This window comes from Cydia amplana, chromosome 10 (genome assembly GCF_948474715.1).
Source record: "Cydia amplana chromosome 10, ilCydAmpl1.1, whole genome shotgun sequence".
In the NCBI taxonomy this organism is placed as follows: domain Eukaryota; kingdom Metazoa; phylum Arthropoda; class Insecta; order Lepidoptera; family Tortricidae; genus Cydia; species Cydia amplana.
Genome location: NC_086078.1, coordinates 15,358,109 through 15,430,197, shown reverse-complemented (window position 1 = coordinate 15,430,197; position 72,089 = coordinate 15,358,109). Strand labels below are relative to the sequence as shown.

General features: G+C 38.4%; 2 protein-coding genes across 2 annotated transcripts in view; one reads left to right on the top strand and one right to left on the bottom strand.

The window, feature by feature from the left end:
• Positions 1 to 15,686, bottom strand: part of LOC134651703 (uncharacterized) — a 17,026-nt gene extending 1,340 nt beyond the window's left edge. The window contains exons 1-5 of the mRNA XM_063506803.1: positions 15,440 to 15,686; positions 15,076 to 15,175; positions 2,533 to 2,787; positions 1,755 to 1,885; positions 687 to 914 (exon numbers count right to left, since the gene is read on the bottom strand). Coding sequence (XP_063362873.1) covers positions 687 to 914; positions 1,755 to 1,885; positions 2,533 to 2,787; positions 15,076 to 15,175; positions 15,440 to 15,686 — 961 coding nt within the window. The remainder of the gene's footprint in view (positions 1 to 686; positions 915 to 1,754; positions 1,886 to 2,532; positions 2,788 to 15,075; positions 15,176 to 15,439) is intronic.
• Positions 15,687 to 24,341: 8,655 nt separating this feature from the next.
• Positions 24,342 to 40,463, top strand: LOC134651701 (uncharacterized). The gene is made up of 2 exons (XM_063506802.1): positions 24,342 to 25,133; positions 40,452 to 40,463. The coding sequence occupies exons 1-2, from the start codon at positions 24,342 to 24,344 to the stop codon at positions 40,461 to 40,463; spliced, it is 804 nt and encodes a 267-aa protein (XP_063362872.1).
• Positions 40,464 to 72,089: the final 31,626 nt, after the last annotated feature.

Below are 72,089 nucleotides of genomic sequence, written 5' to 3'. Positions count from 1 at the left end.
GTAGTTAAGTAAGCTAATAGCTACAATTTCTTATAATGTAGACCTATAGTTAGGAGAAAAACGCAATCGCGATGTCATGTCATGCTATTGAATGAAATTTAAACTAGAGGTGCAGAATGTTACGGAGCCTATTAGAGGAAGTCTACGAACGGATGGAAGCAAGTGGCCCTTGTACCGCTTCCTGCGCCGTCAGACGGATGGATTTATTCGTGCGCCGTAGCGCGATAAGGGTTAAACAGTTCTTGTAGTAGCGCAAGGCAAGGGTTAACGTGTGATATGTCCTGTTGCATATACCTATCTAGTAGTTAGTAGTACAAATCATGCAATTCGCGATATAACAGGTTTTCAAAGATGTTTTTTTTTTTCACATCACGTCCGTAATCCCTCTGAATTGTTTTGAGATGATAGGTTCGTTGATCGTTATTCGATATTATCAGAGTATAAGGTGCTGCCTCCTAAAGATATATAACAATACTTACCTAATTTATTCCCGCTGGGGACTATTTATAAGACATTTTAGAGAGATAGGTACCTACTGATATACACTTTCACGATTTTCACACTTTATTTTTTACTTTGACGGGACTTAATCGCATAATATACTATCGTAATCCTTTAAGTTACCTCCAACGTTTCGAGAACTGCATTGCTCCTCGTGGTCAGGGAGCGTTCAAGTATTACGTAACGTAATTTTTGGACATTTTTGATCCCCAGTCCCCAGTATTCATTAATATTTTTTCTAATAAATAATGATTGTGTACCTGCTTTCTCGTCGCCACCGAAGAGGTTGGTGATCCTGATCCACACCTTGTCAGGTTCGTAGCTGTACTGGTAGCTAGCAATCTTCCAGTGCGTCTTGCCGTCGGCAGCAGTTTGTTCTCCAATCTTGGCTTCCAACTTCATCTTCACGTTTTCTATAAACAAACAAAAAAAAATATATGTACAAATACCAATATTGCTTGTCGAATTGCGAGACTTAGGGCTGATTTAGACGGCGCGCGAACTTGTATGCGATTTTAGTTACATTGCGGACTGTTGGTTACGTCCAATTCAACCGACCGATCAAAACCCGCAATGTAATGAAACTCGCATGCGAGTTCTCGCATCGTCTAAATGAGCCCTTAAGGAAGACTCACGCTGCGCCGAGTCATGCCCGGGCCGAGGCGTTCAACATGTAATTTTCTATGACGGCTGATCGCTGATCTCGTGGTGCTTTACATAGAAAACGAAGCCCCGGAAGCTCCGGCAGGAGTCATCCTTAAGAGGTGCGAGTAAGCTAATCATTATTTGGCCAAAAGACAGAATGGATGTGGACAACAATAAACAACACATGCTTCTATAATATCAAGCTTCCAAAGACAGAATTCTAGCCTCAAGCCGCCCAGAGACCTATAAAAAGGACTCTTGTTCCATTCTAATTTGAATCTTTGTTTTGACAAATCAAAATTGTATTTTAATTGGCAAGCTTTGACGTCTGGGCCAGGGATCGGATACCGGTATTTTTTGTATGGGAACGGAAACGGTATTTTTTCGTTCTTTGCTAATTAATACTTCAGTTCTAATTGGGCAATCTAATAATACGAAGTCGTAATCGTAACCTAAAAACACAACTGAGTCCTACATTTCGAGTATAAAATAATTCGAAAAATATTGTTATTTCTAAGTTTTGCAAAAAACCGGTTCCGATCCCTGGTCTGGGCGGCAGAGGCTAGAGTAACGAGACACTTCTTGATACTACTGTGGATAATGCTTACCAGCAGTGAAACCGAATTCCCCGCTACCCTCAATGGGAATGACGACCAGGTTCCCAGAGACGTTGTAGTGTGAATCCAGCTCTAAGGGGCAACGCATGCTAAGCACTAAGATTGACTTCTCGAGGTCACGGCTGCGGACAAACAGTTGGATTTATTTTTGGACTAGTGGTGAGTCAATCACAAAAAAAAACAGAAATCAAAAATCTGGGTACAGAATATTTGGGTGGTTATATCTTTGGATTATATAATACCTATACCAAGTAGCAACATTGGTACAAACACATGTTGGTGCGAAATTGCCATTGGGTTTCCTCACGACATTTTTTTTTTCACCGAAAAGCGAGTGGCAAAAAAATTCTAAGAAGCTCATTGATACCTACCTCGACCTGTGGTTCGAATTCACGACCTCCAGTTTGTAAGTGGCACACCACACCTTACAGCTTAGGCTTCAAATGCTTCACTGTACGCTTATTATATCCTTTTTTTCGAAAGGCAGCGACCGAAGCCAGAAACGACTGCTCTATCGATAAGAAACCTTATAAAAAATAGAACCAGAATCAAACTCACCTAACTTTTCAGTTTTGAATGATTCACGGTTAGTTTCACTAAACTTATATCCGGGATATGAACCGTGATTACCTTTTGTATTGTTTTCGAGCTCCCGATATTTCGACAAGATGCATGTAACTGCGTCGAAATATCAGGAGCTCGAAAACAATACAAAAGGTAATCACGGTTCATATCCCGGTCGATATAAGTCTAAAGAAATTATGCTCACCTAACTTTCCTAACCTTGCACTGACTCAGCCCAGTGATAGTGATCTGGCTGAGATCCAGGTTTAATCCAGCGTTGTTGGTGCTCATCTTCTCTACGACCATCGGGTCGAAGGAAGCCACTCCCAATTCTAGAATACCAGCAGCTATCACTGGTATGGCGGCCTGCACTGAAGCCTTCAGGCACACCGAGTCGTTCCATTTGCAGGGCTTTATGTATGGCACTGGAAAATAATCAAATACATGGTGTTTTAAAACCCTTAGCCATATTATACGAGACGTGGTGAGTCACCCTGGACTGGACAGCAGTTTACTATTGGATTAATCGGCTGATTAGGGAGCCTAGCCAAGATGACAATCGTTGATAGAAAACGCCAATCGTTACTTAAATAATGTACGGAACATACATCATCATCATCATCATCATCATCAATATACGGAAATAGCCATTATATGTAGTAGCATCTGCTTAGACCCCCAGACAGAATGTTTTCTATGAGACAGCGAAAATGGTTTTCGTGATTTCGCGGTCGGTCCTATATTACTAAAGGTTCTTATTTTTATGATCTAGTCAGTCATCCCTAAGCATATACGCGTATCTAATTTTTACTTATGAGAGTTATGAGTCATAGCTATTACAGATCAGGTTTTTTAATATCTGTGTGCGTTACTCGTCGGTTTTACCTAATGCCATTGTAAGTTAGCAGAACATTCAAGCTTTTACGCATAGGCGCAGAAACTGTTCACCTGTTCAGCACTTCAAAACAATCCTCAAGAACAGAGTTACCTAATGAAGTAAATAAAAATTCCAAAATATTTTACAAATAAAATTAGTAGGTAAATAAATTCTCTCACCGCTGTAGACACCTTCGAAATAAATCACAGACATTAAAATCATCACAAATTGCTTGAACATTTTAACGAATTCAGAGCACTTTAGCACTACTATGACTGCAGGTGTTGAATGTTTATTTTAAAATAAAACAGTATATTTATATAAGAAAACTGGTTGAATTTAGGACAAACAAGGGCAGCCGAGCGATAACCAGATTTAATTTTCCTTAATGTAATAGGTATATTTATATTTTTAGGGTTCCGTAGCCAAATGGCAAAAAACGGAACCCTTATAGATTCGTCATGTCTGTCTGTCTGTCCGTCTGTCCGTCTGTCCGTCCGTATGTCACAGCCACTTTTCTCCGAAACTATAAGAACTATACTGTTGAAACTTGGTAAGTAGATGTATTCTGTGAACCGCATTAAGATTTTCACACAAAAATAGAAAAAAAAACAATAAATTTTTGGGGTTCCCCATACTTCGAACTGAAACTCAAAAATTTTTTTTTCATCAAACCCATACGTGTGGGGTATCTATGGATAGGTCTTCAAAAATGATATTGAGGTTTCTAATATCATTTTTTTAGGGTTCCGTAGCCAAATGGCAAAAAACGGAACCCTTATAGATTCGTCATGTCTGTCTGTCTGTCTGTCCGTCTGTCCGTCTGTCCGTCTGTCTGTCCGTCCGTATGTCACAGCCACTTTTCTCCGAAACTATAAGAACTATACTGTTGAAACTTGGTAAGTAGATGTATTCTGTGAACCGCATTAAGATTTTCACACAAAAATAGAAAAAAAACAATACATTTTTGGGGTTCCCCATACTTCGAACTGAAACTCAAAAAATTTTTTTTCATCAAACCCATACGTGTGGGGTATCTATGGATAGGTCTTCAAAAATAATATTGAGGTTTCTAATATCATTTTTTTCTAAACTGAATAGTTTGCGCGAGAGACACTTCCAAAGTGGTAAAATGTGTGTCCCCCCCCCTGTAACTTCTAAAATAAGAGAATGATAAAACTAAAAAAAATATATGATGTACATTACCATGTAAACTTCCACCGAAAATTGGTTTGAACGAGATCTAGTAAGTAGTTTTTTTTTTATACGTCATAAATCGCCTAAATACGGAACCCTTCATGGGCGAGTCCGACTCGCACTTGGCCGCTTTTTTCTAAACTGAATAGTTTGCGCGAGAGACACTTCCAAAGTGGTAAAATGTGTGTCCCCCCCCCTGTAACTTCTAAAATAAGAGAATGATAAAACTAAAAAAAATATATGATGTACATTACCATGTAAACTTCCACCGAAAATTGGTTTGAACGAGATCTAGTAAGTAGTTTTTTTTTTATACGTCATAAATCGCCTAAATACGGAACCCTTCATGGGCGAGTCCGACTCGCACTTGGCCGCTTTTTTTACCTGACTTGTATCATCTCCATATTTAACCATTTGACCTCCAAAGATGTTAACTGACGCACGCGGCTACAGTTGAATATCAACCTTCGTGCATTCTGATAAGGTTCACAATGACGCGCCGCATAGGTACATGATTGCGTGGCGTTCAAAGGGTTTACACACAATTCGGCAACCTTAATGCATATACATAAGGTTCATCATTGGTTACAAATAATTAAGAGTATTATAGTTATTACGATTACAAGATAATACAATTTGATATAAACAAATCTGAATATCTCGTTCAGTATACCTATTAAAACAACACACGGAAGCTATCACAAGGAAGATAACTCTTTACAGATAATTTTAACAAAAAAACTATAACAATTAACACTTAATTAGGTAAATACTTAAAACAAACAGTTGAATAACGTTATGCTTTACGAAGTTCAATGTCAAACGCCATAGTAACGTCTCATAATGCGGTGTCTGATGTGTAGTCTGTGAATCAGCACCAAAAGCGCATTGCCTGTTAGGCCAATTCGAGTTTTAGTTATTAGACCAGTTTCCGATATGATACTGATCTGTGAGTGTCAAAAGTGACGGTTTTCGTTGAAACACTAACAGATCACAAATCATATTGGAAACAGATGGAATGACTACAACTAGAATTATTATTGGCCTGTGTATAGATTATTGTGTGTACAGTCGTACGTGCTGCAGGTAGTTTCCCGCTAGTTCCAGCACGGTGCGCCTAACACCTGAAAGCCGACACAAACACACAAGATCACGCACGCTTGTTTGGTGTGATCACGTTTAATCAGGGAAAAATGGGCCCCATTTAATACTTATAGAAATACAAGGTATTGTAGTAAGACATGCGATTCTAAATGACCAATAAAACGAACTTGGGATAGCTATATATGAACTGTTAACTGACGATTCCGTTCACTGTTAACTGGACGTAATTCTGCTAACAGGAACCAACACTTACTTCATGGTTTAACACCATGGTTCGATCTTCAGAATTTTTGTTTATGGCTCTCGTTTGCAAAACTACGTCGCTTAACCTTATTTATAGAAGAGGTAGATAAGATAACCCGATGGTCAGATAAGAGTGTTGCTGTACGTAGACGTAGGTCCCGGAAGGACTTATTGCAAAAAAAGTTTAAATAAACTTATCGGGATGCAGAATTTGGCGGCATCACTTCCGATTTGAAAGTCTACCACTATATCTTGTGGCCTAAAGGCCAAGTGCCAGTTGCAAAGTGTGCAAGTGCAAGTTGGTCGAAAAAATCAACTGTCTGCCTATCAAGGTTGAAAAGGAGGAAACAGTCTTTCATACGGTTGAATTTAATTAACACGCAGCAATTCAAAAGTCCTACGTAGATGAAACGAGGACTTTACCCTCTTTTTACGGTGATAATAAAAATGTAGGTCGTTGTTGCAGATTTCTGACAGAAAAACTGTGCTATTTTAAAAAGATATCAAACGCTACGAACGTAAAACGAAGTTACGGCATTTCGCAATTAGCAAAGTTAAACCTGTGAAATGTTCAGCAAAAATGCGAACGCTTTGTGCATACGATTATTAAGACAAAGAAGCTTTAAACTTTAAATCGCGCAAAGCAATGAATACGTAATTTACTTGTGTTAAGGTTTATTTTGCTGTGTGAGTAGTTGACGACTTAAGTCTTTGTTGTTATGAGACGTATTGTTAATCATACTAATCCTCGATGTAGGTTGCTTCGATGGCGCTTTGTGTCGTAAATAGGGTCCGATTTCTGCTAGTCTGGTATTAGTTTGGTCTGGAATTGTGCAGGGTAAATTAGTGAATCAGCGGATAGTCTTACACAAACCAACAAAGGACTATGCTAGTAAATACTAAGTATTAAACATTAAATAAAAGGAAACATTATTTAGCAGTGTGAACCACCAAAACAGTGGAACGAACTGTCGCCTGCGGTATTTCCGAGCCGATACGACCTTCGAATCTTCAAGAAAAGAGCGTACAGATCAGAGTACGCTGTTTTCTTGAAAGTTTTAAGGAGCGGTACGCCGTAGCATGTAGCGAGTGTTTTTTTTGTATGTAGCAAAGATTGGGCGTAGCACATTGGCGTGGCAGCGCTCGTGCGCGGTGAAAAACTTATTGAGAAACGTCAGTAAGCCTTTTTCCTCGATGTTTGCGTTGGTTCAAAGAAAAATTTTGTTCAGTATGGCCATTTTTATGTTTAAACTCGCAGAGAATGGCTAAAAAAGCTTGTTAAAAACACACGTACTGAATACTGACAGGCCGGACTAGATATTTATACCCAATTTGTCATCCATAACCTTAACTTTAAATAGCATTATCCTCGGAATGCAAAATAACTATTAAAATCGACCTTGCGGTAAAGTCCGGTTGACCACGTAATCTACATTAATATAACGAAGGTCGGGAGCAGTCCCCGCCTATGCTAATACAGGCTTGCCCTATAATCCTTATTTATATTGAATTCATGGTCAGCAGATGACAATTTAATAACTTAGGCCACAGATTATATAGTTTTAATAGGCTTTAGAGAGGTGTGGCTTGACCGGGAAAAATATAGCTAAGGCTAAAGGTATACTTATAATTAAGTGGAATTTGCACAATAAGGACAAGTCGACACCTAAGTATAGCAAAAACCAAATTAACAATAAATATTTCTACGTGTTGGCGTAGATTGCCACCACAGTGTCAATATGTGTTGTCGGTTCACACTTGTATAGGTACCTAATTGTAATCCGTACTTTTACAAAAATGGAGGTCCAGGAGATGTTCCGTTAAGACTGATACTGCTCCAACTGTCATCGGTTGGAAGAAACTTAAGGCGTCGTAGGATCGTGCCCGCAGGACCTCTTTCATTTCTGGTTTCCATACATTCCTTAAATGTCAACATAAATCTTTCAAATTTTTACCAGAAAACCTACATTGAATGACCATTTTTAAATGCAGTAAATCATTTAAACGAAACATAACCAACAAACTGTCCTGTACAGCTACATGTACACTATCGGTCGGGCGCGCTCCGCTGAGCAACTGGGGCGACCCTCAATTCATTACTGGCGCGCACAATATATTTAAAGGCCTGTAAACAAACATATTAACGTGTGCTGGTGCAGCTGATAGGGTGCTTTGATTACGTTCTTGAATAGGACCAGATTGTTGTGATTGCGTTTCCCGTAGGATTTCATTTTGATATTGGTGGCCGATGGGGAAAAAAGTTTGGTGAACTAGAGGAAATCCCTCAAAAAGGTGGAGTGATGATTAGGTTTTGATTGCAGGGATCCGTAGGATGAGGGCATTGCGTGACCAGTCGTTTTGGATATTCTTGAGGATCCCAACATTTATCCAACTAGGAATTTTGTTTTGGCAGTAGCTACAATATTACGTGTGAAATTCTGATTTTATTAATAAAATTGAATTTAATTGATATTATTCAAAATTAATTCTACCTTAGAGTGTGTCGGTTTGTACCTAATACTTGTCCATGTTCACCATCCAGAGCATTTTATTGTGTCATGAAAGTTTTCATTATATCGAGTGACGAATACAAGGAATCTTATAGTACGAAAGCTTTGACGAAAGGTAATCAATGTCAAACAACTTCTACTTACATTACCTAGATATACAGTGTTTAGCTTTATCGATATTTTTTGTTTCCTTCTTTACACAATTTGGCTTTATGGCGGTTACTCCCCCAACAAGAGCAAGGCTCTTAATAATTGTGATGAATTGATGATGTTTACACAATTTGGTCGTGCAAAAGGTCACATTTTACGTAGGCTATATTTAGCAAGAAATATAATGACGAATAACATATTGGTGTAAGAATAAAATTGAGTAGGTAGGTGTTTAAATGAATGAAGTTCCAACAGGATATCGTGGGCGGTATTTGACATAGCAGACACATCTATCAACCAGGAATAGAAATAACTTAATGAAAGAATCATATTTATTTTAAGTTTATTTGTTCGAAACAATTATACCTACTTTTATAAGTTTAGAGAATTTTGACGGTTTAGTCAAAATTAATTTCATTACGACGCCATTCTATGTCAAAAACAAAATGGGAATGGGATAACAATCTAAACTCAGATGAATGACTTTGACGTTTGAATGCTAAAAGCACACATTACATTATGTAGGTACCATCACACTGTTAACTGCCCATCGGTAGACCTTATTACAAAAGGCATAAGGTCCATCGATGGACAGTTAAGAGTGTTGCTGTTTGTACTTATAGTCCGTCAACCAAATCTTGTCAGTAGCAATGTAAAGCAAACTAAAGTAGGGCAACACTCAAAGAGCAGTATTGCGCTAAGAAAAGCAGCAATGTACATCGAACCAACAGATTTTTTTTTCCGCTGAGCGCGCCCTGCGTACGTCAATTCAAATTGTCACTCGCGGTTTATTGAAAAAAATTGAAACATGGACGGACAATTTAAAAGCGATGTTAAAACAATGTTAATCAAAATGATGAACAAATTTGAAGATATCAAAAACAACTGCTTATATTCTCTTTGTTCCCTATCTATGTCTTCTAAGTTTACTAAAATAAAATCATATCAAAATGCAGATAATTAGATAGTGCATATATTTGTTATTTACAATATAATATGCCACTTGTTAATGTAAATTAGTGTACTGTTCTGGATGAATATGACATACCTGTGTAATTTTTTTGATTGGTATATATTGTACAATATACATATTAAAAATAAAACAACTGATATTTGGGTGTTTATTTAATTTAAAGGTAAATAAGATAAGGGTCACTTTTCGACTTGGTTGCGTTGTACACGTACATAAACCGCCATAGGTAAGTATTGTCTGAAAAGATACTACCTACTACGAACGCCTTATATTGGGCAAGATTTAATCCTGCAACAAACATGTATGGATTAGGTAGATATTGCGAAAGAACGGCGATATAATCAAGGCTCTTATACTGTTTAAAAGGTTTACCTTTGTAAATAGTCACAACTGATTGCTGAAAATATTAGACATGTGGGCCTATGGACGGTTTCCAGGACACAATTTATGGTCTTGTTGGATAGATTTAGGCATACGTTTTAATTTTATTTATGCCTTTTAACCCTAAAACAAAAGACTGAACATAATCTTAAAAGTTCGAAAGAGTTCTTCCAATACTTGTCATAACCTTAATTTTTAGTAATGTTTACCATCAACAACGCCAACGAGCATGATTGTACATTGTAGGCCCCTTAGCTTTGCTTATTCTTATTTAATGTATTGGTATTTAATGGTGACAGCAGAAATATCTCTTGAAACAGAAACGATTCAGAATGAAAACAAATAAGGTGACGGCTGTCGTTCACGATCCACATTCCACAGATAAAACACAGATGACACGCGTTTTGGAATTATTTGAACACAGTGTTGCTAACCCGCGATTTTTCAAATTTGCCGCCTTTTACTACTGACAAGATTTGGTTGACGGACTTTACTTAACATATTGCTAGTGAGTATTCGCTGTGTCATATTGTCATTATTAAAAATTACCGTTCGTACAATTTACCGTCGGTTGTGATTTCAACAAGAACTGTCATGTCGTCTGCAATATTGCATATCGTTAGCGAGTTGCGTGCAACAGTTACGGAAGAGCTGCGAACGCTCGATAAAGCGCTTAGTCGGTGCTGCGGTCTGATGCCCCGAGTTTGCGGATCGCTTTGCTCCTTACGGTGTGGCCCAACTGAGGAACTAATGTTATGAAAATCCGCTATGCAGAAATAATCTGAAAAATAAAATCAACAAAAATATGGATAAGTATAATAAACCTGCCCATAACATTTCGCGATCTAAAGGCAAGCACAGCCAGACAGACATGAAAGAATTTTTGCCCAATTTGAAATGAACTGCGCTCGTACTGAGCGTTCAGTTAGCCAGTTATTTATAGATATTTTTAATGAATTTGATGCATCTACAAAACAATTATGACTAGAAAAGAGAAACACAAATACCTACAAGTACACAATAAAACACAGTGTCTCACTCAATCAACGGAATGGGTATTACATCAAGCACTATAGCGTTAAACAATGCACGCTCATAAAGTTTCAAAGTAGGACGAGCCATTACATTTACGATTCAACTACTATTAACATAACATTACAATTATATTATACTAATAAACGATCGTTACTGTGTTACTGTGTTATATTGAGTTTAAGTTGGGCTATTTTGAATGTGAGGCTCTCTCTCTCTCTCTCTCTTTAGCCCTTTGCTACCCTTCGGGTGTAGGCCTCCTTCATTCTTCTCCATTCGTCACGGTTCTGTGCAACCTGGAGCCATCTCATCCCCGCAGCCCTTTTGATGTCGTCTTCCCAACGCATATTGGGTCTACTTGGAGGACGTTCTTCTCCCCATGGTCGCCACTCGAGTATTCTTTTACTCCACGAGTCGGTCTTTCGTGCGATATGACCAGCCCATTCCCACTTCAAACTGGCTACGCGTTTTACAACATCCGTGACCTTGCTCTGCTGTCTCAGCCATTCATTCGTTTTAATGTGAGGCAAATATAATTAAGGTCAATACGGGTAAGTGTGGCTGGCCTTCACACTGGGGCCTGTTTACACACTGATTAGTGTTTATTGCGAGTTCATACATTTGTCACTTAACGCAAGTAGCAACTGATATTACTTCGTTTTTGACAAGGGCTTATAGAGGAGAGTATGAAGATAATAAATTATATTATGACTACGATAACTATAAATGAAGAAGAAGAAGAAATTATGTACACATTAAAAAAACAGAAGAAATTACAGACACATTATTAAATGCTGTTATACTAGTGGGCCTCTGTGATACAGTTTGCCAAGTTGATCACATATTTTTAGATCAGTCAAACATCGCATCTAGCACACATTAATTTTTGGTCCAACACAAAGTTTTCCTATAAAGTTGAAGTTGATGCATTTAATGCCAGCTAGCCGCTTGGTGGATTTTCTGTTCGTAGACCGGTGTTTCTCGCTAAAAACGGTTTATCCCGTGTTATCAGCTACGCTCGTAGCGCGTAGCTCGTGGCAGTGAATGTACTAAGCAACCAGAGACTCCAGCAGCCATATTCGAACTTTAAGAACTGCTAAACAACTGTACAGGTCCAGATAGCGCGAGGCCTTTGGCGGTCGGAACCCGGGAAGCCGGTTACTGGCTACATGCCCATCCTTCGCCCAATACTGGTACTTTCTTGGATCCGGCCTCCTTTAGACTGGCGACTGGTTTGCGACTTGGGGTTTCGGTGTGTACGCCACACATATGCTCTTATGGCACGGACGTGGACCGACTGGGACACCATGGATTAAGTATCTTGTCAAAAAACTGCAGGCCGTTTTTCGAGACATGCGTCGCTTAAAGCATAATTCGTCGGTCTCTTGCCACCATCAATGTGCCTGCTCTTCTTGAGCCGACTGGCATTTTCAGAGACGATGGCAAGAGGCCCGATGGAGTGTCCTTAGTTCCTTGGAGCTTGGGACGGATGTTAGCGTGGGATGCTACCTGCGTAGACACACTGGCACCGTCCCACCTCCAACGGACTAATGTACAAGCGGGCGGGGCGGCGGAAAGCGCCGAAATTTTGAAACGTAACAAATATAAGAGCCTCGGTAGAGAGTACCATTTTGTACCATTTGGAGTTGAAACTCTAGGTCCAAGGGGTGTCAGCGCGCATAAGTTGTTCGCAGAAATCGCGAAACGTCTGGTTGACGTAACTGGTGACCGAAGAGCTGGCGGCTACCTCGCACAACGTATCAGCATTGCGATACAGCGAGGAAATGTCACCAGCATCCTTGGTACAATGCCTCAAAGGCCTATTTTAGATTTAAGCTAGTTTTTAATACACTTTAAGCTAGTAATACACTGTATATAACTTTAAGATAGGTACGTCAAATATTAGATATCTTTTAGACATCACCAAGATAGGTCAGTGTCAAACACAGACAATCCTACCTCTAGACATAGCATAGTCGCGCTACCCCCTCTGCCACACATACGGTAGTTTTACTCCATCTTCGAGTCAATCCCGTGCCGTGATTGGTCCGTGTCTTTGAACGGACCAATCACGGCACGGGATTCGCCCACCTCGTCCCCCCGCACCCCCGTATTTTTGGCAGCATCGGTTTCATGAAAGAATTGGCCTAAGCTCAGTCTAGAGGTTGGATTGTCAGTGGTGTCAAACAAGTGTCAAAAGTGACGTTTCTTCAAACAAAAACGTCACTTTTGACACTTGTTTGACACTGACATATCTTGGTGATGTCTAATAGAGATATATTATCTATCTAGTTCAAAATCCGAATCGGGCCCCAAAGTCTCCAGAAGCTTATTAATTGCGCCGTTGTTCAGCAAATCTTTTATTCGCAGCAGCTTCGTTGGCTTCGTTTTTCGCAGCACTACATAAAGTTCTCTTTGACGCATTTACCGCGTTATGCAGCGGGCTCAGCACGGTTCCATTTTTATCCATTATCACTAAGCCCGTCACTTTCGCTCTTACATACTTGTTAGAACGTGACAGGCATGGTGATAAATGATAAAAATGCGACCGTGCTACTAGGGCTGATTATACTGAAGTTAATGTTTTTTTAGCATGGTGCACTGTACAGGTCAATATGTCATGATACTTCATGCCAGCTAGCGAGCAACCTTGCTGGATGGACGAGAGACACAATTTGAATGATAGTGTAGACTAAAGATAATCGGTTAACTCCGGGTTAGTGGAATGGTGCAAGTGGCGTTAAGGGTCACGAAGTCATTCACATAAATATTTTTTACCAATATGGACGTAGCCGACACTTCCAGCATAGCGTATTTTCGCATCCACGCCATTACTTTTCTCATACGTCATTGAGTGATGCAATTTATGGTACAATCGACGTCAAATATATGTTTACACTTTTGCACCTTACTCCTTTGTAATAAGGCGAAAAGTGTTAAACATATCTTTGACGTCGACTGTATGTACAGTAGGCATTTAAATTCAAAATGGACAGCGGGCGTTAGAGATGTATATCGTAATCACTGGTTGCCTGAGCCCATTGTAACTGATTCATTGCCAGCGCTGACGCTGCGGCCTATTTCACACAGTCAGTATTAAGGGGGACAAAGTTTAAGTAGAATTAACCCAAAACTATTAATTTCGTCTGAGTTAAAACTCTCTCCCTATTTCCTTTTTGTTTAGAACATTTTTGAAGTGAAAACTTCTTAGCGGCGTTGTGCACTTTTTGAGGTGGGGAAAAAATTTTAAACTCGCGACAGATCACGTGACCGTAAGACTATGTCGACTGATCGAAAAACTTACAATGTCATTGAGTTTTTCTTTATTGATTTAAATGCCATCTAGTGAGTTTCCCTCTAACTGGTATTAATATAACTCGAGTACTAACAGTGATGTGCTGAGGGGTTTCAAGTAATGCGACGAAATAACGCTAGATGGCGTCAACCTCAATTATACATAGTGCTGCAGACATTTTGCACTAGTCATTGAGTTTTCACTTCTGGCGGCACTCCCGGAGTGCAACCCGTTGTTTTTAAAATGTATCTGTCAATAGTAGCGGATGCAACAGTGCAGGAAAAATATCTGCCATCCTAGAATATTTTTCCAAATACAGATATCATATCTCTAGACTCTAGAGTACCCGTTCAAAAGTAATCTGTCACTATCTAATTGTTCAACACATGTAGAGACAATAGACATAATCTTTTTGTTAATTAGAGAATTGTACTTTGGGCTTATAGGTGCTAATAGTTTCATCCGTTACTTTTTTTTGCCACCCTCGTGAGACAAAAAAGGGTCTAAGATACCTACGTAGGTATATGTGGTAGCTACATTAGCTAATACCGTCTTGCCGTGGTCACCCGTGGTCAATTATTTAACAAAACAAGATACGTCTTTCTAGTTTAAATTTAGTTTTTTTGCACCTCCTAATTATATCATTTTTCATTTCTCCACTACCTAAAGGTTGTCTGGAAGAGATCGCTCTTTAGCGATAAGACCGCCTGTTGTTTACCTCTGTCTTCATGTATTATTTGTGTTTCCATGTACATTTATTCTGAGGTTGTGCAATAAAGAGGATTTGTATTGTATTGTATTGTACGTAAGTAGTACGAGGGCGGGATGATAAGTTTCCGAAACGGCACAGAAATAAGACAATATATATAAATGTTATATTTTATTTTTCAACGTAGGTCCCTTCTGAGTCCACGCACTTGGCCCAACGTTTCTCCAAGGCTATTATCCCATTTCTAAAAAACGATTCTTCGAGTCCCTCAAAATACCTATTAACAGCTTCTATGACTTCAGAGTTCGACGAAAACTTTTGTCCGCCTAGCCACTTTTTGAGATCTGGGAACAAATGGAAGTCGCAAGGGGCCAAATCTGGTGAATACGGGGGATGAGGTAACAATTCGTAGTGCAAATCTTCGATTTTAGCCATTGCAATTTTAGCCGTGTGAACAGGGGCGTTATCCTGATGGAGTAAAATTTTTTTCTTATTTAAATGAGGCCTTTTCTCTTTGATTGCGTTATCGAGGTTTTGTAGCAGATCAGCATAATATTGGGCGTTAATGGTTCTTCCCTTTTGAAGGTAATCCACGAAAACCAGTCCTTTGGAATCCCAAAATACGGTTGCCATTACTTTACCGGCTGACAAAACCACTTTTGCTTTCTTAGGGGCAGGTTCACCCCGATTTGTCCACTGCCTAGACTGTTCTTTTGTCTCAGGCGTGTAGTGGTGGATCCACGTCTCGTCAACCGTTATGTAGCGACGTAAAAACTCGTTAGGATTATGCCTGTACTTCTTCAAACACTCCGTCGAAACATCCTTGCGGGTTAGTTTTTGCTCGTCTGTTAAGAGACGCGGCACCCAACGAGCACAGAGCTTGTTCATTTCCAAGTGTTGGTGCAAAATGTTAAAAACACGTTCTTTTGAAATGTTTACCATCTCTGCTATTTCCACCAACTTCACACGGCGATCATCCAATACAATTTTTTTTACTTTGTTGATAATTTCCGGAGTCGTTACCTCATTGGGCCGTCCGCTGCGGGGAGCATCTGTACAGCTCTGCCGACCACGTCTGAAGTCGACAACCCAAGTGTGAACTGTGCTTAAAGAAGGCGAAGAAGATCCTAAAACGCGATCCAGTTTGGTTTTAATTTGTGTTGCAGTTTTGCCTTTCAAAACATAAAACTTAATTACCGCACGCACTTCCGATTTTTCCATTTTCACGAAAATGAATACAGTTTTTCTTTAGGTCGCTTTAATATATTATTATTTATATTATAAAAACTTGATATTGCTTCCGCATTAACGTAAAAGCCAAGAGGTTAGAATGACATTATTACTTTTTTAATTATATTTTTTTTAATCTTTCATTTCGGAGACTTACCAGCCAGCCCTCGTAGTAGTAGTAAGTATAGGTACATAGCTTCAAGTTAAATTTTAGTGCTAACCCTTATTACTTGTCAAATAAAGTACAATTTAGCTCAAGCATGATGTGGTCGAGGCTGTCTGCGACAAATAAATTTCACTTTCCGTGTTGGTCTTGCAGATAAACATGTCCTGCTTAAATTGTGTACAGTCAATGCCATAAATATGTATACATTTTTCACCTTAATCCATTGAAATAAGGTGCAAATCTGTACATATATTTAGGAACTGGTCTGTAAGTGCCCGGTTTGGTATGTTTAGTAATTATCTTTCGAGTCCAGGAGCAAATTACTTGGAGTTATTTGACCGCAGTATACAGGATGGTTTGTGTTCACGCCTAAAAATATATGTATAATAGATAACTATAACCTGTATTTAAAATTATGTAGAGGGGATCCCCATAATCACCATCAAATAGACCACACGTGTACAGTAAATCCAACTAAGGTCCAAAATATCCCGACTATTGTCTGAAACTAAATTGAATATCTTGTTTTAGGTGTGAATATTATTTGAATTATAAGTTAGTTAATTATATGTAGTTCTGAGGTAACATATGTAGTTTCATAAATGGCGTAAAAAACTCAAAAAATCCTAAAAATAACATTGTTATTGGTCTTGGTGGCTTAGATGGCATCCTGGAGTATCGATCCAGAGGCTGTGAGTTCAAGTCTCACCCAAGACAGTAATTTTTCCACTTTTAAATTTATTCCAAGATTAAATAGCATCGTTCGCAGACGTTTCTGCTCGTTAAAAATTCAAATTGTTAGAACTTGTGTACGATATTTGAAGGGTCCACGGAAAGAACATGTCTAGTCACATTTTTCGGAAAATGAGATTATCTTTTGCTACCACTGTATAATAAATGTAACACAACTTTATTTTTAGTTAAATAATACCTGATGGTCACGGAATTACCATACATTTTGACATTGTTCCAAATTTTAAAACCGCGATTACTCAAAATGTCACTAGTGTGACTAAACACGTTCTTTCCGTGGACCCTTCATTTGTAGTACTGGACTATATAATAGTTGGGTGGTTTGACGGGACTATTTTATCAGAACCGACGTTTTCGAAAGATAAATTCTAATACCAACCCCTTTGTGTAACTAAACACCTTCTACAGCGTGTGCTTTACGGCGCTAACAATTCCTCTCGCGGTCTTGCGTTTACAGGCGGGTCTGCAGCATGTACACGATAAGCCGAAAGTCGTATGTGCAGTCGTCTTGAAGCCATATACGGCGTTTTGGCTTACTGCAGCCGCACGGGGCATCCGAATTTCCACGGCATGAGAGGTATTCCCGCATTTTATGGACTAAGCTAATAGTTTCTTTGTACGGCTCGGCCATGACATTGCGCGACCGGTGACGGCGGTGGTGGCAACCATAGGTTGGAGCGAGACAAAGCGATGGGACCTTTCGTTCCCATCTATGGTTGACGCCGCCGCCGTCGCTGGTCGGTCGCGCAATGTCGTAAATTTATCTTTTCTATGGGCAAAAAGCCTAAAAACAAAAATTTTTCATTTTCATTTCATTTCATAGTTCCCGGTTGGAAATTATGAAGTAGTTACCATTTACTTTGTAAACGTATTTTGGGCAACTTTGATCTGAAATTATTGGTTACCTACCTATCGATATGACTGATTGATCTATACAGCTTTTGCCGTTACACGTTCAATAGTCAGCTATGAAATTAAGTAAGGAAACAGTAGATAGCTAGAGATAATATTATCGTCACAGTATAGGCACTAAAAAGTAGCATATCCGGCCCTTTAGTCAGTGTAGACATGTGTCGTTTGCGAGTGAGTGATTTAAATGAGCTATATTATTTGATTCAACTCGCTCACTCTTCAACTCACTGATGATTTAACTCGCTCAGTAACTCAGTCGCTCAGTGCTCCTTGCGTGCTCTTTCCCACTCATGATTTGAATGAGTCGGCCGAACTCGAGGAGCGAGTGAGCGAGTGAGACTACGAATAGGTTTCGGAGCGGTTCGAAAGAATTCGGAGGGTGTCGGAAAAACATGGCGGGATCGTATCGCGTGATTCGCCATCTTGGTCGCACTTATGGCTGTATGTATCTAATTGATTGACTTCTCTCTCTACTCACTCGGGAACAATATAGTCTACAGATCCACTGAGCGAAATGAGCGAAATGAGTGATATTGTATATCACCGCGAGCGAAATATATGAATCACTCTTTTCAACTCAGTGAACGGTTTTGCGCATGTCTAAGTCAGTGTTCAGGGTTTAGTAAGTATCTAACGTGATACGATAACGAACGCGCAATGACTCTCCTAGAAAATTTAGCTAAGAAGTGAACACAGCATGATCGTCACTTGTTCATTGCGCACGATGAGAAATTTGTTTGTATAATATATGGACTACTCTATTTAAATCTACTGTGGTAACATCAAACTTTAATGGAGCCAGGTGGTCTGAGTTCAGAAACTAGCTGTATGTAATTAAAACTGAACTTTTGGACGCGATATGAATATTCTATTGATGTATGTACTAAGTTCCTTCCGCTTTGTTACTTAGGATGGGAAACGTACAAACATGCAAACTAGTATGCAAGTATTCAGAGTAACTTATTACCTAGCGGGATGTTCATAGAACTCGATTCACAACGGCTTCCCTAATTTGAAGCAGTTGAGGAAATTATCCTATTAATATTAGATGCGGACTGCCCTATATGCATTAACTTAAAGTTAAGACAAAGATAAAAGATATTCGTGACGATCACAAAACATGCACGAACATGCACAGACAACAACAGCAAGAAAATAAGAAATCATAAGTGTGCATCACGAAAGGGACCCAGCTCACCATAATGCTAGCTATAAAGCCAACGCTGGTCTTCAGCAGGGCCTAAGACGGGCCTTACACTAGCGAATGCTAGTTCGTTGGTCCACAAATCGCGTTTGCACATGTTCGTTGGTGCACACATGTTCGCTCGGCATTAGGTATATGAACGGGCATATCTTTACTTTTCATATCATTGCCTATAGATTTGTTTGACCTACAGTTTGTGAACGCGCTTGGGCGATGGCGCATACCCTTTCGTTTTCCTTGTCTTTTTTGTCTGCTAGCAAAGGTGACTATAGTTGATTAGGCTGGGCTTCGATTCCTGGTGGTGTAGGTGGTGGTAGGTTTTACCTCCACTAAAAATCAGTAAAAATATATGTGAAAGAGGTATTACACCCCCGAACGAACCTTAACTATCATCATCTTCCGTTGCCCATGTACTTTAGTTAGCACATTGTTACTGGTTCCGTTAAGATATAGAAGAAAATTGAAGATTCTTACGGTAGATGTTGGTATGGTATACGTCACCCTAAGGCGTGTAAACAAAAAGGAAGGAATGAAAAGATTCGCACGCTTCTGGTAAGCTTCAGTAGCTTAGTTGGGCGATCGTACCGGTGTTTCAAAAGGTTGCAAGTTTGAGTCTTGCCCGAAGCGGTGGATTTTTCATTTTTCCCTTATTATAAACATTTGGACATCTTTCTCCTAAAAATACAGATGTCACCGGACCGTAAGGGGTACTTTGCGGCATTGTTAGTTCAGGAACATCCCATATACCTAGGGTCTTATAACTTTGTTACAGTCTGGCGTTACTCATGTCTTATCTCGTCTAGTCGGCGGACATTTTGTTTTTTTTTGTCTGTGGGCTAGTAGTCCGATCAACGAACACTTTTTTTAATGAAATCTGAACAAATAGTGATAAGACTGGATAAGCTCCAATTGGAAGCAAGAAGGCACAAGTATGGCTATTGGCTACCGGAATAAGGACATTAAGGACACAAAAGGATTAGCAAGACAGCTTAAAATCTTCAAATTAGTAGCAATAGTTAAAAATGACGACTAACAGGGTCATCGAGCGAAGCACATTTAAAAAACTTCCTCTTTTTTTAAGTCGGTTAATAAGGCTTTTCTCAGTGATAGGATACTTTTAGATCGAGCAAACACGTAGTACGTGGGAAGTGTCTCTATTTCATTTTTCGTATGTCCGACTGTCTGATTTTTCTCTGTCTGATAGGTAAATGTCGCATTTCTTAACCGATTCTTGGAGAAAAATTATGAGTAGGGTAGATTTTTCTTCTAATGAAAGTGTATATTTATTTATTTTCTGCTTGTATATATGTGCTTGTAAATATTAGTGTGTGTTTGCAGCGACGTGTTTATCTATCTTACCACTAGTTATACATATAAAACTATCTCCCAAACCTACATTTCAGGTGTCCAAAACTCCATTAACATTTAGGCCCATTAAACTTCGTACTGTAATCGCACGTAAAGCAAAATGGACTTGGGTCACTCCGGCCCTAAAACGGCACATTTCACTTTGTTTTTGGAGTGACCTGAGACTTTAGTTTAATTTTGTTTTTAAATAAGATTAAATATAGTCGTAGTTGTTACACTCTCAATGCCTCTAAGGGCCGGTTGCAAGCACTATTTACGGAATGATCATTGTTAACCCGTCGAACGACCATCATACAACAAATTCATGCAAAGCAATATGACCCATATTAATCTGTAGTAACACACGTCTGATACTGGATCGCTATGACCAGAATTGAGTTAGTATCACACGTGTGATACTATGGCCTTCCACGAGTTAAATATGGCGACGAGAGAATATTACAATATATAAACATTAAAAACCCAATCCCATTAAGAACTACGTTCAATAACGAGGGTGCGCGGGTGGTCCCCTTGTTTCTTATATAGTCAGTCGGGAAAAAAAATGAAACGAAGTCTAAATTACACGCAATGTACTGAAGGTATCTTATCACCTTAGAAATATACTTACAATATTGATAAGTAACAGTCTTGAACCCTCCAATCATATGGTATATTTAAATAAAATTATATACTATAATCATTGTGGTCGCATTTGTCACATGATAAAAATGAATAAAAGGTTAATAGATTTTCTTATCAAGTGGCGGCTAAAACATTTGAAACATATAGGTAGGTATTATTAGATCGTTCAACCTCGTTGACTGGAGTACACGTCATCGGTCTGCTGAGCAAGGATGCTTCAATTCAGTTAGTAAGCTACAATATCTGATAACCTTTCATTCTTGACGTACCCCTAATAAGACGTTGACCTTCTGCGACTTCAGACTTTGAGTTTAGATAGTTGACTGATTTGAAGAGATTTATATTCGATTCGTTAGTGTTGTGTGTAAAAAACAAGGAAGCAAATATACCTTGAGCAAAAAAAAACGTTCCAAAAGCCTATGGTGTAGTTCAAAAAGTGGAATGTTGAACTTTGCAAGGGCTCATAAAGGCCACGAAAGTTAGACTTTGCTCCCGAGTGAAACATTTAACATATTCACCACACCAACGCAAGGAAAATACTATCAGTAAAACATTACAAATTAAATTTAAGTTGAACGTTATTAATTAGTTATCAATCAAAATCATCTTCATCAAATCACCACCCCAAAAGTAAATTACCTATATATATCAGCCAACATGAGGAAACAACTTAAAATTTGCATCAGATTACTTTGCCACTCTTGAGTAAGTATAAAATGCAACTTTCTCATCAGTTTTTGAAGTATAAATAGAGCCTTTACGACTGGTGTGGTGAAAAGAAACATTTAGGTATTACCAGTAGGCAGGGATCGGATACCAGTATTTTTTGTATGGGAACGGAAACGGTATTTTTTCGTTCTTTGCTAATTACTTCATTTCTAATTGGGCAATCTAATAATACGAAGTCGGAACCTAAAAACACAACTGAGTCCTACATTTCGAGTATAAAATAATTCGAAAAATATGGTTATTTCTAAGTTTTTGCAAAAAACCGGTTCCGATCCCTGCCAGTAGGGTCAAAATCATTCAGTAGGTATGTAATTAGTGAAGCACTTTTCGTGACAATTTAACCAGTAGGTATGTAGCAATTTATGGGGGCACGGTTATTGTAGGTAAGTCTTTTTGAAAATTTTAATATGTTCCATTGCTGCAACATGTGTATTCTAAGTTTACTTAGATACCTACATCGGTATCACGGAAGAAAGAATGAGCGCGCCCTTTGTTTTGTGATTGCCGCCAAAGAAGACAAAATATGCACCAAGTACACGTAAGAGGGAGACAAAACTATAGAGGCATCTTGTTATCGCAGCCACATCACATGGATGTACGGATCCATAAAAGATCTCTTTGATAGCGGACCCCTATATTTCCGCGCGAGGGAGTTAAGTTAAACATTACAGACCTGTCGAATAATTATAATGTGTCGGGTGTCGCGGGGAGAGTGCACTCGAGTAATGACGTTCTAGGGAACACAGTTATGTTTACTGGATGTTACATTTGAGCTGTCGATATGAACCAAAGATTTAATATCGCACTAAAGCACAAAATAAATAATAGTACTACATACCGTACAGAAAGAAGGCTGATAAAATTCAAGTCAATCTCTTATCTGTGGTCGTGCACGCAAAAGGATGTCAAGTGGTGCCAACCCTAATGATTGCTCGGAGCAATGCTGAGCCGAATGGAGCCGAGTTTTCCCGAAAGGAGGAGTGTCTCTCCACTGACAGGAGGTAATAGGTACTTACCGTTCGGAATCAGACTACACCGGTCAGCATTAAGTACAAGGCTTCAGTAGGTAATGCGGCGTGACATTACTGCCAACTGCATTGCTGCCGCAAAATGTCAAAAATCCGGGCAATCACATCGATTTTAACATTTGTGACAGTAGACACGCTCTTAATGGCTCCACAAATAAGATAGTGTCAGATATTTTGGCGGCCTTCGTTGTGTAACATATTGTTGCAGGTATTCTATAAGCAAGAAAAATATTCCCAAAATATCTTGTAGTATTAAAAATACCGATACATACCTGACTCTCGATGGAATGTCCCATTAAAAGCACACTTTACACTTTTAACCCTTATTTAGGAAGACACTTCTAGTATATGATAGAATCGCGTGCTCACTATTAGCAGGGCGAGGGAATACATACTATTATTATCACTAAACTCTATTACTTACGAAATAATGGCGATATTACAAGAGCAAGCGAGTAAAGCGATCGATGCTGCACTTGTAATCAAAGGTTTCTGCAAATACAGGGGAGACACTTCAAGTGGGTGAGGTGCATTGTCATTGTCATGAAATACATATTCAACTAATTACCTACCTACATCAAGAGTAATATATATAGTGTGTTAACTCACATTTATAGACATTTTATTGACAATAATTAACATTATGTGTAGTGGGTGGTTTGAAAATGTGATGTCTATTGTCTACCCCAAACTTTTTCATACACTTTTCGTCGGGTAATTGCACAAATCTCAGTTATGACACTTTGCTGGGACATCAGTTAGCCGCGACTACGACCAGTGTCAAAACGTCGGTAAATGAAGGTAATAAAATTATGTCACGTTAGACCCGTCTACAAATGTGAGTTAATATTATGTGTTCAAAACGCGAAAGTTTTAAATGTTATAATATAGGGCCCGATTCGGATTTTGTAATAGAAATCTATTAGATACCTTTTAGACATTCGCCAAGATACGATAACGATATGTTTAAGATCTAACCTGTCAAATTTGACATTTCCGCGATTCTGGAGATACTCTTGAACGATTTCCACAAGATATTACTTAGAGATCTAATTCACATCTAATAGATATCTAACACGATCTATCGTAAAAGTGACATTGGTTGCCCGAATTGCGCTGCAAAAGAGAACTAGTTGAAATCTAAACTATAACGTATCTAGAATTGATCTCGTACGTGTCGTCTCTTGTTAACATCTTGAAGTTCGAATACGGCAGATAGTGTGGCTATAGCCAGTGAGATCTTAAGGTACTACAGTGGCAGTATAAACTCCCGGAGGTCCAATCGCCACGTTCGATATCGAAGTGTGCGAAGCGTGCCGCGCGCCCGCTGTAATGCCTTACTCACTGGACTATTCACTAAGGTCAGATTTTCTCAAATATATGGAAGCCAATAACTAAGTAACACTTGCAACACAAGCTTTAAGGCGTCCGCTAGATGGCGCGGTTGCACCAGTAGTTGCACGGAGCGGGTAAACGTTTTTTTTTAATTTTTTTTCGGGTGAGCGGGTTAACGAATAGTAGTATGAGTAATGCTAACTGGCGCGGACGCGTGCGACGGATTTTACCTACAAATCCTACAATGCCCTAGGGTCCTACCAACCGCGGCCCTGGAAGCCTTACTGGGCCTGCCGCCGCTGCACCTCTTTATACAACAGGAAGCGCTAGCTGCGGCGGTACGTCTTAAAAAATCTAATCTCTGGAGACCGCCTAGGGTGCCACACACCGAAATCCTCTACGAGGCCATAGGTAGGGAACCGCTCATAGAAGCGGTGACTGACAGGATACCCAAGCAGTTCGTCTTCGACAAGAAATACAAAATACAATTACATGAAGAACCCCATGAAGGACTCAACCCAAGGGAGCTGAGAATCTTCACGGACGGATCAAAGACAAGGTCAGGCACTGGCGCTGGGGTTTTCTCAGAGGACCTAAACATACACATCTCAACACCACTTGGTGCCCATAACACAGTCTTCCAGGCGGAATGTATGGGCATCATAATGGCAGCACACGCAATCGTCTCAAGGGAAGTATTGGACTACCCCATCCGCATACTCTCTGATAGTCGATCAGTACTGCAAGCTCTACAAAGTTATACTCTCACTTCAGGGCTAATTTACGAATGCCACAAAGCTCTGTCAGAGGTATGTACCACCAATGGCGTAACTCTGCAGTGGATCAAAGGACACAGCAACTCACGAGGTAACGATGCAGCCGACATCCTGGCGAGAGGTGGCTCGGAACTGAAGGTGGCAGGACCTGAGCCAATTATACCTCTGCCATTTGCCTGGCTCCGGAACATGCTGCGTCATAACACCAAGGTAAAACACCAACAATACTGGTCTAACCTAGGCACCTGCAGGCAGGCGAAGGAAGCCCTCCCGACACTCAACCCCAATCTGTCACGGAGGCTGCGACAGCTGAAGAGACCACAGCTCCGGCTTATAGCTGGGGCCATAACCGGCCACGCCTCATTTAACAAACACCTACTAACCCTACGTGTTACAGATAGCCCCCTCTGCAGGGCGTGCATGGAGGCAGAGGAGACAGCCGCCCACGTCATTCTCGAATGCCCAGGGGTGGCAGAATACCGGGCACAACACCTCGGCTCACCGGGGTCGCTCCCAGAAGTCGTCGGCAACGTCAAGGGTCTGCTAGGCTTCCTGGTAGAGCTGGGTTGGCAGGAATAGGCCGCCAACCCATCACGCAAAATAGGCGCAATAATATGACGTCGAGTTGCGGAAACCAAGCCCGCGAATACCTATAACCTATAACCTATATGCCCTAGGGCTAGAACCCCAACAAACATCACAAAACGGCCTTATTTACTCGGCCGCAAAGATCTACTTTTTTGTAGGTACCTAAATACGTCTTTAATATAAGCAAGGTTGGAAGAAGTGTCCATTACAGGTCAATTCGAACGTGCACCCGGCATTAAACAGATATTTGAATAATATTCCGAGCTTTATGTATATGAATAATTCTTAGACTGGTTAACCTACCACAACGGTTCGTAGCCCTTATGAATAGCCTGGCTTGTGTTCACGGTAGATACTCGGTAGATAAACATTTGTCGAGCATGCGACCTACGGAATGCAAGTATACAGTAACTAACAGATTAGCTGTTACTTATGTGGCTTGGGACAAGTGATACAGCCGATAATATACCTAAATAAAAAACAAATTTGCTCCACTTTTATTGCTGACTGTACTTTCTCTCCTTTGCATAGGTAGTAGGTACATTATCACGTTCGAGATCTTTCTAATGAGCCTTACTTATGTTACAAAGTTTGATTACTTAAATACATGCATACAACCACGTAACGTACGAACAATATATGTACCCGACGAATATATAATATACTAACTGTATTATCCTATCAAAAATCAGCTCATTAATATAATCCGGATATAAATGTACATATATAATTATTATAACATAATTATGTAATGTACATTGATGCCGCTAATGCATTCAGCCAATTTAATTCAAACTGACCAAATTAATCTGAATAATGGTTAATCAGTTAATTACGGTCTTTCTGTAAAACCGATGACGATAAAGTTAAAATAAATACCATCTTTATTAAAGAACACATAAGATTTCAATTAGAAATGCTCAGTGAAGTATGTCGGAATCATTTATAGTTTTAATTAAGGTTCTGGTGGTCGCTTTTGGCGGGCTTCGTCGCCGGTGAATGCTGATAAAATGGCCGACATTTTTAACCGACAACGGAGTATTTTAAGGTTCCGTGCGTTCGACTGACTTTTTGTAAAATCGTAGCGCTTTTTAAATCATAATACGGTTGTCCAAAAATATGAATAGCATCTTGAGGCCATTCGAACCCAGATTTAAAAAAAAAACACAAAAAAATCGACAAAAAAAAATCGAACTCGAACGGCTGACGTCAGACTACATTTATGGTCTGACTAATTAATTTCGTAAGTAGGTAAGCACCACAGCACCACACAATTATAATACAAACTGTCAATTAACCAAAATTTCGTAAATTTCCCTATATGCCGACTTCTTAAGTTTCGCAGAGCCTAATTATTTGGGGTCGCAGCGAAAATTAAGTTTAATTACCGCATTAACTAAATTAATTGCGGTCCTTGTGTGGCGATGCGCGATAGTGCCGTGATACATGCGCAGTTTCCGCTCAACCGTAAAATGACTAAAGGATGACTCACGTTAGACCGGGCCGTGTCCGGGCCGGAGCTTCCGGCGCTTACTTTTCTATGACATATGACAGGTCACGTGATGCTTTCCATAGAAAACGAAGCTCCGGAAGCTCCGACCCGGACACGGCCCGGTCTAACGGCAGTAATCCTTTAGGGGGCAAGTTTTTTTTGGCATATTTTGATAAAATTTGGTAAGTTTAAAGAGCTCCTAATCGCTTCATCTCGCTGATGGTACAAGAAGTTTGGAAGCCACATGCAGTACTTTTCGGTTATTTAGTAATGTCCCTTATTCCAAAACTTTTCGTTGGCCGTAACCTTTTCTTTTCTTAGCCCAACTCCAAACTTTTAACTAGGTCTCTACTCTAGTGATTATCAGAGTCAGAGGTTTCTAAAAACCCTGACACTTCGAAGTCCCCAATCCTGACAAAGGACCAAAAATCTTGACATCTCAGGGGAAATCCTGACGTACGGACCTTAAGTGGGGTACTAGGCTCATAAATGTAAATGCAGCACTTTCCTTTCTAACTATACGATAGATTCTGTGCGGAAAGAGAAGATTCGTAAAATGCATGGGATCCAATACATTCTACGACTCTTTTCTTTCCGCACAGGGCGTTTTTTTTGTTGTCCCCTACACTTTTTTTTCAAACTTGGGTTTTTTTATGTTATTTCTACTCAGAATCACGAGCTCTTTCTATCCTAATAGGAGAAAAAAAATGTCCCAAAATTCCATACCATACATTTTTCGATCTTTCCATTTCGCGACCGCCATACAAAGTCTATGAAAAATGGTGACGGAATGGAAATAAAAACCTTAGGACACTTTTTTTCTCCTATTAGGATAGAAAGAGCTCGTGATTCTCAGTAGAAATAACATAAAAAATCCCAAATTTGAAAAAAAAAGTGTAGGGGACAACAAAAAAAAAAACGCCCACAGACTACGACCATGTAGATTGCATGTAAATTGTAGAGTTGTATCCAAACGATTGTCGGTTTTGCCGCAAATATCATACATAAACGGATTAGTTACCAATATCCTGTAAGCCTAGTTATAAGCTCGGCTTTGTAAAATAACCGCGAATAAAGCCCCTGGGTTGTTTACCGTAGGTATATCAGTGGTTACCGTTTGTGGAATTAATAATTAGTATTTATTTCGATTTTCATATGTTTTGTGCGGTCGGCGGCCGCAAACCTGTAACTAAGCATTTGGTAGTTTATTTCATATGTTTTTGAAGTGAAAACTCCTTTAGCGGCGCTGTGCACTTTTTGAGGTGGGGAAAAAATGTTAAACTCTCGACAGATCACGTGACCGTAAGACGGACACGTGACCTGATCGAAAAACTGTTACAATGTCATTGAGTTTTTCTTTATTGATTCAAATGTCATCTAGTGAGTTTCCCTCTAACTGGTATTAATATAACTCGAGTACTAACAGTGATGTGCTTAGGGGTTTCAAGTAATGCGACGAAATAACGCTAGATGGCGTTAACCTCAATTATACATAGTGCTGCAGACATTTTGCACTAGTCATTGAGTTTTCACTTCTGCCGGCACTCCCGGAGTGCAACCCGTTGTTTTTTTGTAGAATTTATTAGATGACGCATAATACTTTCTACGCATGTCAATATTATATGTAGGTACCTACCTATTTATATTGAAGTCGTTATATCCTGAAATGTCTATTTGCTCCAGTTTTGCCCCTTTGATCCAGTAAACTTTTTACTGGCCGCAATAAATGCCCGTTAAAGAGATAAAAGCCGGTTCCTTTGTGAGGCCGAGCCTTCAAAGTCTACGAGCAGGAAAATTAATTTATTGCCACAATCTAAGACTATTAAAGCCTAGAAACCTAGTGCAGTCACATAAGTACGTATAATTCGAGATTGTCTCAAATATTTTTGCATGCTTCATGGTGCAAGATATTAGCTGGTGATTGTACTTTATGGTGGTACAATCCAGCCGTCAGATCAATATTGTCAGAGTATAAGGGTAACATTCCATTTCTAACCGCAGCTGCACTACTAGTACTGAACGCGTCGCTGTTACTGTCAATTTCCATAGTAAAATGGATGGAGGACATCACGGTTTACTTTATATCCGTGTATTGTTGCTGTTTCCAAGTGCGCTCGCACACCGTACTTACGCCAAGTACTTATAGCATGTTTCCATGTTTGGATCTACCCGCGCTGTGTATAATTGTATAGCGGCACTAAATATAAAATATAAATTGTTTTGTTTTGTTTTAGCGCTCACTTTGTACATATTGTAAATATTTAGTTTTTTAGGTTACATAAGTTTAAATCCATATAATTATAAGTTTCTCATATAAGTGAATTGTTACAATTCTTTTGAGAAAATAAAGATCTTTGAACCGAAAATGAACAGTAGTGCAGCTGCGGTTGGAAATGGACTGTCACCTTAACTTTTTACCTACTCAGCTACTCTGCTGTTGTTTGAACCTTTACTATATCGTAAAGTTTCGGCCAGTTTCAGTGTTCAATGCTCATGCATTATAAGCAGTTGCTGACATATGCCTTATTCCTATTGATTACAAGGTCTCTACGTACAAACCAATAAAACTATGACCTTGGGATTTATATAAACTATGCGTAATCGAAGTTCTAACTTACCGATTTTGCCTAAAGTTCGAATCACAAATGTGATTTTTCAATCGCTTGCTGTAATAGGTAGATTGAGTTTTAGGGTCAGATTAAAGTCCCGTAAAGACCGGTCTAGGACTAGTATTTAATTCTGCAGTGCACACTTTTTTGTGGCATAACTTTTTAGCTTTAGAAGAAAGGTAAACAATCTTGACGTGTCTTTTTAAGGACCACTTTTGAAAAATATGTAAGTCGCGGCAAATAATAATATGTACCAATTATGAATCATATACGATTATTTACATTCTTTTGCTTTCATGAGTAATATATACAGATTTTAAAAAAGCGTTTTTCAATTAAAAGACACGTCAAGATCGCGTAGTATTTTTCTAATGCTAAAAAAACGAAGTATAGAGTTTAGAGGTCACATTACATTGGCGCCCGAGAACTTGATTCTCGCAGCTTTCTATAAGAACATACAGCCGCGAGGAAATGGGTCAGCAAATTGATCGACGGCATTACTCAAACTGTGATTTGTGAGCGTTTCGAAGAATTTCAGTTTAAAGTTTGAGAGCCATTGAAAATGTGGTGTCGATATTTAAATTGTGGTCATCTGTTTTCGCTGCGAAAGAAGTTTATGATGGCGAAATGTTTTATGCATCCGAACACGGTGATACTAAGTAGGTAATATAAAAATTCTATTAAAATATTTATGTTAACACTTCCATATAAACATTTAAGGATTCAAAATTTCCAAATAAAATGAGCAAACGGGGTAACGCTGCAAGTGTGATGGGGACCTTTGGAACTTAACTTGGAGCCATAGCTCAGAACGGGTTTTAGTTCTTAAGTTTTATATGTACCTTTATATATATTATTGAAATAAAAATCTATTTTACTTAAATGAGCAAATATTTCTGTAAAATTTTACAGTGATTACACTGGAAGCAGACCTTACATAATGCCATATATTATTTAATGTTCGGGTTTATTGTGTTTTAGTACCTACTTAAACTTGGCACTAAGTAAGCTAGTTCCTTAGTATTAAGGCCAATGTGGCTGATTTCGTCATAGGGATTTTCAATCGTAGGAAAAAACCCATTTGCTTTTGATTGCTGAAACTTTAAGCAATCGCTGCTTCGTCGATTAAATTATCAACTTTGTTCGAGAAAAACGCTAGTAGACGTAATAGCCCCTATGACGAAATTAGCCACATTGCCCTTACTGAAATGTCATAAACAGTACAAGGACCCTAAAAGCCTACACACCTACACCTTATCACCCTCTCTCACACATCATTTTAATTAGGTTTAGTTACCGTATGTTACCTACTCTTTTGTAAGCCCCAAGATACAGGCTCAGCCTAGTTTGGGGCTTACCGGAGTCCACCTTTGTGATTGCGTACCTACCTATTTTATTATAAATAAATTATTCTTATTCTTATTCTTAGTACTTCCTACATAAACCACCGCAACGAGCGAAGTAAGAATGTATTCGCTTTGCATTTGCGTGCTTAATTTAGAACGTTGGATATTAATTTAAAATATAGGAAAGAAATCATAAACCACACATAAAATATAAATTTACTCCGACAAGTATAAGAAAAGAGAATTTTGGGTCACCGCAATATTAAAAACTCATATGTTATGCGTACATGACACATTCAGTGTGGTCAGGCACTTTTACGGGCGCCTTTACCCCATCTGCGGTCACCAATATAACTTTGGAATTCTGTATTTTCTCTTTATGATGCGTGACGCATGAGATAATGAATTTCTAAGTATTTTATGTAACAGTTATATAAGACAGATTTAAAAAGGCGAGTGCAAGCATACAACAATTAATTTTGTGGTCAGTAGCAAAATTGGTGGCTACTTTGGCCAAGTGTTAGAAAGGATCTGAAAAGGCTCTTATTATAGGTATTAATGCTAAGGTGTGTTCAATAATTTTAAATAATTTCAAAGCAGCATTCTTATAGGTATAATAAAACTTTTTATACAACGAGGAAATTAAACAAAACAAAATACGGTGGATATTTTGTCTGACGTATCCAACAGATGATTTAAGCATTCTTTATTCAAATATTATGATTGCAAATACTCGTATAGGTATTTACAGCAAAATTTGTCGAAACACAGAGCACAGGGCAAGTACTTCTGTATGGATCTCGCCGGGCTTAATTGCTCGACCGCTAGCTTTTGATTATGATGTTGTTTTAACAACATGTTGGAATACTGAGGCCGATCCTGTTTTATCAATTTGATATGGTTTTGATCTTATCTTGTTATGACCTTGAGTCCGCGCCGCTGCACCAATCAGCGTAAGCTATGAACCGCAGTTTAAGATTTGGTTGTAAATGTAAAAATGTGTAAATATTAGTATTTTAATCTCATTATGTACTTAGGTACCTATAAATATGTAAAAATCTTGACTTGTAATACAACAAATTTTACCAATAAATAAATAAATCAATCGTTTAATTTCGCCGCTAGGGGCGCTAGTGTAGACCTGTCTTTCAAAATGTCAAATGCATAGAATTTTTGGGGGTATCAAGCTCTTTTATCGCGAATTTTCACTCCTAATTCATTATTGTGGCAAATCTTTGTCCATCTTTGATTATTCATGGTAATCATTAGATATACATAGTTCAATAAATGTTAATGGTTTAAAAAAAAGTAGGAATAAAATACAGGATGATTCAGGAGACGTGAGCAGGATCAAGCCTGTATATGCAAAATTAAACAGTAACGTAAAAATATCTTTGTGTATATTAGAATATAAATAAAGTATAAAATAAGCATAGATGAAATTTGTGATCTGTTTTTCTGGACCTACATCTACAGTGGCGCCAACTGGTGAGCACAAAAACGGTAGCCCTCATTAGGAGTCGTCTCATAAGGCATTTTGCTCGTACTTATTGTTGGGTGTGAGATGCCTGGGGGCCTAGCCAAGATGATAATCGTTGATGGAAAACGCAAATCGAAACTTAAATCATCATCTTTCTCGCGTTGTCCCGGCATTTTGCCACGGCTCATGGGAGCCGGGAGTCCGCTTGCCAACTTATCCCAGGAATTGGCGTGGGCATTAGTTTTTATGAAAGTGACTGCCATCTGACCTTCCGACTCAGAGGGTAAACTAAGCTTTAGAGGGTAAACTAAGCTATATTTTAGTCCGGTTTTCTCACGATGTTTTCCTTCACCGAAAAGCGACTGGTAAAATATCAAATGATATTTCGTACATAAGTTCCAAAAAGCTCATTGGTACGAGCCGAGGTTTGAACCCGCGACCTCCGGATTGCAAGTCGCTAGGGCTTGCAAATATTCGAAACTTTCAGATATTCGAATATTCGACTTTTTCTGACGACGTATTCGAATATTCGAATAATTATTCGAATATTATAAAAAATAAGAAAAGGAACGAGAAATCGGTTTATTATCTTTTTATTCAAAAGCTTTTTTCACATATTGCTAAAACTAAGGATATTTGGCAGAAATCCACTTAATTGACTAGATTTATCATCCTACTATTTATAAGATGCCCACATTTATAAAAACAAGTAAAACGCCAAAATTAGACGTATTTAATATTTCTAGATAAAACTTATTATAAATGCGTCGTTGCGTGAAATAATATTACTTTAACCATCCAAACACCTAGGTATGTAAGATATTTTTTTAGTAGGTAATTATTTTCCGATTTAAATTAACTTGTAATCACTCAGAGGCCTGTAAAAAGGCCTTTAATTTCATTGTATTTTGAATCTTTATTGACTTTATTTGTTTTGGCAAGTTACTATTCCTAATGGTCGGCTAATTATATAATATTGGAACATTTAAGGGAAAAAGTTAGTTGAGTACTGGGTGAATTATTCGTCAGCTAAAGGTGCATGGTTAGATTACCAAGTTGGGCAGGTTTGGTATGATTAAATTTGAGAATTGCGATAAGTGGCAAGGTTTAGACTTCAAAAATTCGCTTAACGTACGCTTGTACTGAATAAACAGAATGACCCTTTAACTTAAAACTTACGCACCGTAAAAATAACATACTTTTTGATTTCGTTTTCTTTTAAATTGAGTTAGGTTTCACTGTATTCACGAAGAGGAATACAGTAAAAATATTATTTCCTTCGTATTTGGGTACCTACCGTTCCTCATTCACTGTAAATACCCGTAAAACATACAGAAACTGTAACTACAGCGGATGACATAGATTTTTTTATAGTAATAAAAAATATTCGAATATTCGAAACCTGAGCGGCCGAATATTCGAATATCAAAACAGGTCGAATATTCGACAAATTCGAATATTCGAATATTCGAATTGCAAGCCCTACAAGTCGCACGCTCTTACCGCTAGGCCACCGCTTCAAGTCAATCGATAGGTACTTAAATAATGCACGAAAATAGTCATGTAACCCCCTGCCCGTAGCCTATTTCGGAAGTTAAGGATCATGACTGTTCCAGGTCTGTACATATTTGAAGGTAGTAGTTCGAAAAACTCTTAATGAATTTAGAACGCGTGGTTCTAACTTCCGAAATGGAAATAATCTCCTCCCTATCCGGCACAGACTAAAAAAGTCTGAACAATGTGTGTGCCATAGGTCCTACAATTTATAATCGTTTGCCGAATAATTTGAAGTCAGCAGAATTATCAGACAATATGTTTATTAGAAAGCTAAAGGAATATTTAATAGATAAGGCGTTCTACTCAGTCGATGAATTTATGAATCCAAACAATGTTATATGTGATTATTGAAATGAGATACTTATTATTGTTAATATAAAATTAAGATGTAAATATGTATAATAAAATTGACATGTAACTTACGTTATGAATAAACAAATTGAAATTGAAATTGAATAACTTTTTATAGCATCTGTCAACCTGATACATTTTTTCTTTTCGTTTCACGTTTGTCAATGTACGATTGTCATATTGGCTAGGTTTCCTGATAACACTGCTCAAAGCATATCAAAATCTCAAATTAGAATTGGCTTCTATGTCGGAATATTGTGTACCTATTCAAATTAGGGTTCGCAGCGCTATTACCAAATGGGAATTGTTTTCGGTCAATTTACAAATATGAAAATAGTTAAATGAGATTTTGGATTGTCGAGACGTTTAATATTTTTCTAAAACTCCCTCAATCTGTTTAGTTACGATATATTTTTCGTGACCTTTAATGTAAGTCATCTCATGACATGATAGGTACTTCATAAACATAATTTACTTAATTAAAGAAACTAGTTTGAGTTTAGTACTAAGGAGCACGAGAACAAGGTAAGTATAGGAACAATTAAAACATAAAGGATTGAATGAACTATACTAGTATACCATATATATATATATTTAGGTATACATACCTATCAAAATAAACACGGAAATATACGGGCAATTGATTAATATTGAAAATTTGTTTGATTACTCGTAGCACCACTTAGACAAAGGCAAAAAAAAGAATTTTTTTGATAAAGTGAAGCCCCAGAATCATTCTAATTACAGAGTTCCGATCGCAAAGGTTTACGTAATGATAGAGAATAATAAATTAAAAAGACTGGTAACTTGTTAGTTCTTGCTGCTTGATGCAATATCGGCACAACTGCGTAACGACACCTATTTTCATATAGTAACGCTCAAAAGACTGTATTGTGAAGTATCCTATGGTTTAGCCTCCTGACGACCAGCATCCTACACGTAGTACATAAATAGACACCAATTAACTTTTGGCCTTTTGTCATTTTGCATATAGAGTTAAATTTAAGCTGGCAAATTTTTAAAGTTGGTAGGTGGGTAGTTGGTTGGTAGGTTGGTGGTTGGTGGTTGGTTGGTTGGTAGTTGGTTCATTTTTAAGTGATTTTGACAGTCTTTATTATGAACTCGTCTTTGTTAAGGCAATAATTACCTGCTCAGGAGAGTCAGGAGTTCTCTAAGTAAGACTAATTAGTAGAAGTATTTGGGACTCGAGACAAGTTCAGAAGTGGATTACTCTAATCGAATTAGAAGAGTGATGGTAGCTGAGTGATAAGACGTTTGACTTTTAAACCATAGTAGGTTCGAACCCTGGCTTGTAAAATAGAATAGAATAGAAATAATTTTATTCATGAGCACAAACGCAAAATAGAAAATTATACATAACAGAGTATCATATTCCTGTATTGTCATCAGAACTACATACAGCTGCCAATTTGCATGACGCTACGATCCTTGGAAGATGGTTTAATTAGTTACCTTAGATTCCATTACATAGTTACATACAGGTCGACCTAATAAAAGCTTGTTAAAAATGTACAGGCCTTGTACAGTCAGCTGAAGAGAAATGTGACCCCCGCTGCATAGAAGTTTGTATGCAGAGGTGCTAAGCGATTAGTATTGCTGACTGTACCTATGAGTTCCTTGGAGCCTTGCTTTTTTATGAGGAAAAACATTAAGAGGAAGATTATTTAAAATTAAGGGTCTAGCTAGTTACCCTCTTATTCATGTCATAAGATTTAATGGTAGCCACTTTAGTGCTTAAAATACCGAATCTATGGATTAAGTTACCGATCGGATCTTGAGCAAATTTTTTATCAAGCAGATACTCCAGTAAGTGATACAACAAATTTTAAATTAAAGGACAAATGGAAAAATTCACCGCTTCGGGCAATATTCTAACTTGCTCGAAAAATTAATTCGCACGCTTCTGGTAAGTTTTGGTAGCTCAGTTGGTTAAGAGAGATTGGACTTGTGCTCCAAAAGGTGACAAGGTCGAATTTGGTCCGACGCGGTGATTTTTAATTTTTTTCTGTTTTAATTTAAAATTTATTGGATCTTGAGCTCTTTTAGAATGCAGAAAAGCATTAGGTTATGTAAGAAATGTCCGCTAAACTGTTCGTTACGTTAATTTAGCTCAGGTTTTCGCATTATATGCATTCATGATTTACCCGATTCGTTATGGTAAAACTTTTGACTGTCAGATCAAATAACGGAACCCCCCAGCGTTGTCACACTTGGCCATGTTTTTACAAAATATACCGTTGTCTAATTGGATACTAGTACGAGAGTAACATTGTTATTTTCACGCTTGTCGAACATGATACCATCACGGCAATCAAATGTGTTGGTGATCTAGTTTAAGTAATAGTTTTGATTGTTTGCATGGTTGTATTTATATTGTGTTAAAATGAAAAAATATTTTTGAATCAATTTGCATTATTTCTTTAATTAGATCTATTCTAAATAAAATCATTGTAGCCATGTCTCTTCCGATCCCCTTTATTATAAAGAGCAAAATTTATAATCCATTAAAATGGTATCCTAGTCTCGTTTCAAATGATACTTAATTACAACATAAATATAAAATGCATGTGCATTTGTCGCTAAACCCATAAACACGAAAACAAACTGCATTAGAAATACGAAACTACACAAAAACGTCACAAAGCCATCACTCGGGTTTCCGTTATGAAAACGTCACAAATTTTTACGATTCCATTCGTCACAATCCCTTCAAGTTTGGATTAGTCACCCCTTTATAGTGGAATTTATACTTAGATGAGCAAATGAGATGGGTATGTAGGCTAGGAGACGAATGCGAAATACAAGCTTCATTAAATTTAGATCCCAAATAATTATTTATTTATTATATTTAATTATGAGCCTAATGTCCCACTGCTGGGCAGAGGCCTTTCCACGTATCTCGGTCTTGGCTCGTTTTCTCCCACTTCATATCCTAATCCTGTCAAAGGCGTCAAGGTTATCTCGCCAACGCCGTCGTGGTTTGAGTTTGACGCGACCCCGGGTTCGATTTTCTGGTAAGTATGCAATGCAATTGGTTGTCGTTTTAGCTCACAAATTACCCGGCAAGTCATACGACAAACCTGTTCCGCCCGGTCCCACTTCAGCTTTTAATGCATTTTCCACCCTCGACGCTCTGTTTAAGAGCACTAAGAATATAATTACATAAGTTGAGTTTTGCGAGTTCTGTTGTAATTTGTTATAAATTCGTTATAAAACTTTGTTGAGTAAATGCAGAAAATTCTTTGGTTTACTTTGTGACCTAAGCCGCAATTAAGCAGCAATTTTATTTTGTTAAATAAATACATATTCAATTTTCCATTCCATTGAATGGAAGGCTAGAGGTTAATATAATAATCTTTCTACTCAACGCATTTTATTTCTTACGATCATCTCACGGCCTATATCACCCTCTTAAATATGTGATCGAGTCTTCACAAGGTCCGAGTTTTAATCCTTTTAACATAACCACTACAAATTTACGTGCATTTCTAACCAACCCTCATTCTATTTACTCAAGGTTGAAAATCGCTTGTGTTAGAAATGATGTTCGCAAGAACAAGTCGCAGATGTGTATTGAAGTCTGCCTTGATTACTCGTTCAGAATCCGAATTTAATTTGTGTGGTGGCTATAGGATCAGCTGCGACGCTTGTCATACTTAATGGGTTTACGAAGTACGAACGTTCAATGAATGTTTAAGAAACTTCGTTATGTTGTGTGTCTTTGACGATCGTAAAGCTGATTTGATTTCTTTTATTCGATTTGGATTTGATCGTGGGGTACGATTTTAGGGATTGTGATGAGCATGCAAGACTGGTTTTAGTTTTTATTATTAGAACCCAGCAGCGCATTATTTTATCCAACGATGGCGATGCTTAATTTATACTAATATAAAAAGTATTTAAATACATATAGCAAAGTAACCGCTAAGCCACATACTATAAATATTTAAAAAAGTTCCTTGAAAACTTTCCTAACTGCATTCGTATGCACACTTTGCAGTCGTTTATGTTCCAACTAGTCTAAGAAACAACATAATTATTAATTAAATTTATAATTTAAGTGTTATCTTACGTTAATAGTTTACTAAAACAGCGCTAGAATGTTGGATCGGATCTATGATATTCAAAATGTAGGTACTTACTAGATAAAAAACTGGTGCTGGCTTTGAGATAATGGTTTGGAGTGGTGTTTATTTTCAAAATCTAAAATGTATTATGTCGTTAAGTAATTTAATTAACATTTAATTATTAAGTAGTATTTAGGTACATTATTTTATTGAACATCGTTAAGTCATTCAAGGCGACGAAAGTTGAAATACATATATAGCGAAATCATAATTATCATATTCATGTACATAAGTCCTTGTTTATATTATCTACCTTCCTTTTCAGTAAAAAAGATAGTTACTAAACATACACAATTCTTACCCAAAACTATCACGTGACTATTCTACTCCGGTAGCCAATAGGAATGCAGTATTATCATTACAAAGTTCCGTTATTCCTAGCACAACCTGTCAGCCATTCAATGCAATTGAATTCCTTATCGTACACATTTACGTAAATGATCAATTCAATTTTATTATTCAGTTTCCACTAACATGCAAGGCAACATGCCATCACCTCCATCATAATTTCTAATGAGTCTTATTCCTTAGTTCTTAAAGTTCAATTTTGTTTAATTTTTATTTTACCAACGGTAAAGATAAGGGTGTTGCTACACAAACAACTACAAAATCGTGGACAAGAAACCACCTGAATCACTCATTCATAAAGACCACCTACGTTAAGCGTGTGTGTAGTCATCGTCATCAGGAAGTACGATCAAAGCGTGAACGTGACAATGTTTTAATGTTTCATTATATTACATGAGTATTTTGTCAGGGATTAATAATATTGTTGCTGTGTTTGTTTATAATTTGTTCTTCGGAACTAGTTTTGGACTTGCGTAAACAGTACAGTTAGGTAAATTAATACTACAATTTATAATAGCCTAAGATTTATCGATAGCTTTGAACTAAAAAATAACTTAAAAGATTTTGTTAAGAAAGCTCTTAAATAATCCATTACAATGGGAGAATGGAGAATATTCTCCAAATTATGACACAATTCATATTATATGGAGTATGATGTCATAATTATGGTAAAACATTTTACGCTATAACCAATTCTAGACTGAGAAATACCTTCAAAATAGTCTTTTAGATACACTTAATATATTTTCCTTTAAACACACTGAAAAAATCTAATAATTGCCCATCACAAATAAAACCATCTAAACTTTTACGAGCCATAAAAAAGACAAAAGAATAAAGTGATGATACAGTTAAAGAAATGTGCTTAGTCGGCCCTCAGTATGTGGGTCCCGGCACATAAGTCTCTGGTCCCTGGGGCTGCGACCTTTGCTGATCTATCGCCAACTAACTTTACGATGAAATTTTGCTTCAATGCTATTGATTCGGGGAAATATTTTGGCAGGAAGTGAAAAACAGTTTTTTAGTCGAGGAAATAGACGACATTGTAATTTGAATTCATGGCTGATTCTGATTCTGAATGAAGCCGTAATGTTCGCGGATCTCTACTTTCGTTTCTTGGACATTTTCTTATTGACCATTTAATTTATTGTGTGAAATATTAAACGAATGTTAAAAGTCGTCACCTACTGATAAAAAAAAAATCTTTAAATACTTGTGAGTCTTATGTGACATTTTATTTTAATAGACCAGGTACTTATTACTTATCGTCCAATTTGCACTTATTATTTGTATGTTGTGTTTTCGACTAAATAAGTAATGAAATTTTTTAAACCTTTTTGTTTGTCATCTCGTATAGTCAAGTGTAAAAATATGGGTGCATACAACTTACTCAAAAATATGTCCCATAGTTCTTAATTCGCCGACATAAGAGCTATGGGACATATTTTTGAGTAAGATGTGTGCACCCATATTTGTACACTTGACTGTATCTACGTATACTGGCAAATAAAGAAATTCTATTTTATTCTTATTTGTGATAATGCATTTATAATGTGTTGGGTGAATTAATTTTTGGAACTTAATTCACCCAACACATTATCTTCGCCAGGACAACTTCTAGCTCCAACAGCGTGTAATTCCTCTACAACTTCATATTAATATGACCAGAGGGGCTACCGCACAAACCGAAATTCGCAAATTGCGGGGATCTTTCTCTGTCACTCTAATTACGACTTCATTGGAGTAAAAGAGAAAGATCCCTACAATTTGCGAATTTCGGTTTTCGCGGTAGCTCCCCAGTCTGACCACCAACTTCGTTACATGGCCACCTAGGTTCCAGAACTAAACGTACAAAGCCAACTTTAATACCTTACATGCACTGTGAAACCCTGCAGCGTACCTATTAACATGCTGTAATTAAATTCTGTAGGTACACTTGGGAGAAATGAAAACGGGTTACTTTAATGCGCGTTTAAAAATTGTCTAAATAGTACGGCCGGTGCCCCAATAGGGTATTTTCCTACTAGTCAAATCAGCTTCTTTTTTAGAACTGTCAAAACGATTTGGTAATATGGAATTTATATGAAACATTACACAGAGACGTCACGGTCAACTCACCTACTTTTATATTTTTATCCGATTTATTAAATAGAACTTGTGTTTAAAAATAACTTTAAAAATATCTATGTTTCTCTAGTAATTATCTGATGTTTTATTTCACGCATGGTGTGAAATAATTTATTTTATATGCAGTCAAATACCCTATTGCAATGCAATTGTTTAATCAGAATTGACCTCCGTGTCAACCAAAATTATATTTACGAAATTATATTGTTAAAATAATTCATAATTAATGAAGGTCTTAACAGGTTCCCAACACTACTTAAAAATCCTACAGTCTTGACAAACGACGATTATTAGCCAACGATTACTTGAAATACGTGATCGCGCGCAAAAAACTCGATTACTTATATTTCGGCAATACATTCCAAAAGTCTCATCTTCATCAACTGTTTAAACAAAACCGTATCATGCTGCGTTGCTGTAAAGTTTAATTTCGGTTGTTAAAGCTGATAATGTATGAGGTTTCGAAGGTCGCAGTACAGTTTTCACTGCATTTCTTCAGCTTAATTACCTTTTTCTACGGGCTTTGCATTTAAATGCTAGGTAATGAGGCATTAAATTTGTGAGTTGCATGCTAAGCGAATTCTGAAACAGCACGTCTCGTACGAGTAAAAAGTTAAGCTAATATTAATGTTTACTGGACCGTTTGTTACGTTTGTTTATGATTTGTTTTAATTAGAGATGCCACGAATATTCGGCAACTATTCGGTATTCGGCCTATTCAGCCACTTTGACAAATATTCGGTATTCGGCCGAATGTTGCCTACTATTCGGCCGAATACCGGATATCTCTTACACCTTACCAAAAAGATAAATTACACAAATAAAAATAACCGCAAACCACTATACTTAATGTTTAAAATGTTTTCTTGGAAAGTTGTTAAAAACGAATACTGTTTTTTTGAGCATTTGTTGGTTACTAATAATTTTATTTATAGGTTCGATTTTATTGTATCTTGATTAGTTCTGAGCAAACTAAATTAAATCTCAGCAAACGTTGTGCTTTGTTGGCGAACAGGTTTCATCATAAATATGACCCAAAATGTATAAATGTCATGCCGAATATTCGGCGCTTCGGCCGAGGGAGGGGCCGAATATTCGGTATTCGGTATTCGGCCAAAACCACTATTCGGGCATCTCTAGTTTTAATATATTGTGACTGAGTTAATTTAAGTACCTATCGAAGCACGCCAAGGTCGTATATCACAATCATATCAAAATTTACAATCAAATTCTTATGACAATATTCCTTTACCCGTACCTACCGTTAGTGACAGTGACACTCAGGCCAATTCGAATATACACTAAGATCAAAATGATGTCATTCAGTTATCGCGAGTTTCGCTCGTACGTGTCCGTACATTTATTGGCGCAAGCGAGAAGCACGATAACGAAATAAGTACATTTAGATATCATTCTGATGTCTGTGTACGTCCGATTTGTTTGTCGGTCGGTACAGAGATGCTTGGATGGACTGTAAAAGAAAAAGTAGAAAAACATCATCATCTTCCTCGCGTTGTCCCGGAATTTTGCCCCGGCTCATGGGAGTTTGGAGTCCGCTCGAAAACTAATCCCAGGAATTGGCGTGGGCACTAGTTTTTACGAAAGCGACTGCCATCTGACCTTCCAACCCAGAGGGTAAACTAGGCCCTTACTGGGATTAGTCCGGTTTTCTCACGATGTTTTCCTTCACCGAAAAGCGCGACTGGTGAATATCAAATGATATTTCGTATATATGAAGAAAAACATTACCCCTTTATAAACCATCCAGTGTATCTCCTAAATCAATAAAATAAACGACCCCTAAAATCTGCCTGTAAACCCGGACCTCCGGACCCAACCTCGTTCAATAAAGGGATCTTCCTCTTCGCAACCGCTTCCTTTGATTAGAAAAGTATTGATAATCCTGCTTTCGACAATGGAGTAAAAGGTTAAGTAAGTAAAAAGTATTATGTAACATTTTTTGTGATGATTTTAGACTAAATTTTCATTTAAACATGTGAAATTGGTGTTTAGAAAACTTTACGGTGTTACAGTTTGAATCCGAATGGTACCTTAAGGGGCTGTTCATAAATTACGTCATCGATCCCCTCCCCCCTAAAATCATCTGCTATAATACTATAAATACAAAAACACCTAACTTTGTATGTCTGTCTGTTGGCTGTTCAACTTTAAACCGCTGAACCGCTGTAGTAGATGATCTGGTATGGAGATAGTTTGAGGCCCGGGGATGGACATAGGGTATTTTTACCAATCATTATCACTATTTCACGCAGAGAAAGTCGCGGGCAGAAGCTAGTAACCAATAATACAGACGTTTGGGAAAGATTTGGTTTATTATAACGAGCTTGGTAGTCCCGGCTTCTATCTGCTCATTGTTCGCGTCGACATATTCAGCGTGGCGCTTTCCAGCTGCGAATCGTGTCGACACGGGAATTATGATACAGGGAAAATTTGCGGCAATTCTGTTTAAGGTGGCCAGTTATTGTATGGTGGCCAGTTACTGGCAAATTACTCTAAATTTAAATTACATAATTAATAGTGTTGAATGTACTGAACTTTTATTTCAACAGGCAACTAGTACCTACTCATCGAGACAAACCCAAACACAATTAGGTTACGTTCTTTAATCACAGAGTTCCTATAACCACCTCCTGTGTCCATCATCAGATCAGCTCGATGGTTCCATACCTAATACTTATTGCATTGTCACCCAACTTACATAAGTATGAATGTGAAGGTTAAGCACATACTTAATATGTGGGAGACTGAGCTTTGCTCGGAAAACATATAAAAACTCAATAAATGCGCGTTTTCCCAGAGATAAGACCTAGATACGGAGTGAAGTTAACTAAAAGTGTGTAAAATACTGAGTTACTTAAGCTCTGTAACTTACAATTTGCCTCAGAACACAGTGTCACCCGTGGAGCCGTATTCGAGACACCCGGCGGTTTCTGAATGCCGTTTGATCTTATTCTAAATAACGAAGTGTCGTCAGAATGCTTTCAGATTAAGAAAGATAACGAGAGTCTTTAGCCATCCGTTGTTCTGTAATTCGAGTGGTGTTGTTGACAAAAGTCTTCGTAATAACCGAGGATCTGTTACCCCGACAAAAGCGTGCAAAGATGAAAATTATAATTAATATTGCCGAGTTTGTTTTTTAATGATGAAAGCTGCGAGACTAAATTAATACGACCTAGTTCGTTTGTTAAGATAATTATTATTATCCTTGGTATTTACTCTTGGAAAAAATCGGCAAAACGTGCCGAAGTAACTTCGGGCTTATTAGTAGAAGCGATCCTGACACGTAACGCCATCTAGTTAACAGTAGCGGTACTATAATTCTTGTTGAAGTGCGATTTCTTTCTGTCAACTGTTTTTACCTCTTGTTGTTAACAAAATTTATCCAAGTGCAGAATAAGATGATGTAATGCAACGTAAAAGAAACCACCGCGCGTAGTAATAATATGAGTCATTCGCACTACTTGCTGCGCCCGGTAACGTAGGAACCCGCCTTACCCCGCGCGCGCGCAGCCCGCACGATCGCCCGCGCCAGGCCTTTATAAGGCGCAACGCGGCCGCGGCTCACTCAGTTTGTCTCGCGCAGCGATCCGATCACATTGACATGGGACGGAGTAGCTGACTTGACGAGCAAAGCATCGCGACCGCCCGGTATTGCTTCCGTAGCACGGTTCAGTGCCGGTCAGCCGCGACGTACTTTTCTAAGTGCTAGGACGTACACTTTGTACTTAGGAGTAGATGCGCTAAGCGATACTTCCGTAGCACGGGATATCTGTTTGGCATTGCACTACGTTTCGTATGCATGTTAAAATTAAGTAAACCGTAAGGTGTAATATTTAGTTAGTCTCTTTTGTTATGTTGTGCCTTTAAATATTTTATACGCTAAGTCCTATTAGCTTGCCGCTTATTTGTTAAAGTTAAAATCTTAGTTTATACTCTGTTGCCTTGTTTTTGCATATGTTTGATTTTCTAAACGCTTAGCATTCTTTTAGTTTCGCTTGCTCGGCACTATTTTTATTTCCTTGTAAACTTTTACTTAGGTATTTTCTTATTCGCTAGCCCTTGTTTAATGTTAATGTTTGCACAATAATAGTTTACGCTTGTTGCTTATTGTTTAGCTTTGTCATTTCTTACTTTTAGTACTAGCTTGCCGTACTGTTTTGCTAATGTTTACTGTGATACATTCAATTCACTGTTTTTAGTTTAGTAATTTCTTAGTTTTAGCCAACGCTTGTCATACTGTTCCTATAATATTTACTGTGGTGCGATCTTCTTGACAATAAACGTCTTAAACTCTGCCGTGGTGGTTTCTATATTCGAACCTGCATTATAATCTGGCGCCCAGTCGTGGAGGCCAAACGGTATAACCTAAGACCTAGAGCTGTCGAGAAATCCATCAAGACGAAGGTCATCAAACCAGAGATGTCGACCGAATCTTCTCCGAAGGAGCCTTCCCAGCTCATGAGTTTGTCGACGGAACAGTTCAGGGAACTTCTACAAGCGGTTGGTAGTAGTAAAAAGAAAACATTACTTAGCAAATGTCCTGCAAGATTCAATGGCACTCGAAGTCCTACAGCAGTAGAAGCATTCATATCAGGCGTTTCAACCTTTAAACAAGTTGAAGAGTTAGAAGATAGCGCAATCCTAGAGGGGCTGCCCTTAATATTACAAGACGATGCTGCAGTTTGGTGGCAAGGTGTTAAGCATGAGATAGATACTTGGAAGGAATTTGAAATTCGTTTACGACACGCTTACGCACCAAAGAAGCCTACCTATGCAATTCTACAAGATATTATCGAAGTTAAGCAAGACAAGAATACTCCAACAGAGACTTTTATACAGAAGAAGCGAGCACTTATTGCACAATTACCACCACCTCGGTTTACAGAACAATTCGAGATAGATATGATTTTTGGACAACTACGCTTTGAGATCAGAGACAAAATCAACAGGGACACAATAACTACTTTTAAAGAGTTATCTGAAAAGGCCAGACACGTCGAACGCAGTTTAAGTGAAAGAGCGGCGAAGATGGAAAAACCAGGAACCAGTCACAACACAAAATTGAAGTCACGCTGTAATTACTGTAGAATACCAGGTCACACGGCTGACGTTTGCAGGAAGTTGTTACGAAGAAACGAACAAGCTACTGAAAAACCAGAAGCGGTTCCAAAGCCTAGTCAGTCAGCGACAGCGTCAGTCACTCCTTTGGATCCTGCAAAGCCAAAATTTAAGTGTTATGGTTGTGGTGAGCCAGGCGTCGTTCGTAGTCGGTGTCCGAAGTGCAATATTGAGAAAGTCAAGTTAGAAGAAATCTGCTCAATTAACTTATCTGGAACACACCGAAGGCCTACAGTTCCCATGAAGATTGATAATATAGAATCAATTGGCCATGTTGACACATGCGCGAAATCCAGTGTCTGTTCATACCAATTGTACCGAAGACTTTCAGACGAGGGATACAAGTTTAAACAGGAACGGAGATATATAACCCTCGCGGATGGAATACCGAAGATGCAAGACGTCCACACCATCACCGTACCTGTCTATGTGTATGGTAAAATTGTACCGACACTACTTGTTGTGCTACCAGGAGCCAGTAATACGAAAACTTTATTAGGAGTGGACTATATAACCGACTCTCTGATGGTCGTCAATATTCCTCAGCTCACATGCCGATTTTTAGATGAGCCCTCCAAAGTTTTCGATTTGATCCCGGAAGACATAGGAGAAACTCTTATTAGCCAAATAGTATCTGAAGTTTCGTTGCCAGAACTACTCTCTCCAACTCTGTCGATTCCAGAGAAATGCATGACTCCAAAACAACCTACATCAATGACTGAAATGAGTCTTGAGCGTCCATATGGACCTTCCTTCAGTATTGGGTTAACCGTGTCCCCAAAGATGGCCGTTAAGCGACAGCTTGAGCCGCAGCTAGCTGATGAAGCCCCTTCTACCTCTGCACAAAGCATGAGTACTAGCCAGCTGCCACCTGAAGAGATTCTTAAGAGTTATGGACCTCTGATACCGATTGAACTGCGCACTCCACCCAAACGTCAACGTAACATTCTGCTCGATGGTTACTCTCCCATTATAGATGCGCTAAAGCTTGATGCGATGAAAGCTTTTGAAGATGATGACATAGAGTTATCACCCGTTTCCAGAAATCTTTTTGGAACTCCGAGCACAGATATTGCTTCTATTGATATAGCTGAACGAGTTCTCAGCTCTGAGGAAGATAAGCAGTTGAACGAATTAATAAGTCAACACGAAGACATTTTTATTCCAAACGGAAAACCAACAACGCAGACAGAGCATGTGATTGACACTGGAAGTCATCGACCCATCTCTGTGCCACCGTATCGTTTACCGCCTGCAAAAACTGAAATACTGAAAGCAGAAGTCAGTAAAATGCTCGATGAAGGGATAATCAAACCATGCCAGTCACCATGGTCCGCACCTGTTGTTATGGTTCCTAAGAAGGATGGAGGAACAAGAGTTTGCGTTGATTACAGGCAACTGAACGCTATTACAACACCTGACGTGTATCCCTTACCTCGCATTGATGACCTATTGCATAATGCTAAACGAACGCCTTTCATGTCTACCATAGACCTGCGTGCTGGCTATTGGCAAATCAAAGTCAAAGATGAGGATCAAGCCAAAACTAGCTTTGTCACGCCATTTGGCATGTATATGTTTCTCCGTATGCCATTCGGACTCCGTAATGCGCCAGCCACATTCCAGAGGCTTATGGATGGTTTTCGCATATCATTGAGTCATATAAAACTTTTGGTTTATCTCGACGATCTCATCATTATGTCCACATCGTTTGAGCAACATTTAAAAGATCTGCAAGATGTATTCGCTCGTTTGAAGGAGTATAACCTAACAGCGAATAGAGATAAGTGTAACTTTTGCGTCGCAAAGATTAAGTATCTTGGCCATTACATTACAGCGGATGGACTAGAACTCGATCTAGATAAGATCAGTTCAATTTTGAAGATGCCCGCGCCTTCTAATCTTAAACATTTACTGTCGTTTATACAAATGTGCTCGTGGTACCGAAGATTCGTGCCAAACTTTGCTAAAGTTGCTGAGCCTCTCACACGCTTGACAAAGAAGAACACAGAGTGGACTTGGAAAAGCGAACAGCAGACTGCGTTTGAGACTTTACGAAAACTCCTGGTTTCGGCTCCCGTTTTGGCACAGGCTGATGATTCTAAGCCTTATATTATAAAATCAGATGCTAGTAGCTATGCCATCGGTGCAGTTCTGGTGCAGGGGGAGGGGGATCAAGAACATCCCGTGGAATACGCCAGTCGGTTGTTAAATCAGGCAGAACGCAACTACTCGACTACTGAACGAGAAGCTTTGAGCGTCGTGTGGGCAGTTAATAAATTTCGAGGCTATATAGAAGGTTCACCGATTACGATCATGACTGATCACCAAGCTTTAAGATGGCTTATGACGTTAAAATCTCCAACAGGTAGATTAGCCAGATGGGCTCTACAATTGCAGCCATTCGACTTGACCATAAAATATATACCCGGTCGAACAAATGTTGTTGCCGATATGTTGTCACGCCCTAACTGTGATTTGGATAACAAAGAAAGTTGTGGAATCTGTAGCGTCGTAGTGGATGCACCTACAAAGAGTCCAAAAGAAATAAGAGAGAAACAGTTGAAAGATGAAAATATAAAGAAGATTATCACAGCTTTAGAAGGAAGCTCAGTAGAAGATGCAAGATACTGGAGTCAAAAAGGATATATCATGAACAACGGCATATTGTACAGATATAACCCTGACAGTGATGCTGAGAACAGTCAGCTTGTGGTTCCAGTAGACGATCAAAAGGATGTTATCTCTGTTTACCATGACGAGCCTACAGCAGGACACTACGGAGCAGAGAAAACTTTTAATCGTATCAGTATGCGATACTTTTGGAAAGGCATGAGAAAGGACATCGAGAATTACGTCCGAAATTGTATACCATGCCAAAGATACAAGCCTTCCAACATGAAGCCAGCTGGACTATTACAAACCACTGCTATGAACAAGAGGTTTGAAGTCATTGCCTTTGATTTATTTGGTCCGTTACCGACATCTTCAGATGGAAAGTCATGGATTTTGATCATTGAAGACTTGTGTACTCGATGGGTCGAATTATTCGCACTAGAGAGTGCAACTGCTGAAGTTTGCGCAATGACCCTTATCAACGAGATCTTCTTGCGATATGGAATGCCAAGAAGAATGATTAGTGACAATGGTACACAATTTGTCAGCGCTGTGATGCAGCAAGTTACGTATGTCCTCAAGATCAAACATGCGTTTACACCTGTGTATCATCCTGAGACCAATCCCGTTGAAAGAAAAAACAGAGATCTCAAGACGCAACTAGCCATACTCGTAGGTGACAACCATCGTATCTGGTCTGAACAGCTACCAAGTATTCGTTTTTCAATGAACACAGCGACAGGTTCAACCACTGGTCATTCACCTGCTTATCTGACATTTGGCCGCGAATTGAGAACCCCTGATGACAATGAGCATGATCTAAGGGAGATAATTATGTCAGAAAATTTCATTCCGGAAATAACGCCAAAGTTATTAACCCTAGTGGAAACACTGAAAAGAGTAAGAGAAGTTCAGGAAATGAAGGAGGAAAAGAGGAAAGAATACGTCGACAAGAGTAGAAGAAATAGTCCGAATTATAAGCCTGGAGATCGAGTGATGGTAGAAAGCCATGCCGTTAGTAAAACCGCCCAAGGATTTAGTGCAAAGCTCGCCCCTCGAAGAGATGGTCCATACACGATCCTCAGCAGCCATGGACCAAGTTCCTTCCATATTGCCGACCCTAGCCATCCAGACTGTAGTATTGGATTGTATCACGCCTCAGCACTGCGCCCATACCAATGCGATAAAGATAGCCCATTGCCATCGCCTGCTATACCAATCCGCAAAAGAGGTCGACCTCCAAAGAAACCTGTATCCAGTGAAACATCCCAACGTGCTTCGCGCCCGCGTGGTCGTCAACCCCGTCAACAAGATCCGAGACGTCTTCGGAGCCAGAGGGGGAGATTGTAATGCAACGTAAAAGAAACCACCGCGCGTAGTAATAATATGAGTCATTCGCACTACTTGCTGCGCCCGGTAACGTAGGAACCCGCCTTACCCCGCGCGCGCGCAGCCCGCACGATCGCCCGCGCCAGGCCTTTATAAGGCGCAACGCGGCCGCGGCTCACTCAGTTTGTCTCGCGCAGCGATCCGATCACATTGACATGGGACGGAGTAGCTGACTTGACGAGCAAAGCATCGCGACCGCCCGGTATTGCTTCCGTAGCACGGTTCAGTGCCGGTCAGCCGCGACGTACTTTTCTAAGTGCTAGGACGTACACTTTGTACTTAGGAGTAGATGCGCTAAGCGATACTTCCGTAGCACGGGATATCTGTTTGGCATTGCACTACGTTTCGTATGCATGTTAAAATTAAGTAAACCGTAAGGTGTAATATTTAGTTAGTCTCTTTTGTTATGTTGTGCCTTTAAATATTTTATACGCTAAGTCCTATTAGCTTGCCGCTTATTTGTTAAAGTTAAAATCTTAGTTTATACTCTGTTGCCTTGTTTTTGCATATGTTTGATTTTCTAAACGCTTAGCATTCTTTTAGTTTCGCTTGCTCGGCACTATTTTTATTTCCTTGTAAACTTTTACTTAGGTATTTTCTTATTCGCTAGCCCTTGTTTAATGTTAATGTTTGCACAATAATAGTTTACGCTTGTTGCTTATTGTTTAGCTTTGTCATTTCTTACTTTTAGTACTAGCTTGCCGTACTGTTTTGCTAATGTTTACTGTGATACATTCAATTCACTGTTTTTAGTTTAGTAATTTCTTAGTTTTAGCCAACGCTTGTCATACTGTTCCTATAATATTTACTGTGGTGCGATCTTCTTGACAATAAACGTCTTAAACTCTGCCGTGGTGGTTTCTATATTCGAACCTGCATTATAATGATAGAATACTGTTTGTGGGTACCTACTATAATGTCTGAGTGAATTGTAGTAAGTACCTGTGTATATTTCTTTGAAAAGTCTAACGTTGTTAAAAAAAAAGGGTCGTCTTTGCAACCCGTAGTACCTTTGAGCTTGATATTGGCCTGTCAGTTAGAACAAAAAGTTGACAGTTCCGAACAACTGACAGGCCGATTTCGTCCGGCGGACTGGTAATTAGTGGGCCCCTTAAGGTACCGTTCGTATTGAGACTACACCAGCATTACTAGCACTTACACTGCGAAAGTAATGTCAGAGTCCGAAGTAATGTCGCGTCGCATTACTGCAGCAGTAATGCAGGCGTAGGTTGAATCCGAACGGCACCTTTAGGTACACAACACTTTTTTTATAATATGTCGTTGATATTTATTTCCTACCCGTGACTGCATGATTCTTTACGTAATCTCTGTCTTTCAAAGTATATGTTTTAATATTCCTAACCGAATTAAACATCATAAAGTCATAACTATTTTAATGAACATACAGTATTCCGTCACTAGGTCACTACGTATGCTAAAATTAGGTCATAATTATTGAAAGGCCCGTAAGTAAGTACTTTTCGCGGAAAGTGTCTGATAACACCAGGTTCACGGAATAATTTCGCCCACGGCTTAAATTCTCAAAACTGATACTCCATTCGGTTTTTCCGCGAACTACTAGTTTTCAACTTATTAAACACAGTTGAGCCTTGTGGCTTGCTCATTCATTTCGCTAATGTTCTGTTTACATACGAAGTAGAAGTTTTCTCTTTTGGCGTTTGTAAATACGGATTATAGGTGACATTCAGATGTCAACTATAACTGCAATACTGTTTCGCATTACTGCAGCGGGGTATATCAACCATCGCCATTCTTCAGGTAATTTTCCAGTTTAACATGACCCAGGAATTCATAATAACAAAGCTTTATCGTAGGTCAGATTTACACTGGTTCTAATATTATAGGTGTCCGGAAACGACGTGAATGTCATGTTTGTTTTTCTACTCGGCAATAGATGGCGCTAGCGGTAGCAAAACAAACGTGTTTGATATTTTATAGCATAGCCGTCAGGAATCGGACCAAGCTAACTTTGGACAGACTTTGCAATGTCAATGTGTGGAAATGTCACAAATGAGGATGCCGAAACGTTCCGGCTGTGGAATGAGCTCTATGCCGAAGTTTTCTCGAGGGAGTTCTACTGTATGGGGTTCTTCAAAAAATAAGTGTACAGATTTTTAAAGGGTCGGTAACGCGCATGTAACACCTATGGAGTTGCAGACGTCCATAGGCTACGGTGACTGCTTACCATAAGGCGGGCCGTATGCTTGTATGGTATGCCACCGACGTGGTAGCAATCAAAGCAAAATTGTTGAGTAGTTTTTGACCATATTTTTATGATGGCTTAAACTAAAAACTACGAGTAAATATAAGGGTAAATATTTTATACGAGTTACATGTACACTACTTTGAGACTAAGTAAATATTTCTAATAAACTGCTTTTTAAAATAGAAACCCTATTTCGAGTCTATCAAGTCAAGTTTCCTGTTTTCCTTTAAAGTAATTTAATTTATTCACCATAGGTACATTAAGCAATTTCCGATGTAACGAGATTAAGTAGGTACCTATATCGGAAAACTACTAAGCATCAGCTTCCGGCATATACATGTGAAAAGAGATGAAATTAGCGGTGTACGAACAGTGGGGACCGCTATCACAGAATAAATAATACTTAGTACTAAGTACAGAAGACTCACTCTCTAACAAAACGCGTCTGTTACGATCAGCACAGATATGGCCGCTAGGTGGCGACAGCGCCACGCGCGGCTTATGGCTTTCCCCAAAATTGGAGCCGAACGGATGTACTTTTAGCTACCTGTAGCAAAGCGACGAAGTCGCGGAGTGAGACACGCCTGCCGCTATCGGGGTTTTAACTATTAAGCAGGTGTATTAGTCTAGCCGCGACTGACGGACGAGGTGGTTAGCGAACATGTCGTGACAGTCACTGCCGGCCTAGCCACGGTGACAATCGCTATCGCTTCGACAACGAAACGCATTGTGTCTCTGTCTCTCTAATACTCTTCCATCTTAGTGCGACAGTGACAATTGCGTTTCGATTGCTACGCTACGGAGCGTAAGCGATTGGCAGGTTGGTTACGCGGCTTGCTGTCCTATCCGCAAGCTGACGACCGGCGTCAAATTAACTGTCTCACTGTTCATCCTTGCTAAGACCATGCGTGTGAATGAGAAGGATAAATACCCCGGTCGGCCGTTTGGATTAAGGATAGTTTAGACAGTCTTTGCGGCCTCGGCCAGTAAAGTACCTATTCAGTTTTTTAAAATCTCAACTACATTATTAAATTGTACACCGGGACTTAATCGCGTATCTAAGTTTTAAGGTAAGAGTGTTAAGGATTGGAGGTAAATCTTAAAACTTAGATACGCGATTAAGTCCCGGTGTACAATTTAATAATGTGTAAAAATCGTGAAAGTTTAAATCAGTGCTCAACTAGATTTACAAATACGACCTTGACACGACAGTGCATTTCGCGTGAATCAATTAGCGTATCATATCAATAACAAATCAAGTAAAATTTTTAAGTTCGACATATTTCTACAGTTACCTACTTATATGTAACACGATTGTGGCTTACACCAACAAAACCAAATACATAAGAGCGGGCGCGAGATTTGTACTAAGTATAATGTCTATGTATATCTTCTTATCATGTAAATCACAAATCAGGTTGCTTGTACATGATACATTTTGTCACATACCTATGTGCTTAGAATAAAGTTATAAGTGGAAAAATTTGTGCCTTGCGTGAGATTTGAACTCACGGCCGCTGGATCGATACTCCAGCGCTGTGCCAACTGAGCCACCAAGAGCTCATCCATAGCCAGCGAATCTTTCCACCACATGGGTCTAGGGGACGCTAGCGACATCTACCGTAAGAGCGTTACACTTCTTAAAGTTCGGAGTTCCAAGTCATATTGGAAATTCATCAGCCTATGTGTGCCATCCGTCACACCCGTATACCACGCTAGTAAAAACCGCGCCTACCACCAACCGACGGTTGACGACAAGTCACTTTGTCGGCACTTTTTGTACCACCCGTGACTGTTTTAAAAATCGGATACTGATCTATTTGACTTACCGGTGAAGCCTAGCCAGGTAGCGATGAAGTAATAAAACATGAATAAAAGAAGACGCGTATTGGTTTTGGTAATTCGATCGCGTGAGCGGTGGCTATGGCGCCATTACATCCTTCTGAATAATGTTTTAAAAGCTTTTTTGTGAATTATATTATCAGTTATCACGCTTGGAAATGATTAGCAGATGTCTCAGCTATATGGCTTATCATTGGTCAAAGTATCAAGGTTATTATGAATGCTTTTACTCCTTTAATAAGCTTTAATGTTAAATTAGCATCACACGTGTTTGGAAAATATTTGCAGATCTTCATTTTATTGATTCTAAGACGTCATTTTACTAATTATTTATATCTAGATGCAACCATTACAGAAAATTAACCGTTTCGAAAATAAATAATTGTCGAAATAGTTTATATAAAGTGCCTACTTATACCTAACTACTCATGCTGTCACTTGAAAAAACACGAGAACGAAAAGCTTTCGCTACCTACACATAATCAAATCATCAGGTGACAAGCAAAAGTCACTAATTACTATAAAATATTTAAACAAAAATCAACCTTCTTTTCGTACTAATATGGTTCACTTTGGCTATGAACTTGTGGAGGTAGGTACTTAGTGACTTTTGCTTGTCACCTGACGAAATGTGCGTTTGTCCAGAAACTTCCTGCCTCGCATAGCTAAACTGTTATGTGGAAAGATCTGTTGCTTACAGTATTTCCGGACCGAAACGAACTTCGACAGAGCTCTTTACTCCCATCTTAAAGGCCGTCAACGCACTTGCATCCCCTCATGGTGTTGCAGGTCCATGGGCGACGGTAATTGCTTACCATGGCGATTCGTCTGCTCGTTTTCTTGCTATACCATAAAAATCATAATACTTTGTCACAGCAACATAACATTAAGAAATATATACAACTTTGGGAACAAATCAAAATATTTTATGAAATATTTTGATTTATGTTTTTTTTTAAGTAGTCACACTACTGACACTACTATATATAAATTATAGCCCTCCAGTGGTGAAGGCCGGATTCATCACTGGAGGGCTTCGTCACTTTTTCTTTAATATATGACATCTATTTCCGTTTATAATAACATAAAGATGTTTAAAATCATAATTAAATTTAAAAGACAAGCACAGCTACTTTTACAATCGGCACCTATTAAAACTCATCACATTGTCAGTTCCCATTACTGACATTGCCGATTCAAAAACATAATCTTATCTCTCTATATATCGGTTCTTCAATTCAGCTAACTGAAGCGTATCTCCATATCGGATCTAGTGGACCGTGGAAAAGCATTTCAATGAGTAGCGTAGCGAAGCGGAGCGGTGCAGGTTTGATTCTCGGCTTGGGGTCGATTCTTAACCGTTAAATTATTAGGCAGAATGGAATGTCATTTAAAAATGAGAGCGCATTGAGAAGCATTCACGAAAAACACGAGGTCACACAGATATTTAGGTGCAGTTTTAATGATTCGGTCAAATTGTGTTTTTTGAAAAACAAATTATAGCCAGCCTTTTATGAATGTAGTATGATACCTTTGGGTATGGTGCTTTACGCACACTAGCGTCCCAACCCCTACCCCTGCCGCAATCTCCCCCCCACCCCCTCTTTTAGTATGAAATATATCCCGGTTGACGGTTTTTTTTTAATTTTTGGGGAAGGGTTTTGGCTAAAGGTATCATACTACATTCATAAAAGGCTAGCTATAATTTGTTTGTCTTCCCCATAGGTATATTAGAACACAAATTAACCGAATCATAAGGTGATGTTCGGATGTCGACTGCCAAGGATGACTCACGTTAGACCGGGCCGTGTCCGGGCTGGAGCTTCGTTTTCTATGAAAAGCATCACGTGATCACCGGTCATCTGTCATAGAAAAGTAAGCGCCGGAAACTCCGGCCCGGACACGGCCCGGTCTAACGAGAGTCATCCTTTACTGTTGCATTGTATTTATTTATTGTATTGTATTTATTTTTTGCAATTCACATGTACATTACAGGTTTTCCAAGTACTTAAGAGTATAGGTAGGTACACAAATGACACATGAAACCCTGTTGGGCGCAGCAATCAGGTAGATATGTAAACAATACTAGTCGTTTCGAGCATAATTTCATCAATTGCAGGGTGGTTGAATAGTAAATATTCTAGAATTATACAAATAAGTAGGTATGTAAATTTTTCTTTCGCACCGAGACCGTGGTACACACAAGTACGATTATGTAAAATGGATCAGCTATATTTACTCGCAAGTAGGTATCTAGAAGTTAGACCAGCGTACCTAATATTTATTTGCTGTTTACTCATTTTCATTAAAATACTCCTGTAAGCTGTAATGACATTTTTTGATTAAGTATTGTTTTAAAGTTTTATTAAATATTTTTTCCAATTCGATGTCTTTTATTTCGTTAGGTAAATTGTTATAAATTTTTATGGCCATATTTTGTGGGCTTGTGCTATGTAGTTTCAGATTTGAGTTTGTTGTCTGTATAAGGTTATTTTTATATCTCGATTCGTATCGTCTAGGTTGGTCAGCAATTTTTTTAAATAGAGCGGGGTATTTACGTACAAATTTGCAAATTTCAAAGATATAAATTGAAGTTAAGGTTAAGAGTTTAAATTTTATGAAGTAGGGTTGGCAACTGTCAGGGCAATAGATATTTGCTAATATTCTTACGCATGTTTTTTGGAGAATAAACAACTCGTTTGCATCTGTGCTATTCCCCCATAGGATGATAGAATATTTTAACCATGAATAGGCGTACGCGTAGTAAGCTGCAAGGGCAGATTTTAGGTCAGTGGTTTTTTTTAGTTCTCTTAATGCATAGGTGAATTTAGACATTTTATTTGCAATCTTTTTTACGTGCGCTTTCCAATTTATATTGGAGTCGATATCCAAGCCAAGAAGTGTAAAGCTATCAACGCATTCTAGTTTTATGTTATTGTATGAGAAGTCTATTTGTAACGGGGTTTTTTGGTAGGGCCTAAATTGCATTAACTTAGTCTTTGAAAAATTTATTTCTAAGTTATGATCGTTCATCCAGTGAGTTATATTTGTCAATATGTTTTTTAGATTTTCGTTAAGATTTTGGTCATTTAGGCATGATGTGAGCACGGAAATATCGTCAGCGAATAGTACGCAATTTTGATTTATTATTTTTGGGAGGTCGTTTATATAAATTAAAAATAGCAAACATCCGACGACACTTCCTTGAGGGATGGAATTCTGTACGTGTTGCACATCAGATTTGACGTAATTTATACTACCGGTTTTGTAATCGATACTTTGTAGTTCCACGTATTGTATTCGATTTTCTAGATAAGAGGTAAACCATTTATGGGTTATTCCTCTCACGCCGATCCCGTATAATTTTTGTAGAAGTATTTGATATTGAACTTTGTCATAGGCTTTGGACATGTCTAATAGAATTCCAATGGCATAATGTTTACTATTAAGTATATCTAGTACTTTCTGCATATATGTATAGACGGCTAAGGTGGTCGAACGGTTTTTCCGGAATCCATTTTGGTTGTCATCGAAAATCAGATATTTTTCACAAAAAGAATAAAGGCGCTTGCAGATGGCTCTTTCGAATATCTTTGATGATGTTGGGAGTAGTGAAATGGGTCGATAGTTACTGGGGTTAGTTCGGTCTCCTTTCTTTTTGTATATAGGTTTTATTAGGGCGGTCTTTAAAAGGTCCGGGAATGTCCCCTCAGCGAACGATTGGTTAATGAGCATATAGTAAGGGATAGTAAGTTCGTCGGCACATTTTTTTATCAAAGCAGGTGATAGTTCGTCGATTCCAAAGCTATGTTTATTTTTTAGAGATTTTATTATGTAATTTACTTCTTTTAACTCCACCGGGCGCAGATACATGGTATTGGTGGTTGAGTTGAGCACAGGCCGGCCGCGCGGAGGGGCCGTGCCTGTATCCCCGCCAGCCGTCCCCATCCCCACCGATACGTAATAACTGTTGAAAGCATTTGCAACCTGTTTCGAATCCGACGTAAGTTTATTACGGATCGACAACTCGATATTATGATTGTATCTTTTTTCATTTTTGTTTGTGCGTTCTCTAATAATTCGCCACATAGATTTCGTTACGTTTTCAGATTGTTTTATTTCATTTATATATTGATGTTTTTTAGACTTGGCAACTACTATTTTTAATATTTTTTCGTAGTCTTTATAATGTTTTGTAAGTATAGGATTTTTGGTGTATGTTGCGAGAATCCGGAGTAGCCTTTTATTTTTACACGATATTTTGATGCCTTTTGTGAGCCATTTTTTTCGCGGTTTGTTTGATATTTTAACTTTTTTTATTGGTATACAGCTGTCTAAAATACGTTTTAATGTTTCATTAAACATGTTATAGTTATAATTAAGAGTTTGTTTTTCTAATATAATTTTTTCCCAGTCAATTTTTTGAAGTGCTAATTTAAATGATCTTATATTCTCTGTATTATATAGCCTTTTGTTTATCGTCCATGTGGTGTAATAATTTTGTGGTTCTAGTATACATATACTAGTTGCTTTGTGGTCCGAGAATCCTAAATTTTGTACATTTGTTTTTACATTTTCTGTCGAAAAATTCGTAAAAATGAGGTCTAGGCAGGTTGAACTAGTCTGGGTTATACGAGTAGGTTCACTTATTTGTTGTGAAAAGTTATATTGTAGCATTAAGTTATTGAGTGTTGTCGAGTGTTTGTTATTTTCTAGTATGTTTACATTAAAGTCGCCCCCGATAATGATTTTTTGTTTATTATATTTTTTTACTAAAAGTTCTAAAAGCAGTTTTATTTGTCTATAAAATATATCGGTCTCTCTGGTGTTCCAGTAAATTACTATTATTATTACATTTAACTTATATAATTCTACTGCAGCTATTTCTATCACATATTCAATTGACATGTCCATAATATCCGTTCGTTGCATGTATTCCAATTCTTCCCGTAACAATATGCAAACGCCGCCGCCTGCGTAGTTAGTACGGCTGTATGATGCCGCGAGGACGTACTTATCTATATGCACTAATTCCAATTTTTTTTGTGTCAACCATGTTTCCGATACGCCTATTGCATGATATTGGTTACGATTTGTTTCCAGGTAGGCTTCAAGGTCCGGTAGCTTATTAAAAATGCTTTGCATATTCTGGAAGAGTATTTTTAGTGTGTTATCTTTATTAACGAAAATTAGACGGCCTTGTTACGTTTGCATAGGACTGTGAGTGTGTAGTGCTTGTGTTAACGTCGCTTTCCGTGGTATTATCTCTGGTGTTATTGCAGTCTTGTTCCTTATAGTGTAGGGTAGGGTTCATCTGTGAGTTAGTGATCTTTCCGTTGATGATAAGTTTGTTGTTGCGTATGACGGCATGATTGCCGTTTTGCCTTGCTAGCCGAAGATTTTCTTGTAACAATTTCCTTTCTTTTAGTATCGATTCATCACATATGTACTCAGCGATTGATAGGCCTGTGCCTTTAAAGAACCTGGAGTTTTCTAAAATATACTTTTTCATTTTTTTACTTAGAAATTCGACGACAAGGGGCCTCTTTTTACCTCTTAAATTTTTCCCTAGGCGAGTGTGGTCCTCTATGTAGCCAGTGAGATTAATGTTTAGAATATCTTGAAATAAGTAGATAAGGCGATCGTGCAAATCGTAACTGTTTTCTCCTTGGTATTCTGTGAGACCATAGAGGACAATTTTTTTACTATTGTCTTCTGCTTGCTTTGTTTTTGTGTTGTTTATTTGTTTGTGTAGTTCATGTAATTCCGTTTTTAGTTTGATATTTTCATTCTGTAGGTGTTCAATTTTGTTGTAAATTTCTGAGACGTCAGATTTAATTTGTTTTTGATCCGAGGTTAGTTCTTCTATGTTTTTTGTTAGGTTTTTATTTAGATCAGTTATTGCTTTTTTTATTTCACATTGGATAGTGTTTCTGAACTCTATGATAATATCCTCTTTATTTTGCCTTAGCTTTTGGTCTAGTAGTGCACTGAAGCTCTCAAAAGTGAGGGAGTTATTTGGTATGTTTTGTGTCTGTACTATGTTTTCTGGTGTGCGAGGTGATTTGTGGAGCCTATTGTTTTCTTCGCTTAAGGTTGAAGAATTATGGAAGTCTATTGACATATTTGTTTCTTCCAATTGTACTGAGGCCAGTTTTCGCACTGGTGTATTATCATGTCTTATACGGCGGGTCACGTTTTGGCATGACGGGCATAGCCAGGACTGGTCTAGTTCGTGTTTATGGGCATTGTAGAATTCTGAGGTCATGCCTAGGCAACCATAGTGGTAGTGTCCTGTGCAGGTAGTACAACTTACTCGCTCGCTGTGGCATTTAATAGCCTCATCACAACCCAGGCAATTCATTTTCGTCGATTTCAGTTGGTATATTCCTTATGAAAGTTTGAGTGTAGAAGTCTGTCTCCCGACCGAGGTGCGTAGCCAATCAGCGCTGCCCATTTACGTTCGGATCGGCTGCTATTGGTCCGGGTGGGGTTAACGTCTGCGTTCGGGGTAAACACTAGTTAGCTTTGAAACGATAATTCGAAACGGTTTTTAGTTATTCACTTATTTTCACTAAAACTAACAATTAAATCATAAAATTGTTTATCACATTTTCATCCTGAGGTCTTGTACTGTCATTTAATTGGCTTTAAATTACGATATGTTCACTGTTTCAAATTAAAACGTAGGACTGGGTCGTAAATACGTGTTGGCACTTCGTAGCCGGTCGGCCATCCCTTACTGTTCCCTCATCCTTTACTGTTGCAGCGTCGTTGTTGCAGAATAATGGTTTATTAATTTCATGGATAGAAAAATCACTGAAAAGAATAGTTAATAATACCTTTCATTTACGCTCGCAACCAATATGTAGTTAAAATTACACTTAATAGCTTGCTATTCTACAAAAATGATACATTACGAAATATTTCACCCCCATAACATCGCCAGCAAACGATCCATCGGATTAAGCGAGCATACCCAGCCATAAGTCATACTTATCGCGCCGAATAGGTGATATTTTGAGTAAAAGACGCTAACAGGCCAATTCGCGTTATACTTATTCGATCTGTCTCCGATATGATACTGATCTGTCAGTGTGAGAAGTGACATTTCTTCAATCAAAACGTCACTTTTGACACTGAGCATCTTCCTCGCGTTTTCCCGGCATTTTGCCACGGCTCATGGGAGCCTGGGGTCCGCTTGGCAACTAATCCAAAGAATTGGAATAGGCACTAGTTTTTACGAAAGCGACTGCCATCTGACCTTTCAACCCAGAGGGTAAGGCCTTATTGGGATTAGTCCGGTTTCCTCACGATGTTTTCCTTCACCGAAAAGCGACTGGTGAATATCAAATGACATTGCGTACATAAATTCCGAAAAATTCATTGGTACGAGGACCCGATTTTGATTTTGAAATAGACATCTACTAGATATCTTTTAGACATCACCAAGATACGATATTTTTAAGATATAACCTGTCAAATTTGACATATCCGCGATTCTGGAGATACTCTTGAACGATTTTTACATTGTCTAAAACGTCTCGTTATGTATTTTTAGATCTCAAAACCATTTTGAAACGATCTTAAAACGACAATTTAACGTAAAAGTGACATTGGTTGCCCGAATTGAGCTGCAAAAGATATCTAGTTGAAATCTAAACTAGTTGGTATCTAGTAAGTACATAACGTATCGTTCTCTTCTCTAGAACGGATCTTGTTTTCCAAATACCGCGGCGAGCCGGGGTTTGAACTGGCGACCTCCGGATTGCAAGTCGTGCACTCTTACCGCTAGGCCCCCAGCGGTTAGATCAGATCAGTACCTATCATATCGAATAACCAAAACTCGAATTGGTCTGTAAGGTGAAGACCGTGAAAGTGCGATAATATCACCTCAAGCGATAAACGACCTAAATACACTTAACTTTTATACATCTTTAAGACGTTTATTGTTTGGCCGGCGCTAACGCGCTCTGATTTAAGGTCCTGTGGAACCATAAAGATTATCTGACTCCTTTGCTAATGGAGGTCTTAATTAATTATTTAAAACTAGGTCAGTGCTTAGTGCTGCGTCCTTTAAGATAGGGATTTTAAAACATTTTAATAATTTAAGTTTGTTTAATATTTAAAGTCTGAAGATGGAATGGATGAATATTACTTATATTTTTTGATAATTACTTAAGTAGCGTTTATACCTATTAGAAGGGGCAGTAAATTACCCAAACTACCTTAATTCCAGTACTTATATTACTATTATCTACTCGTTCGCTTTAGGACTCAGTCACATGAAGATCATTCATATAGACTTCGTGTTATCATTGACATTGGTATTCAACTTACGGTTCTAAAATATACCTAGGTCAGATGAATAAATTATTGGCTGTACCTACACATATTTTCTAAGGTTGTCTGGAAGAGGCCGCCTGTTGTTTACCTCTGTCTTCACGTATTATTTGTGTTTCCATTGTACATTTATTCTGAGGTTGTGCAATAAAGAGGTTTTGTATTGTATTGTATATTTTCTTTGTCCCATTAATATCAAACGTTTGTATACTATAATATACCTACGTTATGGTAAAAAACGACACGACATATTAAAAAAAAACCCAAACCTATACAGATTACGATTTAAAAACTTAAACTTATCTTTACGAACGTCACAAAGGGACTACCTAATTGAAATCTCATCTAAACGACCACCGCCTCTCTATCTGCCGACATTTTTGAGAAAAAAAAACAGAAACGTTGAATATTAGTCTGTAATTAACACCAGAGGGAAAATATCGCTATCTAAAGATAAAGATTTCTATTCCATTCGGTCACCAAGTTGTACCGAGTCGATAGCTTAGGAAAACCAGTATAAAATTTGTCCTAAGTTACGTATAGGGGTAATGGATTTCAAGAGCATATTTAACCTGGGTGACTGTGTTGGTCTCGCTTGCGCTCGGTAGGTAGTAGGAATTGACGATAAGATAAGGGTTGTTTTGTCTCGCCACTGTGACGATAGGCGGCATTTTGTCGCCTACCCGCGAAGCAGGTGCTTTGTCGGCTAGATAGATATCAACAAAGGTGACAAAGAATAGAAAACATAGAATCCCCAAATTAATAAATTTACACTTTAGTTTTGTCATCTTATTCATTTTAAATGTAAAGACATAAGTTTTGGGGTACTATGAATAGGAAGAGCTGAACGAACTATAACATTTATCATTTATTAAAAAAGATGTTTAGGAAGGCGAAGATTCCTTTTCTGAGTTTATGACGTTTTTCTTAAGCCATCGTTGACGAGATTTCATTAAATTAATGGCGCGAGCGAGAGACACGGGCGACTGATATAATTTTTTAGAAATATTTTAGATATCATTTTGACATCAAAATGTAAGTTAGAATTGGCCTCCATATTCGTGCTTTCTCAGCCTTGGCATCAATGAATTATCCAGTCTATTTTCTTCATTCTTTTCCTATGTCCTTTGCGGCTGTATCATGGCACCTGCCAAAGTATTTCGTCCACCGTGACTATTTTATCTTAATTCTTCACTAAAATATTACATTTATTATGTTGTTCTTGCATTTATTTTCAATACAGCTCTCATCACTCTTATTTTTATAGAGTTTAAGGCTTATTTCGTTTAATCCAATCATGGTCGGATGCAGGAAAGGTGAGTATAAAAATGTTACTTACGACTATTTTTAGTGTTTTTCGACCATGACGATTTAATCTTAATTACGAAACCCTGTGAAGCAAAATGTCGTAAGTGTAAGAAATGTATAGGGTAAACCATGGTAGCCAATTGTGACTTTCTAGTCATCTGAAAAATCTTGCCTTAAAATAGAGGTTCGTGCTAATTACTTATTATGGAAATGTATGTGCAAACAAATCCCATAGATATAGGGACGACAATAACGAAACGGCACAATTTACCCGGATGACAGATGCTATGAAAAGCCACGTGAATTTAATATTACTATATTATTTAAGTTTCGATTACCTATCATATTCTATGAATGATTGTTATCTTGGCTAGGCCCTGGGATGTAAGGAGCTGGCGGTAATGGCGGTTACGTCGTTTTAGAATGCGTTGCGCGTACGCACCTTGCCATTGTTTGTCCTGAAATATGAACCGACTGAGCTATCGAGGGTCGGATCCGATACGCTTCATTTGTTGTAAAAGGATTATTTAATGTGGGTGTTTTTGTTTACGCTTTTATAATCAATAAGGGTTTGTGAAACAATTTTTAATGATAGCAAGTTTTTTGATAACGGTATTTCATTAATTGCTAACTCATGTTAAGTACTTATTACCTCAAGTTTCAACTACATATTTTCTTTGACTTGCTATGTCAACTTGCTAGTTTTATACTAGTAGGTATTTCAACAGAACTAGTAATACAGAATTATGTTTTTGAAAGCGAATGGGTGATTCCTTCCTTAGTCGTTTCATTGGGGCAACTTACGGTGCCTTAAGCAACCAGTGTTTTTCTGTGTTAATATTATAATGTAGGGATTATCACGGCTTCGCCCTTCGCCACCCAGTCAAGCAACTAGATTACTGGAAACTCATTGATTGCGCTAAAAATAACTACGTTTTAATCTGTCCGGCTGCCGGGAAGGAAACTAGGGCGGCAATCAAGCAAAAACAAGTGACGTAAAAACGGTAAAAAAAGGATCAGCTTATTCTAAGTTTCTAAATACATATACCTATTATTCCTCATATTCTATATACCTATTCTCTCTTGTAGTCACGAGATAAATTGGACTAAATACCTACGTATATGTCCGTTAGCCCAAATAATGCTACTTGCTTTGCTGTTTCTTTTTAAGGTTTCATTTGGAGCGTTGCTGTGTCGCTACTGCGACCAAATCCAGTAGCCGGTGGGACCCCCAATATTTTAATTGACGAATTTAACGTTGTAATCGCGACAGAAATACGGTATTGACAGCAAATTATCAAAAAAAAAATTGCAGTAGTTTCGCCCCGTCAACACTAACAATGCATGTTAAGGTGAGGGTTCGGAGTTGAGTACAAACGAGTGTTCAGCTAGAATGATGCTTTATGAGTAAATGGTCCTATGAGCTACGTACATAACTAAACCTAGTATACACTACAGCAGCAGCAACGCTGCAACAGTATCATCATCATCATCATTAATAACATTAATAACCTAGCCTATGCCCGACTCATCATTCTCCGTTTTTAAGTATCGTAAATATTAAAATAGTGTTATTTAGGAATAATTTAATAAATATTCAGTTATACGATTAACTTCTAATTTGATTATTCATAACAATGTTTTAAATATTACCGGCAATATTTATGAGCAACATTAAAAAGTCATAAAGAGAGGAAAGCTGCGATAAGAATGTTTTTTTTTTCTAAGCTTTTTATTGCATTGCTTTTATAGTATATTTCGGGGATGAAAGTAGACATTAATGGCAACATAAATTAAAATTATATTTATATTAAATAAAATTTAGATCAAGCATTCCAAGCAATAATTTACCTAGTCCAGTCTTACGATGAAATTTTCAAGGATTCAGCTGTGGTAGCCAGCTAAAGGACGTCGAACATAAAGATGTCCTTCTATTCTGCAGGAAAACTAGATTTGAGGAGAACAGTGTGGGAATGCCGCCGGGACAGTAACTTGCAGCTCCATCTCCAGGGAATTGAGCTGAATGAACGCAACAAGTGATCGACAGCCCGTCTGTTCCGCGGCGTCCCTACACTACAATCTACATCTACAACTACATCTACAAACTCTTCTAATGATGCCTGTTCATAGAAATTACTAGTTAGTTTAAGAATAGTCGTCTAGAAGGCCGCAGGCGCACGGCACTTCTTGCCCAATACAAAGACGACCTTAGTGACATACGTTACTGTTGATTTAGAGTTCATTTTCTTGTACAAAGACATTTATGTGCGATTTTTACTGTCTCCCCGTGTACAGACAGAGACAGCAGCAGAAGTTGCTGAGCTAGTGAGGGTCAAAATTATATCCAAACGGTCTTAGAAGTCTCTTTGATGTAAAGTTTAATAACATTTTTGCACGTAATTTAGAACATATCTGGACTTGTGCTGATGAACAGTCACCATCAACTACGTATCATGCCGGTTTAATGGGGTTTTCGGTTCCATAACCACTAAAATACGATCCACGCATGGGTTCCGTAATTTTTTTTTTGCTGAAAAACCTGGAGGTTGTTTTGCATTGGAGACAAGTAGAGAGAGAGGCTGTTTGTAAGCGTCCCGTTACGTAGAAAAGGTCTTGCACTCTTAGGCCGAAATGATCACTTTTTTTCTGTAGATACTGTGGCGCTTGCCGTTGACGCTGACTGTACCAGTAATCGTCGGATCCCGGTTGCAGCTCAGTTGACACTACATCGCGTGAGTGTTCCGCAATTATGTACCAGTGTCCGCAATTAGAGCATTCCTAGGGAACTGTGGGAGAGATATTTCAGCCCGGCTAACATTACTAACTAGTTGTTACAATCGCATAGCGAGTCAAACACGCAAGGTTACGTAAGGATGGCAACTTCAGCTGCATTACTTTTGCGGCCTTGAAGCGGGCGCTATATCCGTCAATTTCTTTGATCAAATGAGTGACGGATTGAACGTCATAATTCCGGCAGTAATGCGGCGGCGAACGTCACTCATTCTATGAAGGAAACTGTCAGATACAACGGCGGTAACAACGATGCTATTACATTAATGGACTTGACATCCTTCAAGTTACCTTAACCTTGTGCTAAAAGACTCATGGTACGGGCTCTGAGCGCTTATGTATGATTATTTAGCGTTCACTGCTTTAGGTCACAAGGTAATTTGCCTATTTTGTGAATTATGTTTAATCATAATCAAAGGTCAATCTTATACTAATTGGACTGACAGGCCAATTCCAACGTACACTGTCATCAGAATGATGTCATTTAGTCATAGTGCGTCTTGCTCGCACCAATACATGTACGGACAAGTACCAGCGACTTCGACTCGCCTGCTCTAAAAAACATTTGGAATATCATCCCAGAGCACAAACGCGAAAAATCCAATGATAGTTTTCCCAAGCGCTCATCTACCTTAGACACAATTTTCAACTGTGAATCTTATGGCATAAGAATTAAGGTAGCTTATTCAATACAAGATTAATTATAACCTGAGTTTGCACGAGAAAAATTAGCGAAATACTATTTCTGCTACATTTTAAAGGCTTTCGTCGGCGTAATTATAGTTTTTAATTGCCCCAGTCGTTAGTTTTCACATGATTTTAGAGGCACGCCGTAATAAAGCTCTAGTTAAAGTAACATAATTCCTTTATTGGGTAATTATGAGTCGTGTGGCATTTTTGCTGGTGCAATTGCGGGAATATGAGAAATTAGTTGTGTCCCTATAGTGTAAAGGTCTTGCGTGTGAGTTAAGTCTAAATACAGGTGGATTATATGTATACATTCCTATGAGACTCATTAATCGTAGTTTTTTTGTGACATAAATAATTATAAATATGTATTAGGTATGAGACAGTCTTACACAAATCGACTTAGGTCCCAAGTAAGCTCAATAAGGCTTAATTTTGTTGTGGATACTAGATGACTATTAGGTAGGTATAGGTATATATCTCGCGCAACAAAGTACGATATTAATTTAGTTTTCCATTGGCTGATAGGTACCAGTGCAATGCGAGTGTACCAGAGGGCCTAGCCAAGATGCTAATAGTTTGCGCCGTTACGTAGCGAACGAAACGTTAATGTCTCTCCATCACTCGATATTATCATAGTGACAGGCGACATTAGCGTATCGTTCGCTACGGCGCAACGATGATTGGCATCTTGGCTAGGCACTACGATCGGTCAAAAACACCCTTTTATTTATAAGTTATTTACATTTATCGTCATAATAAAATACACATTTTTAGTTCAGTATGTTAGATAATAACTCTAAATACAAAAAGTCGTAACTTCTATACTTAGATAATAAGATTGAAATCTGTCTTTAGCTAAAAGCGCTGAGTATACCTAAATATAAAAACTTCATTTTCATAATGCGAGGGGCGGAAGTCATAAAAGCGAGATTGTTTTGTTTTTTCTCGTTTTATTTGTAACATTTTTAGAGTTCCGTTTTAATCGCTTATGAGTGTTTGTTAGGTTATCTCGGGTATTTAAAATGTCCGCCCCTTTTTAACTCAAAAACTGACGGTGGAAAGAAAGTAATGTTTATTGAGGTAATACGTATATAGGTACCTATTATATGGACAAAATGACGGGCTCATTAGACGGTGCGAGAACTCGCATGCGAGTTTCATTACATTGCGTCATTTGATCGGTCGGCTGAATTGATGTGTAACCTCAATGGTCCGCAATGTAACTAAAATCGTATACGAGTTCGCGCGCCGTCTAAATCAGGCCTCGCAAACTCGTACGTCACGTCGCGCTATCGAATGAAATTTACACTAGGGATACAGTTGACAGAAACGTTTCCTTTGTCCTTTACTTCAGTAAAATTTGGTCATGTTTTATTTCGTTGCATCATTTATTTTTTTCTGTTACATATTATGATTGGTCCAGAATATCGTTTAAAATTTAAAAGCAATTTCATTTAATGAAAATACAATATTCCTCCAGGCCACGACTTGATTAAAAGTGCTGAAAAATGAGGCCATTTCCGGATTAAAACTTATAGTATATGTAAACGAGTTCCGGTTTTGGTTATTTGATATGCATACGTTTAACTTGAATGACGAAGGATTAATTGAGTTATTGAGAATACCTATTACCCAAAAATATATGTATTAAGGGCCTGTGCACAAATCACGCGAGGTTCGATAGGGGGGGGTCACGAAAAAATCACGAAAAATTACGTGAATGTTAATTGCGGAGTGAGTCACGCCTGGCCATGCCCCAAGATGCATTACGTATACTTTTTTACCACTGCCCCATTTCATCTATTTAAACACAGCTACATACCCCATTTTTCCTCAACAGCCATATTTCCTACGTTTAATTCAAGTGTCCGCACCTGACTCCGTAATATTGAACGAGTAAATCATCCCCCGTGACCTTTGGAAAAATTGTTGAAACTGCTACCCGACCCTGTCACAGCTTAAGTATGCAGTATCTTAACCCTTTGTGTTCTATGTAGAAATGGAATGTGAAACGGTAATGATCTTATTAAGAAACAAGAGACAACTGGCCGCGTAGCCAGCATGCCAATCGCTTACGCTCCGTAGCGATCGAAACGCAACTGTCACTGTCGCACTAAGTAATATGAAAGAGTGATAGAGAGACACAGCGTTTCGCTGTCGAAGCGATATCGATTGTAACCTTGACATGATAATCGCCCAATTTAGGTTTAGGTTTAGGCTAGATTAGCTAGTACGACGGTAGTAGGTTAGTAGTAGTGGACGTGGATGATGTGTTGATGAGTCGTCTTTTTTCGCTTGATTTTATTTATCCTATAGCTTTATATAGGTGGTAACGGATACAGAGAAATCATAAATCTAACTCTGTAGAATTAATCAGGGGGCTTTCAGTAGGTATATCGAGTAGATGGGTATTGGACACTCTTGGAAAATATGTTGGATACCCACTCTGCTCCTCTCGGAATAATCTCCGATATTATTATCGGAGCGTTTATGAGCTATATTATTATAGCTTTATTTGAAGCATTTATTAGAAGTCAACATACTGTTTCACAAGTACTATGTCCGCCTGTGCGCATAGTTCGCGTATCCCAAAGTCGACCCAGATGTGTCGTGCGTAGATAGCATCTTGATTATTTCGTCGGAATTAAGGCGAGATAACAAAGATTCAGAATGCCGGGCTTAGGGGTCTGAGTCATAGGTTTATTACATGTATGGTATTTTTACTCGATCGTGTGTTGTAGCTTACATTTTTTTTGTCTTGAATGAGAATAAAAAACAAAGGACACGGTTGTAGGCCATATCACAGATCATAAAGACCATATTAATTCTGCCGTGATATATGACCAAAATTAAAATGTTCATATAGAATGTTAATATTTATTTACCGCCACTGTAATCAGTTTGACATATACTCACAAATAAAAACACTTTGAACTTTGAACTTTAATTAACTGTATTTAGACATTGGCTATGCTATGTGAAGTGAATAATGACAGTGAAACTTGAAGGCTTGGTGAAACAGAAACAATATGTTAATGTAATTGTTTCTTGGCATATGTCGCACTTGTCAGATTGGTGAGGTGTCAGAGGCCTTGATGGTGGTGAATGTGGGTCCTAACGAATTCGACAATTGAGTAAAATGTAGCTCTACAAAAGACGTTCATAACATTATAAGTAATGTCTACTTAGAAATGAATACACCCAAGAATAATGTCAACGGACCATAATATATATACACAGACTTTTACAGATACGGCCAGATTTCATTGCTCTGGAGTGTATTTCCAAAACAATACTCTCAAAACATTTCCCTCAGCGATTTGCGTAACGCAATAAAACCCTTATCTGCCCTCCAGTTATATTATACTTATAAAGGATTTCCGCCCTAATTTGAAACAAAGTTACAATTTATCAGCTGTATACTGAATAATATAACTTTCTTTTGGTAAGTGTTATTTGACAAATATAATATAGGGTTGAAATTGTGTCAACCTAACGAATCTACTACCGACCAAATTAAATAAACTGCATAAATGTCAGATTTAGCAGTAGTTTAGTCTTTAAAAGGACAGCTTCTGCTCATCTTCTTTTTTTTGATGTATCGAGCGCGTTTGTCCTGCGACGCCTAAAGCCGAGCTCCAAGATACAGAGCTTACAAGAAGATAGAACCGTAGTCACACTAATAGTAAAGTTAATTGGGATAATCAGATAGGTATATTACAAATTTTATATTAAAGGAAAAAATGGAAAACGCTTTCGGCAGGACTTGAACCCGCATCCTCCACAATCCGTGTGTTGCTTTTAACCAGTTGAGCTACGGGAGCCTACCAGGACATCGCAAATCTTTCCATTCCTTCTTTTATGCATACACGCCTTTAGGGTGGCGTATAGCGACGTCTACCGAAAGACGATTACATCTTTTAACGGCACCGGAGTCTCAAGTTGCATCGAAAATTCACCAGTAACAATGTGCTAACCCATAATAAATAAATTTTTAACAAACAACACACGGTTAAGAGCAACACACGGATTGTGGAGGATGCGGGTTCAAGTCCTGCCGGAAGCGTAACTTATTCCATTTTTTCCTTTAATATAAAATTTGGAATATCGCTCGCAGACGTATCTGCTTGTTAAAAATTGATTTAGGTATATTACAATCAAAAACCTGGAAGGCCGAAGTCTTAGGGGTTGGCCGAAGACTCGAAGTCCTGCTTCCTTGCGAGGCTGAAGCTGTAGGATATGCAGGAAGGCTCAAATCGGATTTCTTCAGATTCAATCGGATCGGACGTTTTACGTACTGTAGTGTGGGTGAGGTATATATAGCACACACGTTACAATACTCTTCTTCGGTTGCGTCATTGATACATCCAATTTTATTGCTTTGTGGTGTATGTCGAATAACTAGATAATAGGTGGGAACTTTTACAATTTATTTACAATAAAATCAAGTTTGTGATCTAGGTTTCTCGTTCCAATTACTTTAATGATTCAATTTTAAGCGGTTGTAGTTTAGATTAAATCTTTCAATTTGCAGGCGCGTGTGATCTAAATTGAAGACGTTTACCAAAAAAGTCTTCATTTCATGATTTAGAGTTTAGACATTTTTATCTTAAAAACCGTCTTGGTTTAATAATAATATAAGACGACCACAACATCCGCTGGTTTTCCCAGTGCAGGCAGGGCAGCCTCCGTCGAGCTGTTGGTAGCCGAATGCTCTTGGAGAGTTCTGTAACTCCTCATCGATATGACATAGACAGTTGTTTCTTGAGTGAAATA

Excerpts from the sequence above, each read along its gene's own strand:
- LOC134651701 (XM_063506802.1), top strand. The coding sequence starts at position 24,342 with ATGCTAACTGGCGCGGACGCGTGCGACGGATTTTACCTACAAATCCTA.